The sequence below is a fragment of the Babylonia areolata genome, chromosome 27 (genome assembly GCF_041734735.1).
Source record: "Babylonia areolata isolate BAREFJ2019XMU chromosome 27, ASM4173473v1, whole genome shotgun sequence".
NCBI classification, from domain to species: domain Eukaryota; kingdom Metazoa; phylum Mollusca; class Gastropoda; order Neogastropoda; family Buccinidae; genus Babylonia; species Babylonia areolata.
In genome coordinates, this window is record NC_134902.1 from 40,843,586 (window position 1) to 40,915,674 (window position 72,089).

The window sequence follows — 72,089 nt, forward strand, 5'->3', positions numbered from 1 at the left end:
TGTCTTGAACTCGTCCAAGTCGTATAAAGTACAGAATGCTGGATGCTATTCTAAGTAAACTGTGTCTTCAGTCAAATGAAGTACAAACAGGATAGCTCCATCATCTTATTGACAGGAACTCTTTTTTTTGTGACATGCATTGCATGCTTCAAGCTCAGAGAGGCACATCCATTTCTCCTTGTTTTTCTGACCTCCCTACCTGTCACACAGCCTTCACTACCATTTAGGAAGTAGATGCTGTGAAACTGTGTTTAGCACAGGAGACAGTTGAAAATGACAAACTTTTTAACATGGATGTTGACATCTCAGTGAATAACTAACTGTATCCCAGGTAGTCAGGATCCCAGTTGCCTCCTCTGCCATTCTTATGGTCATAGTTGGACATGATTATCACACACACACAGTGTGTAACTATGAAGATGACGCAGAATTTTAGTGTTTTTTTTTAATGTGTGCAGGATGAAGACTTTGACAAGTCAGGCAACTTCCTGCAGGCCACGATGGATCGTTTGAAACGGCTGACACGGGCCGGACATTATAAGTTGTGGATCTACCTGCTGCTTTTCGTCTTCTTTGTCTTCTTCATGTGCTGGGTGATTATACGATTCTGATGCCGGACAGCACAGCGTTCTGCAGGAAAACCAGCCATTGGAGGTTTGCTTGAGTGCTGCAGCCAACACGTGTTGGATTGCTTCGTGCTGCATCAAACATTGTTAAGAACACACAGTGACATCAGCCTCATCTCTAGGGTTTCCTTGCCATAAAACGGATGACAGTGTGTTAGAATTGATACCATGATATGCTATTTGTACTGTACCATAAAATGGATAACAGTGTGTTAGAATTGATACCATGATGTGCTGTTTGTACTGTACACTTGGTCATGCTCCACTCAAACCCTGCAAGCTGGATAACACAGCTTTTAAGAAATACGATTCTGTCATGATTACTTTTCTAACGGAAGAAAAAGGTGTCAAACACTAAGCAGTACTGTACAGATAATGATAGTCAGAAATCCCATATAAAGTGCACAAAAACGGTGTCTTTCAGCCAACCACTAAGCAGTACTGTACAGATAATGATAGTCAGAAATCCCATATAAAGTGCACCAAAACAGTGTCTTTCAGCATCAGCTGTAAGTTCTAAGATTTCCAAACTGAACTGAAATAGGGATGATGTTGGTGGTGTAAGATGACTTTTCTGTCTGGCTGATTGCAACCCCGTTTGCTTACTAATAGACACAGAGGAAGACATTGATGTAGACACAGAGGAAGACATTGATGTAGACACAGAGGAAGACATTGATGTAGACACAGAGGAAGACATTGATGTAGACACAGAGGAAGACATTGATGTAGCACAGAGGAAGACACATTGATTTAGACAGATGTAGCACAGAGGAAGACATTGATGTAGACACAGAGGAAGACATTGATGTAGCACAGAGGAAGACACATTGATGCAGACACAGAGGAAGACACATTGATGCAGACACAGAGGAAGACATTGATGTAGACACAGAGGAAGACATTGATGTAGCACAGAGGAAGACACATTGATGCAGACACAGAGGAAGACACATTGATGTAGCACAGAGGAAGACACATTGATGCAGACACAGAGGAAGACATTGATGTAGACACAGAGGAAGACATTGATGTAGACACAGAGGAAGACACATTGATGTAGCACAGAGGAAGACACATTGATGTAGACACAGAGGAAGACACATTGATGTAGACACAGAGGAAGACATTGATGTAGCACAGAGGAAGACATTGATGTAGCACAGAGGAAGACACATTGATGTAGACACAGAGGAAGACATTGATGTAGCACAGAGGAAGACACATTGATGTAGACACAGAGGAAGACACATTGATGTAGACACAGAGGAAGACATTGATGTAGCACAGAGGAAGACACATTGATGCAGACACAGAGGAAGACACATTGATGTAGCACAGAGGAAGACACATTGATTTAGACACAGAGGAAGACACATTGATGTAGACACAGAGGAAGACATTGATGTAGCACAGAGGAAGACACATTGATGTAGACACAGAGGAAGACACATTGATGTAGACACAGAGGAAGACATTGATGTAGCACAGAGGAAGACACATTGATGTAGACACAGAGGAAGACATATTGATATAGCACAGAGGAAGACATTGATGTAGACAGAGGAAGACAAATTGATGTAGACACAGAGGAAGACATTGATGTAGCACAGAGGAAGACATTGATGTAGCACAGAGGAAGACACATTGATGTAGACACAGAGGAAGACACATTGATGTAGACACAGAGGAAGACATTGATGTAGCACAGAGGAAGACACATTGATGTAGACACAGAGGAAGACATATTGATGTAGACACAGAGGAAGACATATTGATGTAGCACAGAGGAAGACACATTGATGTAGACAGAGGAAGACATTGATGTAGACACAGAGGAAGACACATTGATGTAGACACAGAGGAAGACATTGATGTAGCACAGAGGAAGACACATTGATGTAGCACAGAGGAAGACACATTGATGTAGACACAGAGGAAGACACATTGATGTAGACACAGAGGCAGACATATTGTTGTGGACACAGAGGCAGACATATTGATGTAGACACAGAGGAAGACACATTGATGTAGACACAGAGGCAGACATATTGATGTAGACACAGAGGCAGACATATTGATGTAGACACAGAGGAAGACACATTGATGTAGACACAGAGGAAGACATATTGATGTAGCACAGAGGAAGACACATTGATGTAGACACAGAGGAAGACATATTGATGTAGACACAGAGGAAGACATATTGATGTAGACACAGAGGAAGACAAATTGATGTAGACACAGAGGCAGACATATTGATGTAGACACAGAGGAAGACAAATTGATGTAGACAGAGGAAGACACATTGATGTAGACACAGAGGCAGACACATTGCTGTGGACAGAGGCAGACACATTGCTGTGGACACAGAGGCAGACATATTGCTGTGGACACAGAGGCAGACACATTGCTGTGGACAGAGGCAGACATATTGATGTTGTGTCAGTGTCTGGTCCGTTGTCAGTGTGATAGTTGTTTCTTCCTACACACAGCAGACAGACGTGAAGCAATCTGGTGAACAGTTGGGTGCAGTGCCGTGCTGACCCTTCACAGAGTTGAGGGAGAAGAAGAGTCAGCAGATGTTTATTTACTGGCTTTACTGACCCTCTGCCCCCTGAATCGCCCGATATATCCCACCGGAAGTGCCCTATTCAATCCCTGAACCGCCCAGTATGGCCCGCTCACTTACCTTTACTTTCTCTTTTAGCAGTCCCACAATGCACATGGACTGGAAATACATTTGTGACTTCCTTCCACTGCCGCCATTTTGAAGTTTGAAGCAAGCGGGTTGGTTGAGAAGTTTCTGATCTAAGAATTTTTGAAGTTGATGATTTTTGGGGGACAAAAATGGCTGAGAATGATTGATTAGACATACCTTCAATTATGGGCAACTGTTATTGTGAGGTACCTTTATTTGTAGCTGTGTATTCAGAGAATGAAAAAATGAGCACACACACAAATCACTCAGTGAGAATCAGTTTTCATAATCTTTGACACACACACAGCTTGAGACTTGTTCCAGAACACATTTGGATTTTTGATATTTTTTATTTGATTGTAAGTAAAACTATGAGGTTTTCTGCACACCCTGAGTTGTTGCTTGCAGCAAAATCTTTTTTGTTTGGTATGTGTGTGTTCAGTGAAGAGTTACATCCCTTTGCACAGTATTTAGAACTTCCCTTGAAATTTTTCTGTTGGGGGCAGAGGGGCAAGAACTGATAATGACAGCAACTTCAAGAAAATCAATTCTGCTTTTATTGGTATTTTTTGTTGCTGTTGTATTTTAATTCACTGGCTTTACTACTGTTGACTGGTAAACAGTAAAGAAATAATGACTCCGAAAATGAATGAATGAATTACTAGTTTTTCTGATTTCCTTGCTTTACCTGTACTTGTATGGAAGTGTGTGTGCCTGGGTCTGCTCTTGTCTGTATTCAACATGTCATTGTTCTCATCAAAAACACTTCTCACAAAAGTTTTGCTCAAGGCTGAGTTTGCACACGTGTTTTGGTATGTTGCTGGTTAGTACATTGTAATGACGATGAGTTTGTACAGGTGTTTGCCTGTGTTACTGGTTAGTACATTGTAATGACGATGAGTTTGCACAGGTGTTTGCCTGTGTTACTGGTTAGTACATTGTACTGATGATGAGTTTGCACAGGTGTTTGCCTGTGTTACTGGTTAGTACATTGTACTGATGATGAGTTTGCACAGGTGTTTGCCTGTGTTACTGGTTAGTACATTGTAATGATGATGAGTTTGCACAGGTGTTTGCTTGTGTTACTGGTTAGTACATTGTACTGATGATGAGTTTGCACAGGTGTTTGCCTGTGTTACTGGTTAGTACATTGTACTGATGATGAGTTTGCACAGGTGTTTGCCTGTGTTACTGGTTAGTACATTGTAATGATGATGAGTTTGCACAGGTGTTTGCCTGTGTTACTGGTTAGTACATTGTACTGATGATGAGTTTGTACAGGTGTTTGCCTGTGTTACTGGTTAGTACATTGTAATGACGATGAGTTTGCACAGGTGTTTGCCTGTGTTACTGGTTAGTACATTGTAATGACGATGAGTTTGCACAGGTGTTTGCCTGTGTTACTGGTTAGTACATTGTATTGACGATGAGTTTGCACAGGTGTTTGCCTGTGTTACTGGTTAGTACATTGTAATGACGATGAGTTTGCACAGGTGTTTGCCTGTGTTACTGGTTAGTACATTGTAATGACGATGAGTTTGTACAGGTGTTTTGGTATGTTGCTGGTTAGTACATTGTAATGACGATGAGTTTGCACAGGTGTTTTGGTATGTTGCTGGTTAGTACATTGTACTGATGATGAGTTTGCACAGGTGTTTGCCTGTGTTACTGGTTAGTACATTGTAATGACGATGAGTTTGCACACGTGTTTTGGTATGTTGCTGGTTAGTACATTGTAATGACGATGAGTTTGCACAGGTGTTTGCCTGTGTTACTGGTTAGTACATTGTAATGACGATGAGTTTGCACAGGTGTTTGCCTGTGTTACTGGTTAGTACATTGTATTGACGATGAGTTTGCACAGGTGTTTGCCTGTGTTACTGGTTAGTACATTGTAATGACGATGAGTTTGTACAGGTGTTTGCCTGTGTTACTGGTTAGTACATTGTACTGATGATGAGTTTGCACAGGTGTTTGCTTGTGTTACTGGTTAGTACATTGTATTGACGATGAGTTTGCACAGGTGTTTGCCTGTGTTACTGGTTAGTACATTGTAATGACGATGAGTTTGTACAGGTGTTTGCCTGTGTTACTGGTTAGTACATTGTACTGATGATGAGTTTGCACAGGTGTTTGCTTGTGTTACTGGTTAGTACATTGTACTGATGATGAGTTTGCACAGGTGTTTGCCTGTGTTACTGGTTAGTACATTGTAATGACGATGAGTTTGCACAGGTGTTTGCTTGTGTTACTGGTTAGTACATTGTATTGACGATGAGTTTGCACAGGTGTTTGCCTGTGTTACTGGTTAGTACATTGTATTGACAATGAGTTTGTACAGGTGTTTGCCTGTGTTACTGGTTAGTACATTGTAATGACGATGAGTTTGTACAGGTGTTTGCCTGTGTTACTGGTTAGTACATTGTAATGACGATGAGTTTGTACAGGTGTTTGCCTGTGTTACTGGTTAGTACATTGTAATGACGATGAGTTTGTACAGGTGTTTGCCTGTGTTACTGGTTAGTACATTGTAATGACGATGAGTTTGCACAGGTGTTTGCTTGTGTTACTGGTTAGCTCATTGAAAAAAAGAAAGAGCAGGTGCTTGACCTTAACATAAAAGCCAACGTGCTAGTCAGGCCTTGAGAGCCCACTCTCGGTTTGTGTGTGAAACATTGCCATGGAAAGATCAAACAAAACACCCCCCCCCCCCCCCCCCCCCAACCCCCCCGTGGGAATGCCGGGGGTCTTTCACTATAAATAGCATCCTTGCCTTTTGGAAATTCTGTGCTAGAAATTTCCTCTTTTCTGTCCCTCTCTTTGTTTCTGCCTTTTTTCTTCCTTCACTGTTGTCTGTTTTTCTGCCTTCCCAGTCCAGTGGGGGCTTGGTCAGTAAACCAGAAGTGAAGAAGGGAAATGTGAAGTACAAATAGTAAAGAGTTGTATAACTTGTAGCTCTCTTCATTCTGAAGGTGCACAACTTCGTCGATGTTGCTTTGGCTACCGATTCAGCTATCCATTTTGTTCCACTGTACCTTTTATTTACCTGAATCAGTAGCAAGAGCAGCATTGACTTAAGGTTGTGTACCTTGTGAATGGAGAGAGTTATCACTCTTTACTATTTGTTAATCAGTTGTCCTCCTGGCCTCATTCTTGATTAATTTGAAATGTGAAGTGTGACCCAAAGCTTTGGTACATCTACTTACGGATTCCTGGACTGTGCATCTGTGCGACTGGAACCAGGTGTGTGTGTGTTGCTATGGTGATGGATACTGTGTGACTGGTGCCAGGTGTGTGTGTGTTGCTATGGTGATGGATACCGTGTGACTGGTGCCAGGTGTGTGTGTGTTGCTATGGTGATGGATACTGTGTGACTGGTGCCTGGTGTCAGATGCTGTGTGTGTGTTGCTATGGTGATGGATACCGTGTGACTGGTGCCTGGTGTCTGATGCTGTGTGTGTTGCTATGGTAATGGATACTGTGTGACTGGTGCCTGGTGTCAGATACTGTGTGTGTGTTCCCATGGTGATGGATACCGTGTGACTGGTGCCTGGTGTCAGATTGCTGTGTGTGTGTGTTGCTATGGTGATGGATACTGTGTGACTGGTGCCTTGATGTCAGATACTGTGTGTGTGTTGCTATGGTGATGGTGTGTGTGTGTGTGTTGCTGTGGTAATGGATTTTTTGCCAAGGAATATGCTCTGTTCTCTGGCTATATGAATGACAGTTATGTTGTATGGAGCATTGTGTGTATCATGATGTGTGAGAGGTAGCAGTGTTTTGTGTTGAAGTGTAAAACATGAAGTATATTATGCTGTGTGCATGATAGCGATGTGTTTGAGTGTAAAACATTGTGTATTATGCTATGTGAATGACAGTGATGTTGTGTGTTGAAGTGTAAGACATTAAGTATATTATGTAATGTGAATGGCAACGATGTGTTGAAGCGTGTAGCATTAAGTATATCATGCAATGTAACTCATGGCGATGTTGTTTGAAACTTTAAGTGTATCCTGCTGTGTGAGTAATAGGGATGTTGTGCAATGGTGTATAAAACAGCAGGTGTGTGTATTATGCTGTGAGAATGATAGCAGTGATGATGTATTTAACATGAAGTGTTTCTATTGCTATGTGAATGATGATGCTCTGTGTCGAAGTATGAAACACCAGAAAGAGTGATTTTAGTGCTGGGGACATTATTATGATACATGGCCAGTTTCTTAACTGACGTGTCCACTGATGTCCATGTACTGACAGGAATAAAGAATGAATGATGGGGGCAATGTCTCATTATTTTGTTCATCATTTTATTGCCCGATACAAGGAAGGAAGTGTGTGTGTGCTGCTTATGTTTTTGTTATGTTTGTTTAAATCAAAAAGAGAAAAGCTGTTTCACACTGTACAAAAGCACTGCCACTTGAGTTATAGCCCCCACCCATCCAACACAACAACTACACACCTGTGTGACAGCCCCCACCCATCCAACACAACAACTACACACCTGTGTGACAGCCCCCACCCATCCAACACAACTACACACCTGTGTGACAGCCCCCACCCATCCAACACAACAACTACACACCTGTGTGACAGCCCCCACCCATCCAACATAACTACACACCTGTGTGACAGCCCCCACCCATCCAACACAACTACACACCTGTATGACAGCCCCCACCCATCCAACACAACAACTACACACCTGTGTGACAGCCCCCACCCATCCAACACAACTACACACCTGTGTGACAGCCCCCACCCATCCAACACAACAACTACACACCTGTGTGACAGCCCCCACCCATCCAACACAACAACTACACACCTGTGTGACAGCCCCCACCCATCCAACACAACAACTACACACCTGTGTGACAGCCCCCACCCATCCAACACAACAACTACACACCTGTGTGACAGCCCCCACCCATCCAACACAACAACTACACACCTGTGTGACAGCCCCCACCCATCCAACACAACAACTACACACGTGTGTGACAGCCCCCACCCATCAACACAACTACACACCTGTGTGACAGCCCCCACCCATCAACACAACAACTACACACCTGTGTGACAGCCCCCACCCATCAACACAACAACTACACACCTGTGTGACAGCCCCCACCCATCCAACACAACAACTACACACCTGTGTGACAGCCCCCACCCATCCAACACAACAACTACACACCTGTGTGACAGCCCCCACCCATCCAACACAACTACTACACACCTGTGTGACAGCCCCCACCCATCCAACACAACTACACACCTGTGTGACAGCCCCCACCCATCCAACACAACTACACACCTGTGTGACAGCCCCCACCCATCCAACACAACAACTACACACCTGTGTGACAGCCCCCACCCATCCAACACAACTACACACCTGTGTGACAGCCCCCACCCATCCAACACAACTACACACCTGTGTGACAGCCCCCACCCATCCAACACAACTACACACCTGTGTGACAGCCCCCACCCATCAACACAACAACTACACACCTGTGTGACAGCCCCCACCCATCAACACAACTACACACCTGTGTGACAGCCCCCACCCATCCAACACAACAACTACACACCTGTGTGACAGCCCCCACCCATCCAACACAACAACTACACACCTGTGTGACAGCCCCCACCCATCAACACAACAACTACACACCTGTGTGACAGCCCCCACCCATCAACACAACAACTACACACCTGTGTGACAGCCCCCACCCATCAACACAACCATCACACACCTGTGTGACAGCCCCCACCCATCCAACACAACAACTACACACCTGTGTGACAGCCCCCACCCATCCAACACAACAACTACACACCTGTGTGACAGCCCCCACCCATCCAACACAACAACTACACACCTGTGTGACAGCCCCCACCCATCCAACACAACAACTACACACCTGTGTGACAGCCCCCACCCATCAACACAACAACTACACACCTGTGTGACAGCCCCCACCCATCCAACACAACAACTACACACCTGTGTGACAGCCCCCACCCATCCAACACAACAACTACACACCTGTGTGACAGCCCCCACCCATCCAACACAACAACTACACACCTGTGTGACAGCCCCCACCCATCAACACAACCATCACACACCTGTGTGACAGCCCCCACCCATCCAACACAACTACACACCTGTGTGACAGCCCCCACCCATCCAACACACAACTACACACCTGTGTGACAGCCCCCACCCATCCAACACAACAACTACACACCTGTGTGACAGCCCCCACCCATCCAACACAACTACACACCTGTGTGACAGCCCCCACCCATCAACACAACCTACACACCTGTGTGACAGCCCCCACCCATCCAACACAACAACTACACACCTGTGTGACAGCCCCCACCCATCCAACACAACAACTACACACCTGTGTGACAGCCCCCACCCATCCAACACAACAACTACACACCTGTGTGACAGCCCCCACCCATCCAACACAACAACTACACACCTGTGTGACAGCCCCCACCCATCCAACACAACAACTACACACCTGTGTGACAGCCCCCACCCATCCAACACAACAACTACACACCTGTGTGACAGCCCCCACCCATCCAACACAACAACTACACACCTGTGTGACAGCCCCCACCCATCCAACACAACTACACACCTGTGTGACAGCCCCCACCCATCCAACACAACAACTACACACCTGTGTGACAGCCCCCACCCATCCAACACAACAACTACACACCTGTGTGACAGCCCCCACCCATCCAACACAACACTACACACCTGTGTGACAGCCCCCACCCATCCAACACAACACTACACACCTGTGTGACAGCCCCCCACCCATCCAACACAACATCACACACCTGTGTGACAGCCCCCACCCATCCAACACAACCTACACACCTGTGTGACAGCCCCCACCCATCCAACACAACACTACACACCTGTGTGACAGCCCCCACCCATCCAACACAACATCACACACCTGTGTGACAGCCCCCCACCCATCCAACACAACAACTACACACCTGTGTGACAGCCCCCACCCATCAACACAACCATCACACACCTGTGTGACAGCCCCCACCCATCCAACACAACTACACACCTGTGTGACAGCCCTCACCCATCCAACACAACAACTACACACCTGTGTGACAGCCCCCACCCATCAACACAACCATCACACACCTGTGTGACAGCCCCCACCCATCCAACACAACTACACACCTGTGTGACAGCCCCCACCCATCAACACAACCAGCACACACCTGTGTGACAGCCCCCACCCATCCAACACAACAACTACACACCTGTGTGACAGCCCCCACCCATCCAACACAACAACTACACACCTGTGTGACAGCCCCCACCCACCCCATCCAACACAACATCACACACAAGCAAGACACTGAAAACTGGAGCAACCCCTTGCAACAGCACACATCTTGAACACAGCATGCCTGACCTTCACCTTGACCAGAGCTCACGTTTCTGCCATTGCCTGAACAGAATTTGGTGAATCTCAGATTCAAAACCCAATCTCCATGTCTCCCAGTTCCCCCGACCCCATCCCAAACTGCCTTTCCCCCAACCCCGTTACCTTATGATCTGACCTTAACGTTCGACAGATGGTTTTGTTCTTAGCATGACCAGTCAGTTTTCCATCTTAGGAAAAGATCAGATATTTGCCCTCACACACACACTCACACACACACACACACACATATAGTGATATACACAAAGCACACCACATATGCACACACATACACATACACACACACACCCAGTCAGAATGATAACACCGACTCACTTTGTTCACACATGTATGAGAACCAAACATGTTGGACATCATTTACACATGTGAGCTAAACATGTCATATATCACTGTAAGATGTATCAGTGTAAGGTGCCTTGTTTCGTTTGATTTTTGTTCGCACATTTAGTTGCTTTTTACTCAGTATACAAGCAGAGAAAAACCCAGCATAACATCATCACAACCAGAGAAAACTGAACACTTGTTTTACAAACAAGACTAGAAAACAGTTCATTCCCTCGTTTATTCCACATAAGGTGTCACAATTCATGCAGGTTTCATGAACCATCACTCCACATAAAGTGTCAAGGTTCATACAGGTTTCATGAACCATTTCTCCACATAAAGTGTCAAGGTTCATACAGGTTTCATGAACCATTTCTCCACATAAAGTGTCAAGGTTCATACAGGTTTCATGTACCAAAGTCAACAACAACAAGAACGTAGCATGTCAATGTGAAACGGCATGGTTTATTCATTTGGTAAGTGGTCACAATGACATGTGGGATCAGTGTATTGCCAACTGATATGCATATTTATTCATTCATTATTAAATATTACATTCAAATCCAATGCAAAAGATAAATTTTTAACAGAAAAGAATAATTTGCGCACAGAAAAAAGACTGAAGTTTCTGACCATGATTCAAAGCACAAACGAGTCCAGACATTGGAGACTCACTGTCCTGTCTAACTGATCAACAAGTCCAGACATTGGAGACTCACTGTCCTGTCTAACTGATCAACGAGTCCAGACATTGGAGACTCACTGTCCTGTCTAAACTAACTGATCAACGAGTCCAGACATTGGAGACTCACTGCCCTGTCTAACTGATCAACAAGTCCAGACATTGGAGACTCACTGCCCTGTCTAACTGATCAACAAGTCCAGACATTGGAGACTCACTGCCCTGTCTAACTGATCAACAAGTCCAGACATTGGAGACTGACTGCCCTGTCTAACTGATCAACGAATCCAGACATTGGTGACTCACTGTCCTGTCTAGTCCAGACATTGGAGACTCACTGTCCTGTCTAACTGATCAACGAATCCAGACATTGGTGACTCACTGTCCTGTCTAGTCCAGACATTGGAGACTCACTGCCCTGTCTAACTGATCAACGAATCCAGACATTGGTGACTCACTGTCCTGTCTAGTCCAGACATTGGAGACTCACTGTCCTATCTAACTGATCAACGAGTCCAGACATTGGAGACTCACTGCCCTGTCTAACTGATCAATAAGTTTTAGTTCTGAGGGAGGAAGGTGGCAGAATGCCAACATAGTCTATGAGGGTTTGGGTTCAAATCCCACTCTTGCCTTTTCTCCCAAGTTTGACCGGAAAATCCGGCTGAGCGTCCAGCCATTCAGATGAGATCTGGTGTGCAGCACGCACTTGGCACACTGGAAAAAATCCCATGGCAACGAGAGTGTTGTCCTCTAGCAAAATCCTGTGTAAGAAATCCACTCTGATAGGCACACAAATACATATGCATTCACCCAAGGCCTGACAAAGTGTGTTGGGTTATGCTGTTGCCAGGCACCTGCCCAGCAGATGTGTATGGTGTATGGATTTGTCCCAACGCAGTGATGCCTCCTTCAGAGACTGAAACTGAAACTGAAACTGACCCCATGCCAACAGGCCTGGAGGCTGAGATCTCACTACCCTGCAGTGACGACCGTGTTTGCCAAGGCAGTGGACAGCCATGCACTTTGAGGCTCAGACTGCAACCCAAGTTTGGCAACGTTCAGATGTTCTTTGTATTGACAAAGAACGTGATGTTGTGTCACCAGGTTGTTACACCTCTTTTCATTCTTGGCAATGTTCAGATGTCCTTTGTACTGACAGACAAAGAACGTGATGGTTGTGTCACCAGGTAGTTACACCTCTTTTCATTCTTGGCAACGTTCTGATGTTCTTTGTATTGACAGACAAAGAACGTGATGTTGTGTCACCAGGTAGTTACACCTCTTTTCATTCTTGGCAACGTTCTGATGTTCTTTGTATTGACAGACAAAGAACGTGATGTTGTGTCACCAGGTAGTTACACCTCTTTTCTTTCTTGGCAACGTTCAGATGTCCTTTGTACTGACAGACAAAGAACGTGATGGTTGTGTCACCAGGTTGTTACACCTCTTTTCATTCTTGGCAACGTTCAGATGTCCTTTGTATTGACAGACAAAGAACGTGATGTTGTGTCACCAGGTAGTTACACCTCTTTTCATTCTTGGCAATGTTCAGATGTCCTTTGTACTGACAGACAAAGAACGTGATGTTGTGTCACCAGGTAGTTACACCTCTTTTCTTTCTTGGCAACGTTCAGATGTTCTTTGTATTGACAGACAAAGAACGTGATGTTGTGTCACCAGGTAGTTACACCTCTTTTCTTTCTTGGCAACGTTCAGATGTTCTTTGTATTGACAGACAAAGAACGTGATGGTTGTGTCACCAGGTAGTTATACCTCTTTTCACATGACTGATTGTTTATTTAGCCGTTGCCTCAAGTAAGTAGTGGGAGCAAAGTTAATCACACTTTCACTTAATTATTATATAACAAATGAATAAACAGTCAAATCATTCTTCAAAAAGCAGAAGGAGAAAAAAGAAAAGAAAAAAAAATGCCTTACGAGGATGACAGCCGACATAAAAATAGTGAAATCAATTTTTCAAAAATACATCTCCCTCCCCAAATACGTTTGAGCGCAGGTGGTATCATTACTGGTTGACCATCACCCTCAGACATGGTGTACCGGAACACGCTCCCCAACAATTCTCCTCACATCGAAACAACAAAAACCTCGTCATCATAACATGCAGGTTCACGCCTTTCATGTGACAGGTGTAATAAGCTGACACAACAGTCATTACTGTGTACACATATCGAGGTGAACATTCTCAAACTCAAAGACAGTTAACTTTGACATATTCCACATATTGTTTCTGTTCAAACAGTTCAAGACTTGGATTCTGTCCTGAATGATTACCAACAAGCCAGTGATGATTACAACAACAAAAAAACACACACAAAAAAACACATACAGGTCTCTGTAAAAACAAACCACACAATTTTCCTTGTTCAAACCTACATCCGCAGAGAGAGAAAAAATAAATAGTTCCACGTGCCTCTTCAATAAATTCTATCAAGTCCCACACTGCTGCAAACCTATTTCTTTCAGAACAAAATCCATTTCACACACCTTTTAGATCACATCAACAGTCCTTCCATCATATCAACAGTTCTTCCACACAGTCCTTCCATCACATCAACAGTCCTTCCATCACATCAACAGTCCTTCCATCATATCAACAGTTCTTCCACACAGTCCTTCCATCACATCAACAGTCCTTCCATCACATCAACAGTCCTTCCATCACATCAACAGTCCTTCCATACAGTCCTTCCATCATATCAACAAGCCAGCTATCAACAATTACAGCCAGCAACACAACAATAATAATTTCTCCTTCAAACAATTACAGCCAGTTACACAACAACAACCATGTTCTCCTTCAAACAATCACAGCCAGTTACACTACAACAACCATGTTCTTCTTCAAACGCCACCAGTTCTCAAGATTATTCATTCCCGATAAATGTTTTAAGGCAAGGGACATCAGTGTGTTACCAGCTTCACACACACACAAGATCATAAACAATCCAACTCCAAAAATACATCAACATTCCAACTTCACATCCAGAAACAGGCAACAGAAATAGTGTTGATCAAAATTCGCTGGCATCATTTCTGACAAAATAAATAGCTGTACAGAAGAAGAAGATAAAAAAAAAAGCCTGTTCATGAGAATCAACTAAAACTGTGACATGAAAAAAAATGTCATCATTTTATATCACTTTTGATCTGATCACAGAAGGCGAGGAAACTACACCTCTGTTCACCATTTCCATCTAATTTTGTACAGTGCCATGCAAATGGAACTCCAAACAACTGTAACTCACACTTGTTTTTGAATGAATGTGTGTGTGTGTGTGTGTGTGTGTGTGTGTGTGTGTGTGTGTGTGTGATGTACAGTATGATGACGGGTGCCTCTCTTAATGTTCTGACTCCCAAATAACACCCCCCCCCTCTCTCTCTCTCTCTATGTGCTGACTTCCCAATGACATTCCACCTAAACTACGTCAAGCAACAGACTGCTCAATTCCACAATAAGTTCCAGGACTCTGTAGTCCATCATAGTTGTTCAAGATGTCATGTCATTCATGGTTATTTGAAAAAGGCAAACTCAACGAGTAAATACTCATTACTTTCTTGTTTGTGGCATCCATTTTCAGACACAATTCAGATGCTTCTTACTGCCAAACACTAAAACAGAAAGAAAATAATCCATCACAGTGTCTGTTAGGCCGACCTCACAAACAGTGAGCATCATACTGTTTCCTTACTACCATGGACACATAATGAGCATCATACTGTTTCCATACTGCCATCGACACATAATGAGCATCATACTGTTTCCTTACTGCCATCGACACATAATGAGCATCAACTCTGTTTCCTTACTACCATGGACACATAATGAGCATCATACTGTTTCCATACTGCCATCGACACATAATGAGCATCATACTGTTTCCTTACTACCATCGACACATAATGAGCATCATACTGTTTCCTTACTACCATGGACACATAATGAGCATCATACTGTTTCCATCCTTACTACCATGGACACATAATGAGCATCATACTGTTTCCTTACTACCATGGACACATAATGAGCATCATACTGTTTCCTTACTACCATGGACACATAATGAGCATCATACTGTTTCCTTACTACCATGGACACATAATGAGCATCATACTGTTTCCTTACTACCATGGACACATAATGAGCATCATACTGTTTCCATACTGCCATAGACACATAATGAGCATCAACTCTGTTTCCTTACTACCATGGACACATAATGAGCATCATACTGTTTCCTTACTACCATGGACACATAATGAGCATCATACTGTTTCCTTACTACCATAGACACATAATGAGCATCAACTCTGTTTCCTTACTACCATGGACACATAATGAGCATCATACTGTTTCCTTACTACCATAGACACATAATGAGCATCATACTGTTTCCATACTGCCATAGACACATAATGAGCATCATACTGTTTCCTTACTACCATAGACACATAATGAGCATCATACTGTTTCCTTACTACCATAGACACATAATGAGCATCAACTCTGTTTCCTTACTACCATGGACACATAATGAGCATCATACTGTTTCCATACTGCCATGGACACAATGAGCATCATACTGTTTCCATACTACCATAGACACATAATGAGCATCATACTGTTTCCATCCTTACTACCATGGACACATAACGAGCATCAACTCTGTTTCCTTACTACCATGGACACATAATGAGCATCATACTGTTTCCATACTGCCATGGACACATAATGAGCATCATACTGTTTCCATACTGCCATAGACACATAATGAGCATCAACACTGTTTCCTTACTACCATGGAACCCTGTAGCTCACAGTAACAATACCCTGTGTTATCAAACCTATTTCCCCAAAGACTCTTCCAGCCCCTGGAAATGGTTCTCACATTTGTCAGACTTTCCCAGACTCCCATGACTGTGTAACACTGTGTAACAAGGAAGGAGGGAAAGTGTAACGTGTGTGACCCAACAGCGACACGTCCTTGTGGACTGTGGCAGATGGGTGCTGGACAATGCAGGACATGGGATCAGCAGCATGGGAGCAATGCCATTGAAACAGCAAATGATGGGTCAGGAAAAAAACCAAGATGATGTTTACTGTTGCCAAACGATCAGAAAATGTAAAGTCACATTGTGCACAACTCTCATCTACACCTGGCCAGACACGGTAGTACAAAAATGTATGAAACAGACTTGAAGTTTATGGCTTTCTGTGACATGGTATACAAAGATATTGGACTAAACATGTCTAAAAAGGTCATTTTGTGCAATTTGTCGTGACGGTTTCCATGGAAACGAATCCAAAATGGCCGACAAACAAAAAAATTAAAAGCTTAGAACTTCGGTACCTTTATAGATATGCTATTTCTGTATGTTTAATTTGATTTATTTGTATTTGTTCTTTATTATAGTGCAGTGGTATTTTGGAATTTGAATAAATACATTTATTATTATTTTTTTGTTGAAATGTGTATAAATTCCTTGACATAATTTTTTTCAAATGAGTGTATATTCATTCTTTTACAAGTACTATACAAACCACCATACTATAATAAAGATGAATACATAAAGAAAGAAAGAACCAAGTTTGAACATGCTATCTTTTAAAGTTTTTGAGCATTAGCATTTTGAAAAATGGTATTACGAGGACAAAACACAAAACTGAGAAAACAGGAAAAGAAAGAGATGTACTTGTACTCACAAGAAATCACACATGCTGATGCTGTTTGAAGCTTTATTTAAGTGAATATAGTACCCAAGTGAAACGGACTATAAAGATTAGATGTTGATGAACCAAATTATGTGAAAAAACGAAAATCACAAAAAATCATGATTTTGGTCAAAATTTCACTGCCGTGTCTGGCCTTAAGGTGTCGTTCTGAGTGTTCAGAGTTTAAGATGTTGTTCTGAGTGTTCAGAGTTTAAGGTGTTGTTCTGAGTGTTCAGAGTTTAAGGTGTCGTTCTGAGTGTTCATGTCCAGACGTGGCTTCACCAGGACAGAACAAAGACAAATCACAGCCAACTACAGCAACCCAACTCAGCACAACTTGAGGATAGCTAGACACTATCAGCAACCATTACTGATCGCTCTGTTGTCTGACTACTTGAAGAAATTTCATGTCATTCTCTCAATCATAATACACATGAAAATATTGTCCCGGCTGAATCAAAACGCACACACACAAACACCAACAAAAGAAAAAACCCACAATAAACAAGCCAATAATGCAAGACACACCAAACCATGCAATACTCATTACAACTGTTGATACATGTATACACACCATGCAATACTCATTACAACTGTTGATGTATGACTCTAGATGGATCTGGAAGACAGAAACTGAAATTTGGGGTCAAGGCAATGAACTTCATGTCCATAGATGTTATCTTTACTTACATTACTTCATGTCCCCATGTGAAGGTCAAGAGTTCATGTCCCCATATGAAGATCCTGTGTTCACGTCATCATCTGAAGGTCCTGTGTTCACGTCATCATCTGAAGGTCATGTGTTCACGTCATCATCTGAAGGTCATGTGTTCACATCATCATCATCTGAAGGTCAAGAGTTCATGTCCCCATGTGAAGGTCATGTATTCAAGTCATCATCTGAAGGTCCTGTGTTCATGTCATCATCTGAAGGTCAAGAGTTCATGTCTCCATGTGAAGGTCATACTGAAGGTCCTGTGTTCACGTCATCATCTGATGGTCAATAGTTCATGTCACCATACGAGAGTCATGTGTTCATGTCCCCATGTGAAGGTCATGTGTTTACGTCATCATCTGAAGGTCAAGAGTTCACGTCACCATGTGAAGGTCCTGTGTTCATGTCACCATGTAAAGGTCATGTGTTCACATCATCATCTGAAGGTCCTGCATGCATGTCATCATCCTGTGTCATCCTGTGTAAATGTCAACATCTGAAGGTCCTGTGTTCATGTCATCATCCTGTGTCAATGTCAACATCTCAAGGTCCTGTGTTCATGTCAACATCTGAAGGTCCTGCATGCATGTCATCATCCTGTGTCATCCTGTGTAAATGTCATCATCTGAAGGTCCTGTGTTCACATCATCATCATCTGAAGGTCCTGTGTTCACATCATCATCATCTGAAGGTCCTGTGTTCACATCATCATCTGAAGGTCCTGTGTTCATGTCACCATGTGAAGGTCATGTGTTTGCGTCATCATCTGAAGGTCCTGTGTTCATGTCACCATGTGAAGGTCATGTGTTCACGTCATCATCTGAAGGTCCTGTGTTCATGTCCCCATGTGAAGGTCATGTATTCAAGTCATCATCTGAAGGTCCTGTGTTCATGTCACCATGTGAATGTCCTGTGTTCATGTCATCATCTGAAGGTCAAGAGCTCATGTCCCCATGTGAAGGTCATACTGAAGGTCCTGTGTTCACGTCATCATCTGAAGGTCAATAGTTCATGTCACCATGTGAAGGTAATGTGTTCATGTCCCCATGTGAAGGTCATGTGTTTATGTCATCATCTGAAGGTCAAGAGTTCACGTCACCATGTGAAGGTCCTGTGTTCATGTCACCATGTAAAGGTCATGTGTTCACATCATCATCTGAAGGTCCTGCATTCATGTCATCATCCTGTGTAAATGTCAACATCTGAAGGTCCTGTGTTCATGTCATCATCCTGTGTCAATGTCAACATCTCAAGGTCCTGTGTTCATGTCAACATCTGAAGGTCCTGCATGCATGTCATCATCCTGTGTCATCCTGTGTAAATGTCATCATCTGAAGGTCCTGTGTTCATGTCAACATCTGAAAGTCAAGAGTTCATGTCACCATATGAGGTCATGTGTTCATGTCACCATATGAGGTCATGTGTTCATGTCACCATCTGAGGTCCTGTGTTTATGTCACCATATGAGGTCCTGTGTTCATGTCATCATCTGAAGGTCAAGAGTTCATGTCACCACCTGAAGGTCAAGAGTTCATGTCACTACACACCGTCCTGTCCTCTTCCCTCTGTTCCTGAAAAGGAAAACAGGTACAGCCAAGGTCAGGTTCCAAGGTTCAGTGTACAGACCACTGTGAAACCTCAGTGTCATGTTTGTTCATGTAGGCTGGCTACTGTATCACATCACATCCACAGACACAACTTGTGCCTGACATGGAGGACGGTGGCAGAATGGATCAGGCAGTCATCTGTCAAAACAAGACTCCGTCAGGTTCTGGGTTCCAATCCTGCTCTTGCCCCTTCTCCCAAGTTTGACAGGAAAATCAAATTGAGTGTCTAGTCATTTGGATGAGACGATAAGCTCAAGTCCAGTGTGCAACATGCACTTGGCACACTGAACAAGCCATGGAAACAACAGTGCTGACCTCTAGTCATTTGGATGAGACGACAAGCTCAAGTCCTGTGTGCAACATGCACTTGACACAGTGAACAAGAAGCCATGGAAACAACAGTGCTGACCTCTAGCAAAATTCTGAAGAAGAAATCCGCTGTTATAGATACACAAATATAATCATAAGCATGCAATAAAGGCTTGACAGCTCGTTGGGTTATGATGCTGGTCAAACATCTGCCTAGCAGATTTGGTGTAGCTTATATGGATTTGTCTGAATGCACTGACGCCTCACTGGGAAAGTGAAATGAAAAACAGAAAGAAGTGAAGCACACCCAGTGCGATGAAGTGCCAGCATGCACAAACCAACCAAATCAACACATCATGATTCAATCACGTCATGCAGGACAGGCGTCCATTGTTCTAGATAATCACGGTTTCTGTCATTTGACAGACACACAGCCAGGTTCGAACCCAGGACAAAAAAACAAACAAACAAAAACACTCCAGGGTGCAGGTTCTTGCGAAGTTGTCCGGGTCCAATGTTCAGGGTGGGGTGTGGTGTGGGTCTTCACACAGGCGTTGGAAGTACTTGTTCATGGCGGCAATGTACCACCGAGGGCGACCAGCACATCTGGAAGGGACAAAGCAACAGTGCAATTTGGAGGACAAAGGAAAAGGGTCATTCTCTTTCTACTTAAAACCCTGCAGCTGTCTGGTGTTCACAACTTGTGTGACTGTCAAGTGTCTCAGGCTTCGTTCAGTGTGTGTATGTGCCCTGCGTGTAGGCATGTATCATTATTGTGTGCATGCGTGCATGCGCCCATGTGTATGCGTGTGTATGTGTGTGCATGCATGCATGTGTGTGTGTATGTATGCATGCATATGTGTGTGTGTGTGCATGTGAGTGTGTGTGTGTATATTTGCATGTACTTGCATGTGTACGTGCTTGTGTATATGTGTGTATGAATGATAGTGTGTTGATTCTTCAGTTAAGCATCCTTTCACTAAGTCATTTTAGATGAATAAAGAGAGAGACAAAAAGAATGCGAATGCATTTTTTCTTTTCTTTTCAATTTAGCCTTTTTGTTTTAAGGCCAAGGCCCCTAACTGAAGGGGGCAATCATATGCCAATTATACAGTCAATCTATTAACATGAGAGAGAACCAACAAACGAACCAACCAACCTTTTTTATTGAGGGAAAAAAGAATAAGCACATATGGCTTGCTTTCATCCCACCCTCATGAAAAGTCAAATAGATACTCAATACAATGTCATAACATTACAAGAATAAATTTCAAATTATGTCACAAAAAAGAAAAGAAAAAGTGTAACAACACAAGTACATGCACAAATAATTCTGAGAGAGTGAGAGAGAGAGAGAGAGAGAGAGAGAGACAGACAGACAGACAGACACAGAAGCGGACAGGCACACATACAGGGTGTGAGTGTGGGAAAGGTTAAGACATTGCATTTGCAAATTCTTTCATGAGTTCTGAATGGTACTTTTTTTCTTTCTTTTTTCATAAAATACATTGACTAGTTTGGACATTGAAAATGGCTGATACATTATTCCACGATGAACCGCCTGAGTGTAACAGATCAGAGAGAGAGAGAGAGAGAGAGAGAGAGGGAGGGAGAGAGAGAGGGAAAGAGAGAGGGAGAGGGAGGGAGAGAGAGAGAAAGAGAGGGAAAGAGAGAGGGAGAGAGAGAGAGAGGGAGAGAGAGGGAGAGAAAGAGGGAGAGAGAGAGAGAGCGGGGGGATGGGGGGAGAGGGAGGGAGGGAGAGAGAGGGAGGGAGGGAGTGAATGGCAGTGTGGCTTTGACTCAGCTGTTCCTTCCCTTTGACAGGAAGATGTTTCCACACACATCATCATTCTGTCCTCTGTGTGTTGTGGGTTGCAAGAATAGGATACACGTCTCTAACGCACCAGCCATTTTCGGGCACTTCCAACCAATTATCCAGCATATGACTACAACTGTTTGTACATATTGTGTGTGTACAAACTACCCAAAACTGGGAAAAAAAGAAAAAGAAAAAAGGAATATTTGGAGATGTATGGTTGTGGCTCTGTGTAGACAAGTAATTCATCCAACAGATTTCAATAAAACACTGACAACAGTATTTCATGTTTTCCTCAGTGAGCAAGAATACCATGTTTCTCTGTGCTCTTAACTAACTGGAACACAGACGAAAGAAAGACAAACCCAGATCCACTTCTAGATTTGCTTTGTCACTCCCCTGGAAACTGGATTTCTGTGCACACAGTTAATACGAACATTTTCACTTTTCCCATCAGTTTGACAATAAATGATTACTGAACAATCATTTTTCACTTTTCCCATCAGTTTGACAATAAATTATTACTGAACAATCATTTTCACTTTTCCCATCAGTCTGACAATACATGATTTCTGAACAATCATTTTCACTTTTCCAATCAGTTTGACAATACATGATTACTGAACAATCATTTTCACTTTTCCCATCAGTTTGACAATAAATGATTACTGAACAATCATTTTCACTTTTCCCATCAGTTTGACAATAAATGATTACTGAACAATCATTTTCACTTTTCCCATCAGTTTGACAATAAATGATTACTGAACAATCATTTTCACTTTTCCCATCAGTTTGACAATAAATGATTACTGAACAATCATTTTCACTTTTCCCATCAGTTTGACAATAAATGATTACTGAACAATCATTTTCACTTTTCCCATCAGTCTGACAATACATGATTTCTGAACAATCATTTTCACTTTTCCAATCAGTTTGACAATACATGATTACTGAACAATCATTTTCACTTTTCCCATCAGTTTGACAATAAATGATTACTGAACAATCATTTTCACTTTTCCCATCAGTTTGACAATAAATGATTACTGAACAATCATTTTCACTTTTCCCATCAGTCTGACAATACATGATTTCTGAACAATCATTTTCACTTTTCCAATCAGTTTGACAATACATGATTACTGAACAATCATTTTCACTTTTCCCATCAGTTTGACAATAAATTATTACTGAACAATCATTTTCACTTTTCCCATCAGTTTGACAATAAATGATTACTGAACAATCATTTTCACTTTTCCCATCAGTTTGACAATAAATGATTACTGAACAATCATTTTCACTTTTCCCATCAGTTTGACAATAAATGATTACTGAACAATCATTTTCACTTTTCCCATCAGTTTGACAATAAATGATTACTGAACAATCATTTTCACTTTTCCCATCAGTTTGACAATAAATGATTACTGAACAATCATTTTCACTTTTCCCATCAGTTTGACAATAAATGATTACTGAACAATCATTTTCACTTTTCCCATCAGTCTGACAATACATGATCACTGTAGAGAACTGAGGTGAAACAACAACAACATACCGCTGACAGTGAGAGGGCATCAAATTCACAACCCCAGTGCAAGTTACTAACTTCACATGCACCACTTAAAAAAAAAGAAAAGAAAAAAAAAAGAGTGCAGACATCAGTCATTCCCCAGAGGATCAACCCAGGCCACCTATGACACTGCACAGCAACATCAGTCATTCCCCAGAGGATCAACCCAGGCCACCTATGACACTGCACAGCAACATCAATCCATTCTTCCAGCTAGCAGGCAAGGTCAAGGTCAAGGTCAAGGTCAGCACAGACACTATCAGGACAGGAGCAACACACTCCACACAACACTTGTTAGGGTCAACTGACCAGGCCACACGGCCTGTGAACAATCACACAACACTTGTTAGGGTCAACTGACCAGGCCACACGGCCTGTGAACAATCACACAACACTTGTTAGGGTCAACTGACCAGGCCACACGGCCTGTGAACAATCATCTCAATAGCTGTTGGTTAAACAGGCCAAAGGTTATAGATACCCTTTTCTGCCCATCAGACAGACAGTTCATATCCACTGTGTCTAAGGCTTGGAAGACAGTCTGTTCATATCCACTGTGTCTAAGGCTTAGCAGACAGACAGTTCATATCCACTGTGTCTAAGGCTTGGCAGACAGACAGTTCATATCCACTGTGTCTAAGGCTTAGCAGACAGACAGTTCATATCCACTGTGTCTAAGGCTTAGCAGACAGACAGTTCATATCCACTGTGTCTAAGGCTAGGAAAACAGTCAGTTCATATCCACTGTGTCTAAGGCATAGCAGACAGACAGTTCATATCCACTGTGTCTAAGGCTTGGCAGTCAATTCACAGTCAGTTCATATCCACTGTGTCTAAGGCTTGGCAGTCAATTCACAGTCAGTTCATATCCACTGTGTCTAAGGCTTGGCAGTCAATTCACTGTGTCTAAGGTTTGGCAGACAGTTCATATCCACTGTGTCTAAGGCTTGGTAGACAGTCAGTTCATATCCACTGTGTCTAAGGCTTGGTAGAAAGTCAGTTCATATCCACTGTGTCTAAGGCTTGGCAGACAGTTCATATCCACTGTGTCTAAGGCTTGGTAGACAGTCAGTTCATATCCACTGTGTCTAAGGCTTGGTAGAAAGTCAGTTCATATCCACTGTGTCTAAGGCTTGGCAGTCAATTCACAGTCAGTTCATATCCACTGTGTCTAAGGTTTGGCAGACAGTCAGTTCATATCCACTGTGTCTAAGGCTTGGCAGATAGTTGATATCCACTGTGTCTAAGGCTTGGTAGACAGTTGATATCCATTGTGTCTAAGGCTTGGCAGACAGTTCATATCCACTGTGTCTAAGGTTTGGCAGACAGACAGTTCATATCCACTGTGTCTAAGGCTTGGCAGTCAATTCACAGTCAGTTCATATCCACTGTGTCTAAGGCTTGGCAGTCAATTCACAGTCAGTTCATATCCACTGTGTCTAAGGCTTGGCAGACAGACAGTTCATATCCACTGTGTCTAAGGCTTGGCAGACAGTTCATATCCACTGTGTCTAAGGCTTGGCAGACAGTCTGTTCATATCCACTGTGTCTAAGGCTTGGCAGACAGTTCATATCCACTGTGTCTAAGGCTTGGCAGACAGTTCATATCCACTGTGTCTAAGGCTTGGTAGACAGTCAGTTCATATCCACTGTGTCTAAGGCTTGGTAGACAGTCAGTTCATATCCACTGTGTCTAAGGCTTGGTAGACAGTCAGTTCATATCCACTGTATCTAAGGCTTGGTAGAAAGTCAGTTCATATCCACTGTGTCTAAGGCTTGGCAGACCATCTGTTCATATCCACTGTGTCTAAGGCTTGGCAGACCATCTGTTCATATCCACTGTGTCTAAGGCTTGGCAGACAGTCAGTTCATATCCACTGTGTCTAAGGCTTGGCAGATAGTTGATATCCACTGTGTCTAAGGCTTGGTAGACAGTTGATATCCATTGTGTCTAAGGCTTGGCAGACCATCTGTTCATATCCACTGTGTCTAAGGTTTGGCAGACAGACAGTTCATATCCACTGTGTCTAAGGCTTGGCAGATAGACAGTTGATATCCACTGTGTCTAAGGCTTGGCAGATAGACAGTTCATATCCACTGTGTCTAAGGCTTGGCAGATAGACAGTTGATATCCACTGTGTCTAAGGCTTGGCAGACAGTTGATATCCACTGTGTCTAAGGTTTGGCAGAGGAAGGTGGGGGCCTGTTCTCCTCTTCTGCTGTTTTAACCTTCCCTACCCCTGAAAACGTAGTATGGCAGCCTACAGTAGTATGGCGGGATAAAATGGTCATACATGTAAAAGCCCACTCGTCTACATAAGAGTGGCTGTGGGAGTTGCAGGTCACGAACGAAGCAGAAGAACCTTCCCTGACCCAAGTCAGGAACCCATTCACACCTGGTGGAGTGATGAAAATGGAAGTACAGTGCCTTTCCCAAGGACACACCAGCACATGGAAACAGGGCCTGGTGAACACTGGATCACAAGTCCAATGCCTGACAGATTGTGCTATGGTGCCCCCCACTAGGGAATGGCTGTAGTGTTGTCTAAACAAGCACCAAACTCAAACACTGTTCAAATAATTACAGCACAGTTCACACAGTTTCAGTTTAAAAACGAACATCAACATGAGAATGTCTTTAACAATTCAAAAAAAAATCTTTTCAAAACAGAAAAAAATCTATTCATGTTGCTTATACCAAAGCTCAGTTGACTGCAATGGGATCATTTCCAGGGTGATTTTTAAAATCACTAAAGGTAAATTTTTAGTTGTCGTTAAATTACATAATCAAAATAAAAAGGATGAAAAAGAGAGAAGTAAAAAAAAACAACAACAGATGTTTCTTGGAGGAGAAAGTTTCCCTAAAATATTTCATCACATGACTTTGAGTTACTTGTAAAAATGAAAAGAAGAAGAAGAAGAAATGACGGAGGAGAAGAAAAAGAAAGCAGTGTGAGTGCATCCAATAAAACAAAAACTGTATTTCTATGTGGAAAGAGATCATAATACAATGTACTGTTTATCTTCTTCTCGTTCGTCACATGGACACACCTTTCTGCGATGAAGGCAGCTGTACACTGCAGGTCCTCCACACAGCCACACAGCTACATACCCCTGCATGACGTTTTGCACAGATCATACACCTCTTCCCAGGTTAAAACCAAAAAAAAGTCTGCATTCTTACCAACCTGCAAAGGGGCCAACCATTGGCCGAGCCTCGCTGACATATTCTCGTTCAAAATTGCTCCGTATTATCCAGCCCCTGAAGTCCCTGGAATCCACAACACATTATACCAGACATGGACTCCAACAGGTATACAGACATTATCACAGACATGGACTGCAACAGGTCTACAGACATTACCACAGACATGGACTGCAACAGGTCTACAGACATTATAACAGACATGGACTGCAACAGGTATACAGACATTATAACAGACATGGACTGCAACAGGTCTACAGACACTATCACAGACATGGACTGCAACAGGTCTACAGACATTATCACAGACATGGACTGCAACAGGTCTACAGACATTATAACAGACATGGACTGCAACAGGTATACAGACATTATCACAGACATGGACTGTGACAGGTCTACAGACATTATAACAGACATGGACTGCAACAGGTCTACAGACATTATAACAGACATGGACTGTGACAGGTCTACAGACATTATAACAGACATGGACTCCAACAGGTCTACAGACATTATAACAGACATGGACTCCAACAGGTCTACAGACATCATCACAGACATGGACTGCAACAGGTCTACAGACACTATCACAGACATGGACTGCAACAGGTCTACAGACATTATAACAGACATGGACTGCAACAGGTCTACAGACATTGTAACAGACATGGACTGCAACAGGTCTACAGACATGATAAATCACAGACATGGACTGCAACAGGTCTACAGACATTATCACAGACATGGACTGCAACAGGTCTACAGACATTATAACAGACATGGACTGTGACAGGTCTACAGACATTATAACAGACATGGACTGCAACAGGTCTACAGACATTATCACAGACATGGACTGCAACAGGTCTACAGACATTATAACAGACATGGACTGCAACAGGTCTACAGACATTATAACAGACATGGACTCCAACAGGTCTACAGACACAATCACAGACATGGACTGCAACAGGTCTACAGACATTATCACAGACATGGACTGCAACAGGTATACAGACATTATCACAGACATGGACTGCAACAGGTATACAGACATTATCACAGACATGGACTCCAACAGGTATACAGACATTATAACAGACATGGACTGCAACAGGTATACAGACATTATCACAGACATGGACTGCAACAGGTCTACAGACATTATCACAGACATGGACTGCAACAGGTCTACAGACATTATAACAGACATGGACTGTGACAGGTCTACAGACATTATAACAGACATGGACTGTGACAGGTCTACAGACATTATCACAGACATGGACTGCAACAGGTCTACAGACATTATAACAGACATGGACTGTGACAGGTCTACAGACATTATCACAGACATGGACTGCAACAGGTCTACAGACACTATCACAGACATGGACTGCAACAGGTCTACAGATACTATCACAGACATGGACTGTGACAGGTCTACAGACATTATCACAGACATGGACTGTGACAGGTCTACAGACATTATCACAGACATGGACTGTGACAGGTCTACAGACATTATCACAGACATGGACTGTGACAGGTCTACAGACATTATCACAGACATGGACTGTGACAGGTCTACAGACATTATAACAGACATGGACTCCAACAGGTCTACAGACACTATCACAGACATGGACTGCAACAGGTCTACAGACATTATCACAGACATGGACTGCCACAGGTCTACAGACACTATCACAGACATGGACTGCAACAGGTCTACAGACATTATCACAGACATGGACTGCCACAGGTCTACAGACACTATCACAGACATGGACTGGAACAGGTCTACAGACATTATCACAGACATGGACTGCCACAGGTCTACAGACACTATCACAGACATGGACTGCAACAGGTCTACAGACATTATCACAGACATGGACTGCCACAGGTCTACAGACACTATCACAGACATGGACTGGAACAGGTCTACAGACATTATCACAGACATGGACTGCCACAGGTCTACAGACACTATCACAGACATGGACTGCAACAGGTCTACAGACATTATAACAGACATGGACTCCAACAGGTATACAGACATCATCACAGACATGGACTCCAACAGGTATACAGACATTATCACAGACATGGACTCCAACAGGTATACAGACATTATCACAGACATGGACTGTGACAGGTCTACAGACATAGACTGTGACAGGTCTACAGACATTATCACAGACATGGACTGTGACAGGTGTACAGACATTATCACAGACATGGACTCCAACAGGTCTACAGACATTATCACAGACATGGACTCCAACAGGTCTATAGACATTATAACAGACATGGACTCCAACAGGTCTACAGACATTATAACAGACATGCACTCCAACAGGTCTACAGACATTATAACAGACATGGTCTGTGACAGGTCTACAGACATTATAACAGACATGCACTCCAACAGGTCTACAGACATTATAACAGACATGGACTGCAACAGGTCTACAGACATTATAACAGACATGGACTGCAACAGGTATACAGACATTATAACAGACATGGACTGCAACAGGTCTACAGACATTATAACAGACATGGACTGCAACAGGTATACAGACATTATAACAGACATGGACTCCAACAGGTCTACAGACATTATAACAGACATGGACTGTGACAGGTCTACAGACATTACAACAGACATGGACTGTGACAGGTATACAGACATTACAACAGACATGGACTGTGACAGGTCTACAGACATTATAACAGACATGGACTGTGACAGGTCTACAGACATCACAGACATGGACTGCAACAGAGAACAAGACACAAAAACATCATGACTATTGTTGACTGTGGTTGTTTGATGAGGCTGTGTGACATTAACAACCCCACCCCTCCACACACACACACACACACACACACACAAACTCTTTCTCTGTCTCCTTCCTTTCGTTGCAGCTTCTAGCTGAGCCCACCACACACATCCACTCCAGAACTGAAAACCTGTAGACATTTATCCTATGGAATCTGAAAAACTAACTCAAACAAAAGACCTGGAAAAGAAATGGAGGCACAAAGTACACTCATCTTCAAGCACATTGTGTATGATCCCACGACATCCCCCCCACCATCAATGTTCCATCCACTGTTTGCCATGGGATGACCCCCCCCCCCCCCACCCTGAAAAACCAGCTGAACCAAACCTAAACCTAATCATATGTAACGAATAACATCACACACAGTAATAGGCATACACATCCTAAAACAGCCAAAGAGCACCTCCGACTTCCTCGGTGCACAAAATAACACAACACAGTAAGAATCATGAAGTCCTGAAAGGCTTTCTTGAGAAAACCAAAAAGGCAGAAACAACAAAAAGAAACAGCCAGAAACAAAGAGAGAGCAATAAAGAAAAGGAATCTTCTAGCAATTTCTCTGTGTCTGTGTCATGCTTAAAAGTTAAAAGTGTTAATAAAAACGAGGAAAGCAAATCTCTCTCAGTTGGTCATGCGTTTTGTTCAAGACCCACCAAACAATGCCAGGCCACAAGACACACACTCTTCATGCACTGCAGCAGTAAGTGGCTCACTCCTCTCAACTAGTGCTGTCAGGAAAGGGGTAAATAAGGCTTCATTTCCTTTTCATACCCACTGATATTCTACACAGATATTCGGACATATTGCTGTTGCTGAATAATACTCAATGCTTTCTGCTTAATACTCTAACATTTACAAGCAAAAGCTTAAGTTGGAGTTTAAAAAAAAAAGTTTGGTTTTCACAGTTTAAGCATTCCATGATCATCTTATTTGAAAAATATGGGTAATTTGACCTTTTTATCTGACAATTTATGGTTTCACTTAGTTTCTGTTTTCAGATGACCCCCATCCCATGCACTTCTCCAACAAACACTGTGGGCTTTTAGAAAAACGGGTGGAAACAATTCACTTCTTTTTTTTTCACAGGCTTTACTTTCTTTTTATTTTCAAATGATGTCCCATTTATTTGAAGAGAAAAACTACAGTTAGATTCTGAAGGTAAATGAAAACATCTGTGAAGGCTCTGCTGAAGAGTCAACATTTCAGGAACATGAGGCCAACTTCCAACACCATGCAGTGTCGGACACTGCGAACCCTGCAGGGTAATGTCAAACCCACAGGAGCCCCCCGAGCATGTCAGACCCCAAGGAAACCCCACAGGGCAGGGCACGTCAGACCCAGAGAAAACTCCACAAGGCAGGGCATGTCAGACCCAGAGAAAACCCCACAGGGCATGTCAGACCCAGAGAAAACCCCACAGGGCATGTCAGACCCAGATGAAACCTCCGGGGCATGTCAGACCCAGAGAAAACCCCACAGGGCATGTCAGACCCAGAAGAAACCTCCGGGGCATGTCAGACCCAGAGAAAACCCCACAGGGCATGTCGGTCCCAGAAGAACATCACAGAGCATGTCAGACCCAGAAGAACCCCCCGGGGCATTTCAGAACCAGAAGAACCCCTTGGGGAATGTCAGACCCAGAGAAACCCACAGGGCATGTCAGTCAGACCCAGAGACCCCCCCTGACCCCCCGGGGCGTGCAGTCAGCCCTATACAGCCAGCAGCGGTGCACACCACAGCACGCAGCAAGCAATTCAAACCACTCCTAAAGCAGTCCCCCCAACCCCTCTCACTGCCCTAATAATCTACACTACAGACTGGAACCTGCGGCGCTGCAGCAGCTCTTGCAGCATGTCTCGTATCTGGACGTTCAAAGGAGTCTCACAGAAGGGCACGATGGAGAACTTGTCCTGGTGCCGCACGCGGTCCTGGTTGTAGGGGCAGCTGGTCAGGTGGCTGGCTATGGGGCTGTAGTCCGTCATCCTCCACGACCTCACCGCCTCAAAACACCGGCTGAAACTCCACCGCTGCACACACACACACACGCACATGCACACATGCACGCACACGCGCACACACACACACAAACACACAATTTTATTTCAAGTTTTCTAAAATGTTGCTATCCTCCTTCTTCAATTTTTTTCTTCCATACAATCATTTATAACAGCAGCACCAGTGTATCAATGTGTGTGCCTGTGTACACGTATACACACACAGACACATACACACTGTGACACCCTTTCTGTGTACATGTATACACACACAGACACACACACACTGTGACACCCTTTCTGTGTACATGTATACACACACAGACACATACACACTGTGACACCCTTTCTGTGTACACGTATACACACACAGACACATACACACTGTGACACCCTTTCTGTGTACATGTATACACACACAGACACATACACACTGTGACACCCTTTCTGTGTACACATATACACACACAGACACACTGTGACACCCTTTCTGTGTACACGTATACACACACAGACACATACACACTGTGACACCCTTTCTGTGTACACATATACACACAGAGACACATACACACTGTGACACCCTTTCTGTGTACATGTATACACACACAGACACATACACACTGTGACACCCTTTCTGTGTACATGTATACACACACAGACACAGAGTGACACCCTTTCTGTGTACATGTATACACACACAGACACAGACACACTGTGACACCCTTTCTGTGTACATGTATACACACACAGACACATACACACTGTGACACCCTTTCTGTGTACATGTATACACACACAGACACACTGTGACACCCTTTCTGTGTACACGTACACACACACAGACACACTGTGACACTCTTTCTGTGTACATGTATACACACACAGACACATACACACTGTGACACCCTTTCTGTGTACACGTATACACACACAGACACATACACACTGTGACACCCTTTCTGTGTACATGTATACACACACAGACACAGACACACTGTGACACCCTTTCTGTGTACACGTATACACACACAGACACATACACACTGTGACACCCTTTCTGTGTACACGTATACACACACAGACACATACACACTGTGACACCCTTTCTGTGTACACGTATACACACACGGACACATACACACTGTGACACCCTTTCTGTGTACACGTATACACACACAGACACATACACACTGTGACACCCTTTCTGTGTACATGTATACACACACAGACACACACACACTGTGACACCCTTTCTGTGTACATGTATACACACACAGACACATACACACTGTGACACCCTTTCTGTGTACACGTATACACACACAGACACATACACACTGTGACACCCTTTCTGTGTACACGTATACACACACATACACACTGTGACACCCTTTCTGTGTACACGTATACACACACAGACACATACACACTGTGACACCCTTTCTGTGTACACGTATATACACACGGACACATACACACTGTGACACCCTTTCTGTGTACATATATACACACACAGACACATACACACTGTGACACCCTTTCTGTGTACATGTATACACACACAGACACACACACACTGTGACACCCTTTCTGTGTACATGTATACACACACAGACACACACACACTGTGACACCCTTTCTGTGTACCCGTATACACACACAGACACAGAGTGACACCCTTTCTGTGTACATGTATACACACACAGACACATACACACTGTGACACCCTTTCTGTGTACATGTGTACACACACAGACACATACACACTGTGACACCCTTTCTGTGTACATGTATACACACACAGACACATACACACTGTGACACCCTTTCTGTGTACATGTATACACACACAGACACACACACACTGTGACACCCTTTCTGTGTACATGTATACACACACAGACACATACACACTGTGACACCCTTTCTGTGTACATGTATACACACACACACACACTGTGACACCCTTTCTGTGTACACGTATACACACACAGACACACACACACTGTGACACCCTTTCTGTGTACATGTATACACACACAGACACACACACACTGTGACACCCTTTCTGTGTACATGTATACACACACAGACACACACACACTGTGACACCCTTTCTGTGTACATGTATACACACACAGACACATACACACTGTGACACCCTTTCTGTGTACATGTATACACACACAGACACAGACACACTGTGACACCCTTTCTGTGTACATGTATACACACACAGACACAGACACACTGTGACACCCTTTCTGTGTACATGTATACACACACAGACACATACACACTGTGACACCATCTCATCTACAAATATACTTCTCGGTGCACTGGTTGAAATGCAACATGAGCCAGACTATTTTTCTCATAGATCACAATGTTAAAAACAGCAAACACAATGTTCATTTAGATTCAGAAATGAAAGACTGACATACCAATAGCCCAGATTCGGCTGAAGGAAGTTGAACAGACTGAAAATGACACCACTGTGTGTTCTGCATTTGTCAACAGCTAATAATGATCAATCAGCTGCTCTTGTCTATGGTTTATTTATGTCTGAATAATCTATAGTGTTGTTTGCATGAATGTTTCAGTTACCATTACATGATCACAATCCATCTTTGATTTTTTGCACAAATACAGTATTCTATCAAAAACTGTGATAAGTATCATGACAGTTCACTCTGCAAACAAAATGCATGAAAAAAAGCCAACCTTGCCAACGATCCTCCATACCGCCTTGTCTCCCAGACGCTGCCGCGCCCACACAAGGGAGACCATTCCCCTGTCCTGGAGCAGAGTGCAGCACAGGTCCCGCATGGTGCGCGACACCAGGGACAGGTTGTAGAGCGAGAAGCTGTCCAGGAACTGGGTCAGGTGGCGGAGGACTTCCGCCGGAAGGTCTTCCAGCTGCAGGGCGGAGGTGGAGGTCGTTGTGACCTCCCTGCTGCTGTCTGGTTTCAGGGTCATGCCACTGAGACGAACACGCGAGTCAGGGCTGAGTCCCGTGTACATGACCCCCTTTCTGTGGGCAAGCTGGTACTGCGAGGACTGTGGGGGCTGGACGGAAGACTGATAGTTACCTGCCCCTGGTGGACTGTGCCCTGTGGAACACACCCGGTGGTCAGCAGGTTCAACAGAGGGAGAGATCTTTCCATTCTCCTGGACATTCTGATCTGGTGCTGATGGTGTGCAGGTGGTTCCTGCTGAAGCCAGCCCTGGACTCTGTGGGTTCCCTGGGTCATGGGGCCCCAGAGCACTCCCTGCCTGGCAGCCGTCCTCTTTCAGACTGATGCTGTCCAGCAGACAGGAGAAGGAATCTGCAGAGGGCGGGGGATCCTGTGCACAAGGGTTGAGGACCGATGCCAGTTTGAAGTCTTCAGCCTTTCTGGACGGTTCAGCATCAGACACGGCAGCAGACACTTGTTGACTGCCTTCTGTTCCTTTCAAAGTGCTGTTCTCCACTGAGGCAGTTGAGGGTTGTGGACCTAGCTGTGTGTGATGTTGCTCTGTACAGTTGCCAGGAGGCAAACCACCTGATATATGGGGGTGGTGGTTACACTTTGTGGACGTGTCTTGATCATCAGCTGTTTGAGCACCTGTGGGCAGCAGATGAGAGGGTGTTTGATGTGAAAAGTCAGCCTGATGGCTCAAAGCGGTCACCCCAAAACTCTCCAACAGCCAGCTGTGGTGGATGGTCATGTTGGGCAGGTTGGGGCGAAATCGTCGAAAGGAGAACGGACAGCCTAGGTAGGCCAGCGGACAGCGCTGCTCCATCCAGCCACTGAGGTCAGACTGGATGCGATCATGCACTGCATGAAAATGACCGGCAAATTCATCACGGCGTACATCCTGAGCGCACACAAAGGTGTAGGTGTTGCGGGGTTTGGGCTGACATCGGGCGATGCATTCCACGCTCATGCTGACACTGAGGATACTCCTCAAGACCTGGCCGTCCTCTGCCTCACGGTCCTGACCGTCCTCTGCCTCACGGTCCTGTGGGTCTGCAGAGAACCCATCCACTTCTTTTCCCGGGGACCATCTGTTTCCTGTGCTGACGCCCCGCTCTGTGCTGGAGGACCCTGCCCCGTCACAAACAGAACCTGGCACTGACGGGGAGCTGGCAGGGGGCTGGCTGGACACACCACACCACGCACTCCGCTCTTCTGGCCTGACAGCTTTCTTCTTCAGCTGGAGAAACGTGGAGTCCCACCTGTCCGGCAAATCTGTGGCCACATCAAAGTGAGGGGGAGACAGAGGTTGTGGTTGTGCTGAAGGGAGCAGTTGTGGTGTCTGACAACTGGGGGAACTGAGGGACGTTTCCTGAGGACAGCGAAGCCAGTCAACCAGCAAGCGGTGGTCACGCATGGCCAGTGCTGTGTCCAGCTGTGCACAGTCTGCGTACGTCTTCCTCCTCACAACAGGCTGCTCTTCTCTGCCCCTGGACGGCTCTGAGTGTAACCTGAACACACATCAACTACAGTGCTACATGATACAGATTAACACACAGCTACAGTGCTACATGATACAGATTAACACACAGCTACAGTGCTACATGATACAGGTTAACACACATCAGTTACAGTGCTACATGATACAGGTTAACACACATCAGCTACAGTGCTACATGGTACAGATTAACTCACTCCATGCCAAGAGTTTTTGCCCTTGCCAATCCCTGAAAACCCAGGGTTTGTATAGGATGGGGAAAAAATTGTAAAAAAACCAAATAAACACCCAGACAATTGATATTTGGTATATGTATGCAAGGAATGTTGTTCCATATGTGTGCAAAAAATCAAAGTATTTACTCACCGTCTTGATGTTGATCGCGGTATTCATATTTAGTGTATTTTTTAGCATTTTTGCACCCATCAGAAAGGTACAATAACATGTTCCACATCACATTCTAACACTATTTGAGGGACTGAAGACCTAGTGCATGCAATGAAGTATGAACAGGTGGTGAAGAAAGTTGAAATTCACTCATACAAGAAAAAATATTGTCTCTACATAATGAAAATCAAAGAACAAAGAAAAAAACTCAACCGGCTGGGTGCTGACTGGCCAGTCAGCTGACAAACCTGGTATGCCAGTGAAGGGATGTGCAAGAGGGAAAAAGGAAAAATTGTCAGTCCAATCACTGGTGAAAACACTTGCAAAATCGTCCATTTCCTCAGTGGTTTCGTCGTCTGTGTCTGTCTCATCTGCTGGCACATGTTCCTCACTTTCCTCTCCATTGTAAACACTCTCTTCAGTGGCCGAATCTGTTTCTAGTTCATCGGGATCTGGTTCAAATTAACTGTCCGAAGAATCAACATTATCTCCTTCGACATCAGAGCCTTCAGTTTGGATCATTTCCAAAGCATCTTCGACGCTGAGTAACATTTCACCTCTCCGACCGTGTCGAACACTTCGCCGTGACGCCATCTTGTCAAAAAACTTACAAAGCTGACAGGGGGCACGCTTTGTTATCAAGTGCGGTTGAGCTTATCGCGACACACACGCAGCGTGTGTGAATGAAAAGCTGACCAGAGGTGACGTAAGATATCACATCTGCTTTTGATTTTCGCATCCGACGCGTCACTCCGACAGCACGACTTTTTAAAATCCAAGTCCGCATATGCGGACATTGGCATCCAACGCTTTCTCCGACGATGTCCGCATATGCGGACAATGGCAGCGAGTGAGTTAACACACATCAGTTACAGTGCTACATGATACAGATTAACACACATCAGCTACAGTGCTACATGGTACAGATTAACACACATCAGTTACAGTGCTACATGATACAGATTAACACACATCAGCTACAGTGCTACATGGTACAGATTAACACACATCAGCTACAGTGCCACATGATACAGATTAACACACAGCTACAGTGCTACACGATAGAGATTAACACACATCAGCTACAGTGCTACATGATACAGATTAACACACATCAGCTACAATGCTACATGATACAGATTTACACACATCAGCTACAGTGCTACATGGTATCAATTCTATTGCCAGTGGACGATTCAACCACTGACAAACTTTCAATTGTATCTAATTTTCAATAGAAATTTCACAGGCATCACATCTACCCAAACTCCTAGGCAAAAGCACACACACACACACACACACACACACACACACACACACATAATTATGACTCCTATTAGATTCTAATAAAAATTCAAGATTCCTTAACTCCTGTGGAAAGAGGTCATTTTCCGTCTTCGGCCCAACAACTTGGAATTCTCTGCCTATTGCTCTCAGGCAAACAACTCATCTATCTACCTTTAAAACAAATCTTAAAACTTATCTCTTTAAAAAAAATACTTGCCATAACTCAAATAGTGCTGTTGTCCCAGGCCCATGGCAATGTGAGTGTGTGTGATGGGAGAGTAGAGAGAATGGGGGTGGGTAGATGGATGGTGGTGGTGTGGTTCGAAAGGGAGAATGACCTGATTTTTACCCCTTTTAGCTTTTCTACCCAAAATTTTATTTTACAATTTTTACAAAATCTGTGGCATGCAGATTACAATTATGTTCCTTTTTACATGCATGTATTTTAAGTAAAAATTGCTGTCATATCAGCCGTTTAATCATGTTTGTCTGTGTGTGTGTGTTGTGTGAGTGTTGGAGTGTAACAGTTGTAATATTGATAGTATGTTACTTTGTGAATTTTATGCAGTGTGTTTTCATAATTTTAATGATTCTGTTTTATGTTTCTGCTACTTTTTATATGCTTTCTTGTTTCACTTTAGGTATTGGATTGTAAAGCGCTTAGAGCTTGCTTATGCTTGTATTATAGCGCTATATAAAAATAAAATATTATTATTATTATTATTATTATTATTATTATAATTCAAAGTCATGCTTTCATCTTCCTGTCCTTGTCCTCTGTATCTCTTTAGTCTTTTTTCTTCCTATTATCAAGTTTTTCTTCTTACTTTTTATGCTGCAACAGTTTGCTGTTGTTACTGTTTTTACCAATCCCTACGATAAGAACTTTTTCAAATGACTGTATGCAGACATATATATATATATATATATATATATATATATATATATAACCACAACACTAATAGTAATAAAGTAATATATCACATAAAGTTATATGAAAAAAAAGAGAGAAGTATTTTGTATACAATATTACGTGTACAACAACAAAAAGACTTCGAACCCCCAAAAAGCAAAATTTGACAAAATCTGCTTTCATAGAAAAAGACAAGTACGAGGTGTGATTCTATACGCACGCACTCAAACACAAACTCTCTCACACACAGCAATCTTTTGTGCATGCCTGTGGACAGCAGCCACCTCCTCCTTTACTGGCACCGGGACATCAGAAATGAGCAGCTTCTAGTTCACCCCACAAGCTGCCAGTTCTGCCATACGGGTGTAATTGCCCAGTGGCACTTTCAATCTGGGGGTCCTGGGTTCGAATCTTGGTAATGGCACCTGGTGGGTAAAGTGTGGAGTTGAGATTTTTCCGATCTCCCAGGTCAACATATGTGCAGACCTGCAAATGCCTGAACCCCCTTCGTGTGTATATGCACACAGAAGATCAAATGCACATGTAATCCTTGTCAGTGTTCAATGGGTTATGGAAACAAGAACATATCCAGCATGCTGCCCCCCCAAACCCTCCCATCCCACCCCCTCCCCCAAAACAGAATATGGCTGCCTGCATGGTGGGGTAAGTAATCAAACTGGTCATAGACGTAAAACGTTAAATGTCTGTCTGAGTGTGTATGTGTGCGTGCCTGAAATCTAACTGAATGACTCAAGAAACGAATGATGAGTACCCAATGGCAGCTGTCAGTCGGCTCTGCCCAGGTCGGCAGCCTGTTGTGCAAATGACCCCGTGTTTGTAAAGTGCTTGGGGCTTTGTCTCCGACCGAGGACAGGCACTATATAAGTATCCATATCATTCATTCATTCTTCTTCTTCTTTGTGGGCTGCCACTCCCACGTTTACTCATGTGTACACATGTGGGCTTTTATATGTATGACCTTTTTTACCCGCCATGTAGGCAGCCATTCTCCATTTTCAGGGATGTGCATGCTGCATATTTTCTTGTTTCCATAACCCACTGAACGCTAACATGGATTTCAGGATCTTTAACATGCGTATTTGATCTTCTGCGTGCGTATACACACGAACGGGGTTCAGGCACAAGCAGGTCTGCACATATGTTGACCTGGGAGATCAGAAAAATCTCCACCTTTACCCACCAGGCGCCGTTACCAAGATTCGAACCGGGGACCATCAGACTGAAAGTCCAACACTTTGACCACTTGGCTAATACGCCCGTCATCCATTCATTCATCCAAGTTCTGACCTGTTCCACTCAGCACGACAATGCACGATGCTGGCAGGGCAGCCACTCAGGTGCTCAGCCAGCTTTTTGCGCTGCAGAAGGGTGGGGCAGCCATGCTGACTGTTGAGGCATGCCACCCGCTCCTCGGCACACAGCAACACATGCTCGCTCTCCTTGCAGCCGTGATAGCGCTGGCCGCAGCCTCGGGGGCACTCCACCACATCACAGCTGGTCACCTGACCAGCCGACTGCGATGCCTTGCATGCGCGGCTGACACAGGCAACGCAGTGCTCATGGTCCAGGGCAGAGCAGTAATAGTGTTCCTCTTGGACGTTTCTGTCTCAACAAACACGTCAGGTAGGGCTATAGTGTCCACAAGTGGCACAACTAATATCTAGAATATATAATAATAAAAGGAAAGCATCCTAATTAAATTCTACAGAAAAACAGCAAAAAACCCATCATTATCCAATTCCGAAGAAAACCAAAACCAAAAACAACAGCAACAAAAACAACAACAAACAAACAAAAAAACAACAACAAACCAACCCAGTAGCATCTGATATGAAACACGTTTAACTAAAAGTAAACTACTTCGAATTCTTCTTCTGCGTTTGTGGGCTGCAACCACTGTGTTCAGATGTCTTCCTGAACAAGTGGGCTTTTAAACATGTATTAAATGACCCTTTTTAGTCTTTATGAACAAGTGGGCTTTTAAACATGTATTAAATGACCTTTTTTTGTCTTTATGAACAAGAGGGCTTTTAAACAAGTATTAAATGACCCTTTTTAACCTTTATGAACAAGTGGGCTTTTAAACATGTATTATATGACCTTTTTTAGTCTTTATGAACAAGAGGGCTTTTAAACATGTATTATATGACCCTTTTTAGTCTTTATGAACAAGTGGGCTTTTAAACATGTATTAAATGACCCTTTTTAGTCTTTATGAACAAGTGGGCTTTTAAACATGTATTATATGACCTTTTTTTAGTCTTTATGAACAAGTGGGCTTTTAAACATGTATTAAATGACCCTTTTTAACCTTTATGAACAAGAGGGCTTTTAAACTTGTATTAAATGACCGTCTTTAACCTTTATGAACAAGTGGGCTTTTAAACATGTATTAAATGACCGTTTTTAACCTTTATGAACAAGTGGGCTTTTAAACATGTATTAAATGACCGTTTTTAGTCTTTATGAACAAGAGGGCTTTTAAACATGTATTATATGACCCTTTTTAGTCTTTATGAACAAGTGGGCTTTTAAACATGTATTAAATGACCCTTTTTAGTCTTTATGAACAAGTGGGCTTTTAAACATGTATTATATGACCTTTTTTTGTCTTTATGAACAAGAGGGCTTTTAAACATGTATTAAATGACCCTTTTTAACCTTTATGAACAAGTGGGCTTTTAAACATGTATTATATGACCTTTTTTAGTCTTTATGAACAAGAGGGCTTTTAAACATGTATTAAATGACCCTTTTTAACCTTTATGAACAAGTGGGCTTTTAAACTTGTATTAAATGACCGTCTTTAACCTTTAACAAGTGGGCTTTTAAACATGTATTAAATGACCGTTTTTAACCTTTATGAACAAGTGGGCTTTTAAACATGTATTATATGACCTTTTTTAGCCTTTATGAACAAGAGGGCTTTTAAACATGTATTAAATGACCCTTTTTAACCTTTATGAACAAGTGGGCTTTTAAACATGTATTAAATGACCGTTTTTAACCTTTATTAACAAGTGGGCTTTTAAACATGTATTAAATGACCGTTTTTAGTCTTTATGAACAAGTGGGCTTTTAAACATGTATTAAATGACCGTTTTTAGTCTTTATTAACAAGTGGGCTTTTAAACATGTATTATATGACCGTTTTTAGTCTTTATTAACAAGTGGGCTTTTAAACATGTATTAAATGACCCTTTTTAACCTTTGTGAACAAGTGGGCTTTTAAACATGTATTATATGACCTTTTTTTGTCTTTATGAACAAGAGGGCTTTTAAACATGTATTAAATGACCCTTTTTAACCTTTATGAACAAGTGGGCTTTTGGTGGTGTGTGTCCATCGAGATCGATGATGACCATCGTTGTCATCCAGCTGGGGGATGCTCATGAATCTATCTGTGTGTGCTTTTAAACATGTATTAAATGACCGTTGTGTGTGTGTGTGTGTGTGTGTGTGTGTGTGTGTGTGTGTGTATGTGTGTGTGTATGTGTGAGTGTGTGTATGTGTGTGTGTATGTGTGTATATGTGTGTGTATGTGCGTGTGTGTGTGAGTGTGTGAGTGTGTGTGTGTGTGTGTGTGTGTGTGTGTGTGTGTGTGTGTGTGAGTGTGTGTGTGTGAAGTCAAGTCAAAATGATCTGTACTGAGGGTAAAAGAATAAGCTTATAGTATACAGCTTTTTTACAACCTGCCCTGAGAAAAAAAAGAAAAAAAAGATATAAAAGGAATAAGTGGGGGAAGTGAGGGTCTGGAGAGGATAATAAAGAGATAAACAATTATAAGTAACACACAAGAAATTTTATCAAAAACAACAACAAAAACAATACGAACGTAATAGCTATAAATATATTGTATGATACTGACACAATTATGACATACAATGCGCTATCCTTACACCATTAACTTAATTCAGGAAGAAAAGGGTGACAGTAAGAACGAGAGATAGATAGATGGATAGATAGATGGATAGAGATGGATAGAGAGAGAGAGAGAGAGAGAGAGGGGGGGCGGGAGGCAGACAAGAACAGACAGCAGGGTAAAGGTAACAGTCGACAGAGAGTCAGAAGGACAGAGAGAGTCTAAGGTTAGAAAGACAGACAGGTATTATAGACAGGCAGATACAAGGATAATCATGTGTGCGTGTGTGTGTGTATTTGTATTTCTTTTTATCACAACAGATCTCTCTGTGTGAAATTCAGGCTGCTCTCCCCAGGGAGCGCCACCCATTTTTTTTTTGGGGGGGGGGGGTTGTATTTTTTCCTGCATGCAGTTTTATTTGTTTTTCCTATTGATGTGGATTTTTCTACAGAATTTTGCCAGGAACAACCCTTTTGTTGCCATGGGTTCTTTTACGTGCGCTAAGTGCATGCTGCACACGGGACCTCAGTTTATCGTCTCATCCGAATGACTAGCGTCCAGACCACCACTCAAGGTCTAGTGGAGGGGGAGAAAATATCGGCGGCTGAACTGTGATTCGAACCAGCGCGCTCAGATTCTCTCACTTCCTAGGCGGACGCGTTACCTCTAGGCCATCACTCCACTGTGTGTGTGTGTATGTGTGTGTGTGTGTGTGTGTGTGTGCATTCTTCCACGTGGAAAGAGGGTATGTATGCATGACTTGGTGGAAAAGGGGAGGGTGGGATAGGGAAGAGGGTATAGGGACTGCTATGTTATAATATTACATATGCAACCACCAGATCTGCTTTGAATTTGGCCCATTACTAGTTTACTACTTCCATAACTTCAGTGGTTGCAGCCGCACTAGCTGATCTTTCCAACGGAGCCAAAGGTTTGTATCAGTTAAATAAAATTCTTCAAAAAAACCTCTTAATAATTATATTTTAACTTTCGATATCAAATGGCTTACTGCCTCAATCTGTTCCAGTCGTCATGTTACACAACTGTTGGAAACTGACGTGGAATGGTGTGATACACATGACACATGTTAAAATGATCTCCACCTTTTCCCTTTAACCATGGAGGTATATAGCAACAGACCCTGCCGCTACCTTTTAGGTAAAATTTATATGAAACGTGCGAAAAGGGTAAACACTTTGAAAGCGACCACGCCCTCCAACAACAAGTTGACAGAATGAAGTTCCCCGGCTTCAAATTCTCCACTGGTTCGAAGCTGCGAATGAGTGGCATAACTATCACATTAGTTCAGACGCCGGGAAAAAAAAAGCTGTGAAACTTAATGTTTGTTGAAATAAGCACCCCTTAACCTTTGTTGGTGGGCCAAGGGATACAAAACAATCGAACTGCCAAAAGAATTTTCTAAACTAACAAGGTAAGCCTGCTCATCAACCCAACTTACTTGAGGGTAAATCCTGACACGATCATTCCAACAGAATTTGTCAATTTCTCCACGAACTGTTTGGCTTTCTGGCACTACCAGCCACGCACTGTTCGACCAGCCTTTCTGCTCGTTCCACGCTCTTTTCAGCACCGCACCCGCAACTTCGCCATTATCTTGATTCAGCTCAGCTTCTAAATGGCTCGTTTCTTAGTTGGCTCTCTCTGAGAGAATCTTCCAAAAATAACATCTGACGTAATCGTTCGTTTATTTATTTATAGTCTGTTCATATAAGATGATGATATTAGACTGAAAATAAATGATATTATTAATATTATTTGGATTATTATCATTCCTATCATAATGATGATGATTGTTAGTATTAATTAGAAATCGACAGTTCTGTATATTCGAATGAAAAGGGGGGCGGTTGAGGTGGGGGGGTAGGTGGGCAAGGGGGAGGTGACTAAGACAGGAAGAGAGAGACAGAATCTGATCAATCTGACGTAATAAGCTCACCCTTCGACCCCCTCCCATTCGTCTGATTGATCATTATTTATCATTTTATGTCTTATTTCAAGGAAGCCATAAACGGTTATCTTGTGTGTGGAACTGAAGCCATCGAGTAGCTGTTTGATCATGCTACATTTTCTACCAGGCCATTGCAAGTTTCCCTATTTTCCGTGGCCGTGGTGCAGACGAATAGAAAAGTGGAGTTAATTTATTAAACCCAAGTCGCAATCGTCATACCCATGTTGGAGACGGAGAAATACGACTGGAAAATTTATTGTGTTCAGACCTATTTGAGCCCATTATAATTATAATAATAATTATTATATATATATATATATAGCGCTGAATCTTGTGCAGAAATAAATCAAAAGCGCTTTCGCACCAGTCATTCACACGCATGCAAAACTCAAAAACTGGAAAAACTAAAGACAAGAAGCGGCAAGGAAGGGAGGCTATTTTGGGAAGAGGTGGGTTTTAAGACCTGACTTGAAAGAGCTGAGTGCGGAGACTTGACGAAGAGAAAGAGGAAGTTCATTTCAATTGCAAGGCCATGTCCAGAGACAGAGAAAGAACGGCGGCCAGCAGTCGAGTGTTTGAATCTGGGTATGCGTAAACAGAGTGGATCCGAAGCCGATTGCAGAGAACGAGGTGGAGTGTAGAGGTGATGGCAGCCACAGAGATAGGAAGGGGCAGATTTGTGAATAGATTTGTAACACAGAGTGCTGATCTTGTACCTTATTCTGTGTGAGACAGGTAGCCAGTGGAGATGTTGCAAAAGAGGAGTGATGTGCTCAGATCTTTTCTTTCTGAGCCGAGAACGAGTCGGGCAGCAGAGTTTTGTATGCCCTGAAGGGACTAAATGGATGAAGCAGGCAAACCAGATAGTGAGACGGTTACAGTTGTCAAGGCGAGAGAGAATGAGAGAAACGACAAGTCTATATGTTGCGCCTTGCGCCAGTGGACAGATATTTCCGGATGGAACTGATGCGCCGCAATTGACAGCAGCAGGATTAACATGTCTGACTGATAAATTTTTGCATGGACAATGTCGAGGTTCCTGACTGAACTGGAACTGAGAGGGATGGATGTACTGCCAAGTTTGATTGTGTCAATTGTAATGGAAGACAGTTTTTGTTTAGTTCTTATGATCATTGCTTAAGTTTTGTCCGCGTTCAATTGTATCTTATTTAGAATCATCCAGTTTTGTATGTCCAGGAAGCAGTTAGATGTTTCTTGCAAGAGCGACGACAATTTTTCAGGGGTATCATTCTTCTGGAGTTGAGTGTCATCAACATAAGAATGATGACTGACATGGCGGTTGATAATTTCAGCGAGAGGAGCAGTGTACAGTGTGACGAGCACTGGGCCTAAAACCGCCAGATCCCTGTGGGACTCCATATTCGATTTTAACGTGTTCACTTGGAAATTATCAACAATGACAGACTGGAATCGGTCAGTGAGATACGATTTGAACCAGTCCATTGACAAGGGGACAGGGGTTGTATATGCAAGAAATCAAAGTTAACTTCAGTTCAGTTCTTGGGACGTTTCATAAGCCTTGCAGTTTTTTAGTGCCCCAGTCTGACAATTGGAGCTGCCAGTGCAGTTGATCAGGAGTAATACTAATAACTTTTATAATTCATCATATAGGTCAAATTGCTGATACTTTACCTGTCCAAGGAGATTTTCGAAAGTCAGTGTTAACAGTGGGTAACTCTCTTAACATGTAAAGACATATAATGAGTGCATTCCAGTAAGGTGCAATTCTGTTACTAAAACGTTTTTTTTCGAAGAATTGTCCTTAAATACTTAATGAATGGTTTGTCGGTGGCATTCCTTGTTATGTAAGTGAAAGGTTAAAAGAGCATGATATTTCTTTTATATAAACAGGTATATATTTCCAACAATGCTTTGTTCATCCACGTTATAGTGTTACTCAGTTTGATAATGGCACTTTACTTTCTTTTATGTGTATTGGCCTCTGTGGTGCATCATTTTTTTAACATAATTATGACCAACATTCTTCCACTGTAGCATCATATTGTTCAAAGGGCTCCAGTTAATACTGCTGAGGTTTTTCCTGATATTTTGGTTTTTTAATTTTTCATATACAAGTAAAAGATACAATAAAATAAAATAAAATAAAGAAAGAAGAAGAAGAAAAGAAAAAAAAAAAGAGAGAGGACGTCATGGTCACTCTTTCCAAGAGGACTGTGATGTTCTGTATCAGATAATATTACTTCCTCTGAACTGACAAATGTCAGATCGTTTCTTGTAGGTCTTTGTCCCTCTCTACGCCTTGTGGGTTTTTCAACACATTGTATCAGATATACCTCTGACAGCTTCCACAAAATCACTATCTGTTTTGCTTGAGCAGCTGGTTGTCCAGTCTATTTTAGGGAAATTAAAGTCACCCATGATACAGATATTGTCATACTTTTGAATGTAACTTGATTTAATGGACTCAAACAGTTTATCATGATTTTCATCAGTTGGAGCTCCTTCAAATTACACCAATAAGGGTCTTTCTTCCAGAGTTATCTGAGACCTGGCACCAAACACTCACCTGAAACGATGTATCATTTAGTAAGTATTCTGGCTGGACACTGATGTCATCTCTAAGTTTTCTGGATGGACATTGAGGTCATCTCTAAGTCTTCTGGATGGACATTGAGGTCATCTCTAAGTTTTCTGGATGGACATTGAGGTCATCTCTAAGTTTTCTTGATGGACATTGAGGTCATCTCTAAGTTTTCTTGATGGACATTGAGGTCATCTCTGAGTTTTCTGGCTGGACACTGATGTCATCTCTAAGTTTTCTGGCCGGACATTGAGGTCATCTTTGAGTTTTCTGGCTGGACACTGATGTCATCTCTAAGTTTTCTGGCCGGACATTGAGGTCATCTCCAAGTTTTCTGGCCGGACATTGAGGTCATCTCAAAGTTTTCTGGCCAGACATTGAGGTCATCTCAAAGTTTTCTGGCTGGACACTGATGTCATCTCAAAGTTTTCTGACCGGACATTGAGGTCATCTCCAAGTTTTCTGGCCGGACATTGAGGTCATCTCCAAGTTTTCTGGCCAGACATTGAGGTCATCTCAAAGTTTTCTGGCCGGACATTGAGGTCATCTCTGAGTTTTCTGGCCGGACATTGAGGTCATCTCAAAGTTTTCTGACCGGACATTGAGGTCATCTCTGAGTTTTCTGGATGGACATTGAGGTCATCTCTAAGTTTTCTGACCGGACATTGAGGTCATCTCTAAGTTTTCTGGCCGGACATTGAGGTCATCTCCAAGTTTTCTGGATGGACATTGAGGTCATCTCTGAGTTTTCTGGATGGACATTGAGGTCATCTCTAAGTTTTCTGGATGGACATTGAGGTCATCTCTAAGTTTTCTGGCCGGACATTGAGGTCATCTCTGAGTTTTCTGGATGGACATTGAGGTCATCTCCAAGTTTTCTGGATGGACATTGAGGTCATCTCCAAGTTTTCTGGATGGACATTGAGGTCATCTCCAAGTTTTCTGGATGGACATTGAGGTCATCTCTGAGTTTTCTGCATGGACATTGAGGTCATCTCCAAGTTTTCTGGATGGACATTGAGGTCATCTCAAAGTTTTCTGGATGGACATTGAGGTCATCTCTGAGTTTTCTGGATGGACATTGAGGTCATCTCCAAGTTTTCTGGCCGGACATTGAGGTCATCTCTGAGTTTTCTGGATGGACATTGAGGTCATCTCCAAGTTTTCTGGATGGACATTGAGGTCATCTCAAAGTTTTCTGGCCAGACATTGAGGTCATCTCAAAGTTTTCTGGATGGACATTGAGGTCATCTCTGAGTTTTCTGCATGGACATTGAGGTCATCTCCAAGTTTTCTGGATGGACATTGAGGTCATCTCCAAGTTTTCTGCATGGACATTGAGGTCATCTCTAAGTTTTCTGGATGGACATTGAGGTCATCTCTAAGTCTTCTGGATGGACATTGAGGTCATCTCTAAGTTTTCTTGATGGACATTGAGGTCATCTCTAAGTTTTCTTGATGGACATTGAGGTCATCTCTGATTTTTCTTGATGGACATTGAGGTCATCTCTAAGTTTTCTGGATGGACATTGAGGTAATCTGTGAGTTTTCTTGATGGACATGGAGGTCATCTCGAAAGTAGAGTGCCACACCTTGTGATGGCTTTGTATCTAAAAAGGAATCGAAACCTGGGATGTGATATTCAGTTAAATTTACTTCCTTCTGGCTTTTGCTTGTAATTTCTGTCAACGCCACAATATTCGACATCCTTTCCTCTGTGAGTGCTGACAATTCATCCTTTTTGTTTTGAAAAATATCCAAATTTGTATAAGTAACAGTGAAATTATTCAAACCTGTACTAACAGCAGTTGAGAAAGGAAAAACTGGTGCTTTAAAACAAAAACTGTTTACATTACAATCCTGCTGCCTCATGCTCAAGCACTCTGCAGGCTGGTCAGCTGGCGAGGCCACGTCTGCAGCTTTTTGTGAAGGGGCAGATCCATCCCTTCCACCAGCGATGTTCAACAGTCTTTTAACAATCCGACCATTTCTGATTATAAGGTCAGTATCCCATGCTGCGATGCGGTCTTATGTCTGCCTTAGGTCTTTGTGTTTCTGCCTCTGCAAGGGTATAGTCTGGATTGAAGTGGAGTTTATCTTCTTGTCTTGTCTTGCCTTTGTTCAGTTTGTGATAGTTCTTTAATATTTTGTCTTTGGTCTCTTCGTCTTTTACTTTGAATTTCAAGAGTCTACGTCGGTGTTGCATGCGGCCCAATTTTGTGATATCAAGGATTTCTGTTTTGGTCAATATTGGGTCGATTTTGGTCAGTATTTTTTCAGGTTTGTTGTGTCCTCTCTCTATCTGTGTTTCCCCATCGCTTTCTTTCAAACCCACCAGTATCACATCATATTTCCTTTTTTCCCATTTCTCCTCTCGTCCACAGTATCACATCATATTTCCTTTTTCCCCCATTTCTCCTCTCGTCCAAGGTTTTCAGTCAGTTTCTTTCCCACCATCTTTTCTATCTTTTCATCCAGACTTGTGCCGTATGTTCTGATTCCAGTTTGTCAATTCTTACTTCCATTTTCTGGATCACTCTGATCATGTGGTCAATTTTGGCTTCAGTTTCAGTTTCCCTTTCGCAATGCTCTGATTGACACTTCTCACACTGCCACTGAATACTATTGCCGGGCATTCCACCAGGAGTTCACTTTGCCACTGAATACTATTGCCGGGCATTCCACCAGGAGTTCACTTTGCCACTATTGCCGGGCATTCCACCAGGAGTTCACTTTGCCACTGAATACTCAATGAACCTCATACAGAAAATTGAAAACGGAATGGGAAGCCCAGAGTGGCATAAGGCAATGCGCAACTTTCAGATTAAAAAACTCACATGGTCATACTGCCCGGGACATGCAGGTGTTAAGGGAAATGAGCGAGCTGACAGACTTGCTTGTAACGCAACACCAACGAGCGGCCTACATCTAGGAAAATCGGAAATCCTCAGAAAAATCAAAGAATACCAAAAAGAACAGGTACAAGGCCATCACACCATCGATCGCCTCAAAGAAATAAAAGCAGAGAGAGGGAGCGGCCGCAAGTCTAACATGAAAGGTAGAGCACGATGCTTTGCAAATCAAACAAATATCGGCATCATTTCCAAACCAACCTTGCGCAAATTTCTTCAAAACGGAACAGAGTCTCTGTGGGCCTTTCCAAATACAATAGACTGAGCAACACACTAGACGCCACGTTTTTGGCATCAGAGATCTTTTCCCATCCCTCTTGCGGCCAGTCAGTGGCAGCCTCTGTGCGTGTGTGTTTGTGTGGATGTGTGGGTCTGTGCTTTTGAGTGCGTTTGTGAATGCGCGAGAGTGTAAGTGTACACAAGTGTCAGGAGAGATCTGTGTACGTGTGTGTGTGTGTGTGTGTGTGTGTGTGTGTGTGTGTGTGTGTGTGTGAGAGAGAGAGAGAGGAGGTGGGAGTGCGGGGGGAGGTGGGGTAGAGGATGAGGTATGTGAGTATATGCATGCCTACACTGTGGGAGCAACAGGGTATTGGAACGTATATATATATATATATATATATATATATATATATATATATATATATATCTTTGTATATATGTGTGGGGGGTTGGGGGTGGGAGATATGGGCGTATGTGTGTGTGCTTGTACAAGTAAGTGTTCATTTCTGTGAGTGTGTGTTTGTGTGTGTGTGTGTGTGTGTGTGTGTGTGTGTGTGTGTGTGTGTGTGCCGTGGAAGCTGCGATACGTTGACTAGAAATGAGTGTGTGGAGGAGGGGGGTAGAGGAGGTGCAAGGTAATGTGTGTGTGTGTGTGTGTGTGTGTGTGTGTGTGTGTTGGAGGTCATGTACGTTTATATGTATTTGACGGTGCTTTCATATCTGTGAAACTGCATGTTTGGTGCATTTCTGTTGTGCATGTGTGGGTGTGTGTGTGAATGTGTGTCTTCATGTTTTACATTTATTCGCTTATTTATCACCATTGTTGTTTTATTTATTTATCTATTTATTTATTTATTTATTTATTTATGTATTTATTTATTATTATTATTATTTATTTATTTATTTATTTATTTATTTTTTTAATCATTTTATTAGTATTACTATTATTATTACTACTACCTTTTTCTATATTATAATTATTATTCATTTATTTATTTATTTATTTATGTAAGCTTATTTATTATTTATTCCCCCGTTTTTTTGTTGTTGTTTGTTTTTGTTTGTTTTTGTTTTTGTTTTTTTGTTTTTTTGGGGTTTTTTTTCTCAAGGCCTGACTAAGCGCGTTGGGTTACGCTGCTGGTCAGGCATCTGCTTGGCAGATGTGGTGTAGCGTATATGGTTTGTCCGAACGCAGTGACGCCTCCTTGAGCAACTGAAACTGAAACTGAATACTGTTGCCGGGCATTCCACCAGGAGTTCACTTTGCCACTGAATATTATTGCCGGGCATTCCACCAGGAGTTCACTTTGCCACTGAATACTGTTGCCGGGCATTCCACCAGGAGTTCACTTTGCCACTGAATATTATTGCCGGGCATTCCACCAGGAGTTCACTTTGCCACTGAATACTGTTGCCGGGCATTCCACCAGGAGTTCACTTTCCCTGTTTAGTGTGAGCAGCTAAAATGGACCCACCGTTCACAGTCAAAACACACGATACAGTAGTTGTCCTCAATGGCTGTATCGTACATGAGGTACATGTACTCTGGACCCGATTTTTCCCGTGTTTCGTTTGACGTTCTAAATAGCAAGTCATTCAGTTGCCAATGGCAGTTGTTTACCTGTTTGCAAAACTCTTCGCTGGCAGGTTTTAGAATTTAGTGGAGGCAGTAAGGTAGAAGAATAACAAAAATATCTGCTTACCTTGTTAATGTTAACGTAAACAAACAAACAAACCGTGCAGAAGAAACGATAGCGGTGAAGTCTGGTAGTGCTTCAAAGTGAAAGCAGGGAGGCAAGAACCAATGTCGGAGAGATCAGTGAACTCGGTCACCAACTCTCCAACATGTGTGGAAAAGTTCTCCATGAACACGATAGTTTTTTTCACCAGCAAAGTGCCTGTTACATTCAGGCTTGCTCACTCCAACTGCGCTCTTTCTTTTCTCTTTTTCTTTCTTCTTCTTCTTTTTTTTTGGGGGGGTGGGGGGGGTTGAATCGGCCACTGGCCAAAGTATCCACACACACACACACACAAACACACACAAAACCCATAATTTTTGCAGAGCAAAATAGTGACCGCCTTCTCCTTCGCGCATGCATGCGCAACTCCTTTGCCCCTTGCGCATCTTGCAGGCTACACATTTTCATGACATGGATTCTGACCACGCGGACATGTGGTATGCAAAACAGAAGTATGTACAATTATTGTGTCTGCCTCATCACGGTGTTTCCTCATTCAACTACTTGGATACAGCATCACACAGCGAAGCCAGCTGTATTAGATAAGGATTTCCTTTCCGAACAGTTTCACAGGCGTTTGGGTTGAAGTCTTTGACTGAACACATAAAATTACTAAATAATCCGTTTTCTTGGCCGACTCTTCAAAACACACCATTCCGACTGTACGTTTTCATGCATCAGATCACTTAGTTCTCGGTCACGTCGGGAACTGTCCGAGACAGAGTTGTGTGTGTTTTGGGGCACGAGGGCCGTGCCACTTTTTGACAACCAACGACACTAACAATAATTTCAATACAAGTTTCTAGTGTGGAGTGATGGCGCCTAGGAAGCGAGAGAATCTGAGCGCACTGGTTCGAATCACGGCACAGTCGCTAGTATTTTCTTCCCCTCCACTAGACCTTGAGTGGTGGTCTGGACGCTAGTCATTCGGATGAAACAATAAACCGAGGTCCCGTGTGCAGCATTCACTTAGTGCACGTGAAAGAACCCACGGAAACAAAACGGTTATCCCAGGCAAAATTCTGTAGAAAAATCCACTTCGATAGTAAAAACATTAAAAAAACAAAAAAAACAACAAAACAAACAACAACAACAAAAAACAACAAACAAACAAACCCTACAGGCAGGAAAAAAAGAAGAAGAAAAAGGTGGCGTTCTCAATGTAGTGACGCGTTCTCCGTGGGGAGAGCAGCCCGAATTTCACACAGAGAGATCTGTTGTGACAAAAAGAGTAATATAATACAACACAATACAACACAACACAACACAACACAACACAACACAATACAACACAACACAACACAACACAACACAACACAACACAACACAACACAACACAATACAACTGACTCATTTCAGCCAAGCACAGTGGCCTGGGTCTCCGCCACCCATGGCTGCAGTCGTCGTGAGGGACTGTCACTGCACGTGCATCATGTCATGTTGATTGTGTCATGTCGATCTGCAGGTCGTCACGCCGTGCCTGGCTCGATGACAGGGGTGCAGAGAAATGGGGACAGGAAGAGAAGTCAAAGTGGAATTGGTTTATTCCTGGCAATGCCATAGCCCCAAATGAAGAGGTATCTGTAACAAATCAGACATTGGCAAATACAAATACTGATATGGATTCATATAATATTATGAAAAAAGGATGGTGTGCTTTGAAAGCATTACATCTCTAATTCTTAACGCTCGGCATAAAAACATACTGAAATTTCAAACCATATTTTCATGTGTTGATGACATCAGCGAAATCAGTCAGGACAGGAAGAGAGAGACAAAGAGAGTGAGGGAGAGAGAGAGATTGAGAGAGAGAGAGAGAGGGGGGGGGGAAGCAGAGACAGACCAACACAGAGGCAGAGACCTACAATGAGAGAAGCACGGACAGAAGGACAGACAGACAAACAGAAGCAGGTAAAAATCAAAATATATAGAATTATAACATCTCTGTCTAGTTCTGTGTGTGTGTGTGTCTCCCCACTGAGGTCGGGGTGGAGGTGATTCCTCGGGTCCTGGTGGATAAATAAATGATGTTCTTTCGTTGTTGGTGACACTGGGCATTGGGGTCCGTAACGGTTACTGGCAACCTCTGCTGGGAACAAAAAACCCAGTCCAGCAGGTTGAATAATATAGAGATGGCGGTTCAAAGAGTGCCGCCTGTTGGGGCATGTACTGTCAGCGGAGACCCTAATGGTCCTGTCAAGCACCGCAGTGTTGTGAGGGCTGCAGTGCTGTGTGGCTGTCAAAATTAGGTAACAACCTCTTTAACCCTGGAGCGGCGGTCGTTAGGGTCATGGCAGGTACAGTGGATGGGTGATAAAAAACGTTGAGTGGATGGGGGCTGTTGGGCCCAGTGTGTGTGTGTGTGTGTGTGTGTGTGTGTGTGTGTGTGTGTGTGTGTGCGTGTCCGAGCGGTTTCAGGTGCTGGATTAAGGCACCAGTCTCTTCGGGGGCGTGGGTTTGAATCCCATCGCTGCCATTCTTTTTTGTCCGTGAGGGTGTGGGTTCGAATCCCGCTCGCCCTTTCAGTCTCCCAAGTTTGACTGGAAAATCAAACTGAGCCTCTTGTCAACCGGATGAGACGATAAACCAAGGTCCCATGTGCAACACGCACATGGCGCACTGAAAAAGTACCCATGGCAACGAGAGTGTTGTCCTCTGGCAAAATTATGTAGAAGAAATCTGCTCAGATATATATATATATATATATATATATATATATATATATATATATATATATATATATATATATAAGCATGCACTCAGTGCCTGACTAAGCGCGTGGGGTTATGCCTCTGGTCAGCCATCTGCCTTGCAGATGTGGTGTATCGCAGTGACGCCTCCTTGAGTGACTGAAACTGAAACTCATTCGTCACAATAAAACACAAGAGCACGGGAACAGGATGTCAGGAAACCGTTTCCCGACAAACTTCCTGTCACATGTTTCCACACATACGTACGTACGCCCTGGCTGCAGACGACCTGAATCTCAGCAGACACAGCTCTTCCTCTGCTGTCGCCCTGGACATCGCTGAAGTGAGTGTTATGAATATTTCACCAGCAGAGCGGGCAGGACGGCACGCTGACCACAATAAAACGCGGACTGCAGCCAGCACACTCCGCAGAGACAGCGACCGGAGAATGTTGGACAAGACGGCCAGGACAAAACAGCCATGGTTTTGACATACGTCTGAGTGAGGTGGGTCTTTTTGTTAGACAGCGTTCAGCTTAGAATCCTGCACTTTGAGCGAGGCAGCTCCTTTAGTTCGAAGATTTGTGTGATACATAATACGCCTACATAGATGCATTGTATTGTATTGTATTGTATTGTATTGTGTTGTATTGTATTGTATTGTATTGCATTGCATTGCATTGTGTTGAATTGTATTGCGTTGTGTTGATGTTGGTGTTGTTGTTTTCAACCTTTGTTGTTGTTCGTTGGCCAAGCGTGAGATACAAAGTGGAAACAGCGTGTGATACAAAGTGGAAACAGCGTGTGTCCTCCAGTCCACAGTGTGTGTGCCCGACACTTGTCCTAGGAAACATGCACGGAAGTGAAAACATGAAATGATGCCATGTCACGAGGGCAGTTTCAGCTCACATCTGTTGCTTTGGTGGAAGGTACGCCAACCATTATACTCTCCCCTCCCTCCCCTCGCTAAAATAGAAAAGCTCCAACAAATCTTTTTCCTCAGGTTCCATTGTTGCTAAGTATGCGTAATAGCTCTAAAAAAGTCATATTTTTAGTAGAAATGGGAAAAGCTGCAGGACATAATGAAGTCAGTTTTTTCTATACGTGTTTCAGGTGCAGGACACAATGAAGTCAGTTGTTTGTATACCTGTTTCAGGTGCAGGACACAATGAAGTCAGTTGTTTGTATACCTGTTTCAGGTGCAGGACACAATGAAGTCAGTTGTTTGTATACCTGTTTCAGGTGCAGGACACAATGAAGTCAGTTGTTTGTATACCTGTTTCAGGTGCAGGACACAATGAAGTCAGTTGTTTGTATACCTGTTTCAGGTGCAAGACACAATGAAGTCAGTTGTTTGTATACCTGTTTCAGGTGCAGGACACAATGAAGTCAGTTGTTTGTATACCAGTTTCAGGTGCAGGACACAATGAAGTCAGTTGTTTGTGTACCTGTTTCAGGCTGAAAGGAAAGAATAGAGATGGACAGAGCGGCCACCACAGTCCGAAAACTTCACCCGGCATGGGTCTTTGTGCTCTGTGTGATGCTGGTCCTGAACTTTCACCTCGCTGAACCAGTGACTCAGGGCCCCAGACAGCAGGTCGTCCTGGATGATGGAGAGACCAGTGGACCCCACTTCCCTGCCACTTCTCTGCAGCAGCCACTCACCTCCACACACTCTGCACCACCTCCACACGGAAACGGAGTTTCGTCGCTGACAACGAAGGAGGGGGATGATTGTAATGATGAAAACAGGACTGAGGCATTTCTTTCTGAACGTATCACCACCACGCCATTTGGGGCATGGGCGTTGTCTGGCAAAGAAGTAGTCACCCAGGCGCCTGGATTTCATGCTGAAGGAAACTCTGCAGCAGTGTCCAGAGTCATTGACAATACTACAGTCACAGACACAACGCAAACACCCACAGTCAGCCCAGTCTTTACCCACGATGCCACAACCATGCTCTTCCAGACCAGTGACAATCCTTGTTTACCACTGCGTTTGCACTCTACCAACATGACGGGCACTATAGAGTGGACGTCTGATAATCCTGATTGTCCTTATGGGGAAACGATTTTATGGACAATCAGATTACCAGAAAGTTATGGATTTGTTGTTGAGTTTAATGATGTCGACATGACGAGGGGAGCTATCCTGATGATGTCCGTCACAGGTAATGATTCTAAACCCATTCAGAAGAAAAGATTTACATTTATAGATGGGATAAATGCGATTGATCCATTCAAATCAATGGCCCCGTTGTTTGTATACGAATCCGAGATATCCTTCTTTATGTTTAACTATGGCAAAATTTCAGTCAGTGGAAAGCCAGCTTTCAGCATTAGCTATACTGCATACCACCTGGAGTCGTTACCTACCTGTGAAGACGCCATTGACAGAGGGGGCAGTGAAGGAACGATGGTGTGTTCCTGTGCCGGCTTCCCCAGCCTCCCCGAGGCCATCCTGTGTGACGGGATCCGTCACTGTGAACAGGGACAGGACGAGGCCGGCTGTTCCTATCGTGAAGAAGGATGTGGAGACTGGATTCCTTATCAAGACCACTGCCTGAAAGCCATTTTTGTTTCTTCGTTCCCTTCCACACCTGACCACTCAACGATAACGATGCCGCTTGAAGCAGAAAAGAAATGTCAGTCAGACTACGAAGCAACGCTGGCGTTACTTCCTGACAAAACTGGCGTGCAGCTTGTGGCCAACTTGATTCGTGCCAGTGGGTTTCTGAATGCTGTAGTGGGCATGAGAAAGGTACAGCCCACGTCAGACAGACTGAAGCATCTCTACCGGTACTTGTGGCAGTGGGGCAACAGAGGCAGTCCCGTTGATTACCAGCATGTAGATCTGCAGAGAGCTGGAGCCACACTGGACTGTGCAGTGCTGTCCGCCATGGCCCAGCCAGCGCTGAAAGCCGTGCAGTGTGTTCTTCCTTACCCTCAGCCCCATGGCTTGGTGTGCATGAGACCGAACCCCACTCGTGTCACGCCGTCCGCACACAGGCCGCGCAGCCTGGCGTTGTCAGCGTCACCACCACCGTCACCCCGCCTCCCCTCGGCCAAACAATGCTCCGACGGTTCTCTGGTTCAAACCTTTCACGTGTGTCCATCGTACGAAACTGATGACCCCCCCTCGACAACTGCGTGGTCACCCGGCAATCTGCCGTTGTTGCAGTGTCTGTATGGTCCAGCCGTTCATTATTCACTGTTCTGTGATGGACACGAGGACTGTGCTGACGGCAGTGACGAAATGGGTTGTCATCAGTTGAAATATTCTCCCTTGCAAGATTCCATGTACATGTGTAGAAGCCTTCAGGCCGTTCTTATTGATCAGAGATGTGATGGAAAGCCAGACTGTTTTGACGGTAGTGATGAAGAGTACTGTATTACTTGTCAGTCAGGTTTTGTCATGTGTCCCAGCATTGGATGTCTTCCTCCTCACTACACACGATACTTCCCAACCTGTCCACGTGTTGAAGGTTTTCCAGATACATTACTGCAACAGCACGTTCTGGAAGGCAGTGTCAAACTCGATGGTTTTGGGATGTCTGGAATGGTCTTTACAACTGTGGGATGTCCAGAAGGATTTTATGAATGTCTGAGTGGGTTGTGCATCCCCAGTTTCCTCGTAAACAATGGAGAAAAGGATTGCTGGGATGGAGACGACGAGGACATCCCCATGTCCAATATGTCGTGTCCAGGGTACTACAGGTGTATGGGAGCGGGCAACTGCATCCACTACGACCAACTGTGTGATGGCATTTATCATTGTCCTTATAAAGACGATGAAAGATATTGTAACCTTACTTGTCCAAGCGAACAAGGGTGTATTTGTGAAGGCTTGGCTTTTACGTGTTCGTCAATGATTAACCCTCTCCACCACCTTCATGTGCGTTACCTGGATGTCAGTCATGCCTCAGGTGTGACATTAGAAAGTGTGCGTTTCATGGAATACCTTGTTTTTTTAAACCTGTCTTTTTGTCACATTGCTAACGTCACTCTCACAGATATGCCACAGTTGCAGATATTAGACCTTCGCTTTAATTCTTTGACACAGATAGCTTCTCTGAATTTGATTAAACTACCAAGACTGAAATATCTTGACCTATCAAACAATCCTTTCCTACAAACAATTAACAGCCTGTTTAGAAATTGGTTAGTTTCAGGTCAGTATCAAAGCTTGCAAGCACTTTTCATGGTGAATGTTAGTCTTGAGACGATTGAAGAGAACGTGCTAAATGGTCACCTGTCCAGACTGGAACACCTGGACATCCGACACAACCCTGTGCGCACCTTTGACAAGGGGTCACTGCGGGGCTTGGTGTCACTGAAACAGCTGTACACTGACGAGTCAAAGCTGTGCTGCAGGTACTTTCACCCCTCCTTGTCCAACTGCTTCGCTCCAGTTGATGAATTGTCAACGTGTAGTAATTTGCTGGGTCCAGAATTTTTCCAGATTTTTCTCTGGACTTTCTCTTTGCTAGCTGTTACTGGTAATGCTGGAGTGTTAATCTACAGAATATTTATAGATAAACATTCTACATCGTCAGCACATAGTGTCTTCGTTAAAAATCTATGTGCCTCAGATCTGCTGATGGGAGTGTACATGGTTATCATCGGTGCTGCTGATGTTCACTTTCGTGGCGACTACGTTGCCAAAGAGAGAGACTGGACCAACAGCGTTGTCTGTACGATCGCAGGCTTTCTTTCTTTTCTGTCCAGTGAAGTCTCAGCCTTTGTGATTTGCTTCATCACACTCGATCGTGTCCTGGTCATCTGCTTTCCTTTCAACGTCTGTGTCCACATGCACTATCGTGTCGCCATCTTCCTGTGTTGCATGGTCTGGCTTCTCGGTGCCTCGCTGGCCGCAGTGCCGCTCCTGGCTGGCATGGACTTCTATGGACAGAACGGCATCTGTGTTCCACTGCCCATCACAAGACAACAGTTCAACGGACAAGGCTACGCTTTCGGTATTTTCATCGTTCTTAACTTCGTCGTCTTTCTCTTGGTTGGGATGGGCCAGGTGCTGATCTACCGGGCCGTTCAACGGGCGAGAACAGCAGCAGGGATCGCGCGCCGTGGGCAGGATGTGGTTATCGCCCGTCGTCTGTTCCTCGTTGTCTTCACGGATTTCTGCTGCTGGTTCCCCATCGGCGTCATGGGCCTGCTGGCTTACAGCGGAACGCCCCTCCCCAGCCGTGTCAACGTGTGGGCCGCCATTTTCGTCATGCCGCTCAACTCGGCCCTGAACCCGTTTCTCTACACCCTCAACGGGCTGAGGGAGCGACGCAGGAAGCAGAGGAGGGAAGAGAAGATGACGAGAATGCTCCGGAAACTGGAGACAGAGATTCCCAAATGGCCGGCAGCTGACATCCAAAAGCTGAAGAAGATATGCATTCAGTGCAGAGTGGTGCAGGAGGACACTGTGTCCGGCGGGATGGACATGGACGTCAAGCACGTGACACACGCCTCCTGCACTGTGGACACCAATGTCAGTGAGACAGACTGTTCGGTGACCGTGGTCAGCTGATGGGACACTGGAGGACAGACCTCGCTTTACGTCATGGACAAATAGACTTCACTTTACGTCATGGCTTTTAATCAGGGCTTAGAGACCTCACTGTACGTCGGGGACTTAGAGACCTCACTTTACATCAGGGCTTAGAGACCTCACATTAGGTCAGGGACTTAGAGACCTCACTTTACATCAGGGGTTCAGAGACCTCACTTTACGTCAGAGACTTAGAGACCTTACTTTACATCAGGGGCTTAGAGACCTCACTTTACATCAGGGCTTAGAGACCTAACTTTATGTCAGGGGTTGAGAGACCTAACTTTACATCAGGGCTTAGAGACCTAACTTTACATCAGGGCTTAGAGACCTCACTTTACGTCAGGGGCTTAGAGACCTCACTGTAACGTCATGGGGCTTAGAGACCTCACTTTACATCAGGGCTTAGAGACCTCACTTTACGTCAGAGACTTAGAGACCTCACTTTACATCAGGGGCTTAGAGACCTCACTTTACGTCAGAGACTTAGAGACCTCACTTTACATCAGGGCTTAGAGACCTCACTTTACGTCAGGGGCTTAGAGACCTCACTGTAACGTCATGGGGCTTAGAGACCTCACTTTACATCAGGGCTTAGAGACCTCACTTTACATCAGGGCTTAGAGACCTCACTTTACGTCAGGGGCTTAGAGACCTCACTTTACGTCAGGGGCTTAAAGACCTCACTGTACGTCATGGGGTTAAGAGACCCCACTCCACGTCATGGGGCTCAGAAAACAAACGGTTTCATTCCTTACTTGGTAGCGTAAATGGTAGAAGGCATTTAATTTACTTTGTGTAGAAGTCATTTCATTCACTTTTTAGATTGTGTTAAGTGTTGAAGTCATTTAATTCCAATAGTTGATTGGGCAATGGGTAAAATTCGTTTAAATTCCGTTAATTGGTAGCACAAAGCATGGTAATCAATTTCAATAATTCTGCTGCTCTGCTTGCAGAGTATGACTAGAATAATGCTGTACAGATGTGCCGCACCCCCCATTGACATTGTCATCATCATCGTCATCATCATCATCAGGGACGGTCGACCCTTCTAGGCTGTACAATGCCGACATCAGTGTTTTGTCATGGGCCGTCTTCTATATCAGCCCCAGAAGTGACAGACTGATATCTATGTAGTTAGGGGGGAAGATTTTCGCTTGGCTGTCGAAGCCAAGCTCTCTCAAGAGACGGGTCGCCGTGCCAGCGTGTGAGCTGTTGGGTGCCGTCTGGTAGATGTAGTGGGGTGTTTCCTGGTCATCCCCTTCTTCTGTGTGGGGGTCTGTGTTTTCTTCCTGGGCCAGTGGTGTGCCTCTGTGTCTGCCTGGTGACAGGTGAGGGAGTCGTGTATTTGTCTTTGTAGTGTTGAATTAGTGATGTGACTTAACTTTTGTCTTAAGGAGAATTTGGTATTGGGCGTTTGTATTGTTAGGGGGATGTTTTATCGGAAATATTTTAATTCCAGTACTCTTTTATTTCAATCTCTACACAGGCGACGCTGCTTGGTCCAGACAGCCAGCCCAATCATGTAGACATTAGGTCGAATATACTTTATCCATGGTCAGCCATGACCTAAGGAGGCCTACTATTTGGGGAATTATTGAAATCGTGTGTTGTAATTAGGTGTATTATTTTGCCATGTATTAAGCTCTGGTTATTGTCCAAATTTATTTTCTTTATTATGAAACTTTGTCAAATCGCAGTATAATTTTCCGAAACATTTTGTGGTAACTGAAATGAGATTGTGAGTTTGCGATATCATATCACTGAGTTTTGTTTCTATTATTTGAAACCAGCAGGACAGACACAAAGCTGACATAATTATTGTCATTTGGAGTTCTTTGTAATGGGCTCTTTCGGAGTGTCTGTGGTTTAACCCTTTAATTATTGGGGAAAATATAACAAACGGTTCATGTACTTTTCATGTTTGTAGCTTTTGTGTGGAAGTGGCTGTATGTTACAGGATATCCCCCAGCTCCCCTGGTTAGTGTAGTGTGTATAACTTCAGGAAGGGATGGAGGGGAAGGGAAATCTTTGAACTTGGAAGTGAGCGTAGTCTACAGAGACTGGGAGTTCGTGGTTTCAGATTTTCCTGTGAGTTTTTCTTCCCTTGCCACTGCCTTCAACGGAACTCCAGGATCGACACTGGAACAGTCCTCGTTCCCCTTCACGTTTGTCCTCAGATTTTCCTCACTCCCGCTCCCACTTCCAGCGCCCTTCACTATTTTCCCTCTCACCCCATCCAACCGTAACCCCAGGTCTACGAATGACATCCATCTTCACCTGTCGGGTGAAGTTCGCGCCAGGTGGACTCTGGCAGTGTCACTGAGATGAACTGGTGCCACAATTGACTACATAAAATTATGAAGTGTTAAACTGAAATGGAATTGTGCTTTATTTAGATTGGGGTAATCTTTGTGTGTTTGATGAAGAAGAAAGAGAAACACCCGTACGTGCTGGGGAGGACCCAGAGAAGCACTGTCTCCACCCGCCCTTGGAACAATCCTGCACCACCCTTGGAGGCCTGCACTGTGTTCAGAATCACGATGGGTGCAGGCACGCACAGGATACTCCATTAAGAATTCAAGGGACAAAACTGCTCCCGAACAGAGGCAAAAGAGACCACAGGATGCAACCCGCGATAGCCTTAAAAGAAGTATCCCCATGGGTGTACCAGCCAGTAGTTCATGACTGCAGAGCCCACCGGCAAAAGCCACCACCCTCCAGCTGCTGAGCACACCCCACAGACCAAACCGCCCCTGCCCGCAGACAGATGAAGACAATGCCACACCAGACACAGCCATACGGTCTTACGTGCCCTCAAGAAAGAACCCCAAGGTGTATTAAGGGTGATCACACGTAAAGAACCCCAAGGTGTATTAAGGGTGATCACACGTAAAGAACCCCAAGGTGTATTAAGGGTGATCACACGTCAAGAACCCCAAGGTGTATTAAGGGTGATCATACGTCAAGAACCCCAAGGTGTATTAAGGGTGATCACACGTCAAGAACCCCAAGGTGTATTAAGGGTGATCACACGTCAAGAACCCCAAGGTGTATTAATGGTGATCACACGTCAAGAACCCCAAGGTGTATTAAGGGTGATCACACGTAAAGAACCCCAAGGTGTATTAATGGTGATCACACGTCAAGAACCCCAAGGTGTATTAAGGGTGATCACACGTAAAGAACCCCAAGGTGTATTAATGGTGATCACACGTCAAGAACCCCAAGGTGTATTAAGGGTGATCACACGTAAAGAACCCCAAGGTGTATTAAGGGTGATCACACGTAAAGAACCCCAAGGTGTATTAATGGTGATCACACGTCAAGAACCCCAAGGTGTATTAATGGTGATCACACGTCAAGAACCCCAAGGTGTATTAATGGTGATCACACGTAAAGAACCCCAAGGTGTATTAAGGGTGATCACACGTAAAGAACCCCAAGGTGTATTAAGGGTGATCACACGTCAAGAACCCCAAGGTGTATTAATGGTGATCACACGTCAAGAACCCCAAGGTGTATTAAGGGTGATCACACGTCAAGAACCCCAAGGTGTATTAATGGTGATCACACGTAAAGAACCGAGCTGAACGTTTCGGTCTCTGTGTTTGTGTTGTCGGGACGTTAGGCTGGGAAAGGGTTGGGGCAACCCCTTATGGGTTGTGACATCCACTGAGACTTTCTTCTTAACCCTTAACGTGGCGATAGCCTTGAGATGGCCTTATTGGTCGGCGAGGCACTAAGCACCATCATTTGATTTGATTCTTCGTAACACTGGAATAATGGAATACAAATTTGTAATATGTAATTACTAGAGCTTCCTTGGAAAATAGAACGATTGGATTCGAAAGACAGAAAGAGGCAAAAAGATACTACTAGTACGAAGACGATAGATAAGGAATTATGACTTAATAATTGGTAACTTAATGGTGAGGATGATGTGTGACTGAACCTTGGGAAGTTAGTGAAATCGTACAGGGCACACACGCACCCACTCACTCACATGTGACTGACGGGACTTACGGACAAGACAAGACAATACGGAGACAAGCCTAAACACGTACATTATCCAAGATGAACTGAAAGTATTTTTATTTTGGTTAAAAGAGCTTGTGGGTTGGCGCTGGGCCGAGACCTAGCAGCAGCAGCAGTACCGCTGATGGCGCCGCCGCCGAGGGCAGCCAAGCTGTAAAGAAGGCGCTGAGGAGCAGCCTGTGTCCTGGACCGAGGACTGGAGTGAAACGGACTTGGACTGAGTATTCCCGTTATGTGTTGTGCAGTGTGTTGTTGCCCTTCAACCATAGTATGAGTGCGTGAGTGAATGTGTGAATTTTTCAAATTTTATTTTTTTGTGTTGAAATTTTTGCAAAAATATTCGTCTCCTGTGTGATTATTATTATTATGCACGTGAACATGGCTGACTGTGAAGAGTGAGATGTGAAATTTCTGTCTTTATCTAAACGGGTATGAATGGATGTCTTTGCAGACAGACAGACAGACAGAGAGGGGGAAACGAAACGTGTTTTTGAAGAGGGTATAGGAATAATCACTTGGGAAAGACAAAAGAAAAAGAAAAAGAAACATCAAATTAAGAGGTGATCTCATTGAAGTATACAAGATCATGCACAATATTTATTATCCTTGCATATTCCTCGTTCACTGTGGCTAACTATGATAAAGCTTGAGGGCACAACTTCAAAATAAACAAAACTCATTTCGTAACTAATCATTTCCGCAAGTTTTTTTTTACTAACCGTATCATAAATCTGTGGAATAACCTTTCCTATGACACCATCAATGCACCATCGGTAAACGCCTTCAAAAATCACATTGACAAAAAGTTTAAGGACCATGTATTTTCCACAGTTAAATCTTTATTGAGCTGTAGATAAATGTAGTATACACTATGCCTGATTTAAACAAGGGTCTGTTCACAACAAGTGATCCAAAAGCACATAAATAGACACGGATTATGAGGGCAAAAGGCTTTTAACCTATAGCCAAGCATTTCTGCGATTTCTGTGATTCTGTGAAACAGTTACAAAGCCGAGGTATCTGGTCGAGTTTACTTTTCGATACAATCAGTCTCAGTTCTGGAGTCATTTCTGTGCTAGTGTGGAGCAGTGGGAAAGTGGACAGTTTTTATCAGTTCACTGTGCGTGTCAAGCACCAGTGGCCCTGCACTGGATCATATACCAACATGTCTTTGTCCTGGTCAAGGGAGAGTTACATCAACATGTCTTTGTCTGGTCAAGGGAGAGTTACACCAAGAGGTCTTTGTCCGGGTCCAGGTAGTTACACCAACATGTCTTTGTCCGGGTCCAGGTAGTTACATCAACATGTCTTTGTCCTGGTCAAGGGAGAGTCACACCAACATGTCTTTGTCTTGGTCAAGGGAGAGTTACACCAACATGTCTTTGTCTTGGTCAAGGGAGAGTTACACCAACATGTCTTTGTCTTGGTCAAGGGAGAGTTACACCAACATGTCTTTGTCTTGGTCAAGGGAGAGTTACACCAACATGTCTTTGTCTTGGTCAAGGGAGAGTTACACCAACATGTCTTTGTCCTGGTCAAGGGAGAGTTACACCAACATGTCTTTGTCTTGGTCAAGGGAGAGTTACACCAACATGTCTTTGTCGTGGTCAAGGGAGAGTTACACCAACATGTCTTTGTCCTGGTCAAGGGAGAGTTACACCAACATGTCTTTGTCTTGGTCAAGGTAGAGTTACACCAACATGTCTTTGTCCTGGTCAAGGGAGAGTTACACCAGCATGTCTTTGTCTTGGTTAAGGTAGAGTCACACCAGCATGTCTTTGTCTTGGTTAAGGTAGAGTTCATGTTCAAGGCGACATTAACAGTGCCAGGTATGCGTAATGGAAAGAATTTCCGTAACTTTATGAAATAAGTGTAAACTCAAGAAACGTCCAAACGCAAGACAGGGAACTGGTCTTCAGGCTGCACGGAGGGATCTGGTCTTAAAGGAACAACTGTTTGATACAGACCGCACAGAGGGATCTGGTCTTAAAGGAACAACTGTTTGATACAGACCGCACAGAGGGATCTGGTCTTAAAGGAACAACTGTTTGATACAGACCGCACAGAGGGATCTGGTCTTAAAGGAACAACTGTTTGATACAGACCACACAGAGGGATATGGTCTTAAAGGAACAACTGTTTGATACAGACCGCACAGAGGGATCTGGTCTTAAAGGAACAACTGTTTGATACAGACCGCACAGAGGGATCTGGTCTTAAAGGAACAACTGTTTGATACAGACCACACAGAGGGATATGGTCTTAAAGGAACAACTGTTTGATACAGACCACACAGAGGGATCTGGTCTTAAAGGAACAACTGTTTGATACAGACCGCACAGAGGGATCTGGTCTTAAAGGAACAATGGATTTTTTCATATTCATTTAATTCATCATTAAAAAAAAGCAAAAAAAAGCAATGGATTAATAAAGAGGTAGACTGTGCATCATCCTTTTTCATTATTAGAATAATTCAGATTCAATTTCAATGTGAAGACAAATTTTCTTGCTTGTAGTGGATGCGTACAAGCTGCAAAAATAAAGGCCTTCAGAAACAAGGGGGTGCTGTCCATCAAATAAAGCAGGACAGAACAGTGAATCCCTAGACACGATTTCCAGACGTGAGGGGAAGCAGTGAATCCCTAGACACGATTTCCAGACGTGAGGGGAAGCAGTGAATCCCTAGACACGATTTCCAGACGTGAGGGGAAGCAGTGAATCCCTAGACACGATTTCCAGACGTGAGGGGAAGCAGTGAATCCCTAGACACGATTTCCAGACGTGAGGGGAAGCAGTGAATCCCTAGACACGATTTCCAGACGTGAGGGGACGCAGAGTTTTTATGATGTTGTGACTGACAAAAAATGGGCAAACATAACTGTAACAGATTAAAGGAAAATTCGGATACTCAACTTTTGAGTCATCTTTTAGAATGCAGTGAATTAAAATAATATACTGGTTCAAATTCGGACTGATCACAGAAAGCTTAAATCAAAATAATAATTAAATTTTCAGTATTTCAAAGGAAACTGGTCAGAAGGTTATTTTTCTTTTGTTTTGAGACTCTGGAACTGTGCCACATTTCTGGAATGCTCTATCAAATAACACCAAACCTTTCTTTTCATTCGTCAGAACACCAAACCTAAACTATAATAATACACACAATTTAAAAAAAACTGAATAATAGTCCAAGAACTGCAAAACAAACACGGTTTCTTACTTCGTCATTATACACTGACTAAAAAAAATAAAATAAAAAAAAGAAGAAAAGAATAATGCAAAACCACACTTAACAATTTTATTGAATAAAGCATATTAAAGGTTAAAGGTCATACAACCTTTTAGCAAAATCGTCTACAATAAATTCGAAATGGAAAACCTGTTCATCTGTGAAAAATTTGAAAGGGATAGAAGACTACAAATACTATGAATAAGGTTTTATTACAACACATTGCTTCCAAATCAGTAGTAAGATACAGATGCAACAAACATAAGTAACATAATGACAAACCACCAGATTGCTGTAATAAACATTATGAAACACACATCAAACTGAAAAGAGAAACAAAATGGAGAGAGAGAGAGAGAGAGAGAGAGAGAGAGAGAGAGAGAGAGAGAGAAACAGGGTAGGGGGGATAAATAACAGCATATATCTTTACAACAGTCGCTGGGTAAAATGGATAGTATAACGATGACACAAAATGTTACAACAAATCGCGGGCTAAGCTGGTATGTACAAAAGCAAAGACAGAGAACTGCTGTAACAATAACCAGCAAAGGCAGCTGAGTATGTTAACGAGGACACAAAACTGTTTTAACAATCAATAGTTTAAATGGGTAGGAATATAAAAAAGGACACAAATTAATTATAACAATCACCAGTTAAAACAGGTGGGTACAAAACAATCGCACAAAAACTATAACAAATCTCCAGTTAAAACAGGTAGGTACATAAGCAAAGAAACAGAACGGTTATACCAATCAGCAGTTAAAATGGGTAGGCACATTCGTGATGGCTGGTTCTTCACTTGTGAAGATCAGTGGGAAGTTCCCGCCAGGGATGGGCGACATGCCTTTTGATGACTAATTAGTCCAGTCTGTGATCTGCAGAGTCTGTGGCATTGTGGGCAGGTGTAGATCTGGCCTGCGTTGCTGGGCTGCGGACCTGGGTTTTTCCTTCTTCTTTTCTCCTGGATGTTCAGTCGTCTGTTTTCCTCAAAGTGTTGGGGTCCCCTGAGTGTTGAAGATCTCCAGCTACCTCTATCTGATGCTAACTGCTCCCATGTCTTGGGGCTGATGTCCGCTTGGTATAGTTGCTTCTTCAGTTGGTCCTTGAATCTTTTCTGTGGTGCGCCTGTATTGTGTTTGCCTTGGACCAACTCCCCATAGAATACTGCTTTCGGCATGTGAGTGTCAGGCATCCAGGTGTCCTGCCCTGCGAAGTTGTTTTAGCATGAGCACTGACTTGATGATTTGCAGCTGAGCTGTTTCTAGGACTTCTATGTTCGTTATGTAATCCTTCCACTTGATGCCCATGATAGACCGAAAGCATCTCTGATGGAACTGCTCCAGCCGCTTTCTTTGTTTCCGGTACAGCACCCATGCCTCTGATCCATATAGCAGTGTTGACAGTGCAGCAGCTCGGTAGACTTGCATCTTTGTGGAGAGTCGCAAGGAGTGGTTTTTCCATACTCTTTTCTGGAGGCGGCCAAATGCACTGCTTGCCTTTGAGAGGTGGTTGTCCACATCTTTGGTCACTGTCGCGTCGTTCGATATGACGTTACCCAGGTAGGTGAATTACTCTACCGTGTTAAGGGGATGACCATCAATGCTTATGTGGGGAGCAGTGTACACGGTCCCTGGTGCTTTTTTGGTGGAGGACTTCAGTTTTCTTCAGACTTATAGTCAGACCGAATGCCTTGGCTGCCTGTGAAAAACGGTCTACAATGACCTGCAAAGCTTCTTCTGTGTGTGCCAGGAGGGCGCAGTCGTCTGCAAAGGGCAGGTCCAGGATAGCTTCTTCTGAGGTCTTCGTGTGGGCCAGGAGTCTTCGTAAGTTGAATACGCTGCCGTCGGTCCTGAATCTGATATAGATCCCCTTGTCTGGATCCTCCTTTGCTTCTCTCAGCATCATGCTGAAGAAGATCGCGAAGAGTGTGGGGGCTAACACGCAGCCTTGCTTCACTCCATTGCTGATTGGGAATTCTTCAGAGTAATCACCATTACACTTGAATTGACCCGTTTGTCCTTCGTGGAGTTGTAGAATTGTGAGGAACTTTGGAGGGCATCCCAGTTTGGTCATTATTTTCCATAGGCCATCTCTGCTGACTGTCGAAGGTTTTCGTGAGGTCTATGAATGCTGCATATAGGTAGGCATGAAAGAAAAACATAACAATCATCAGCTCAAGCGGGTAGGTTCATAAGAAATGATGGAAAAAATATCACAATCACTGGTTAAATTGGGTAGGTACATAAGCAATTGCCACAAACTGTTTCAACACTCACCGGATAAAACGGCTAGATACCTAAACAATGACACTTCGGAGGCTACAATGCACAGCTACAACACCAGTGACAAAACAACTGACAAGGGAACGACTGTCATATAGATCAAGGGGGTTGTGGGTCAGCTGTTTCAGACAGCTTCTTCAGCTTGGTTCTCAAACACCTTGCTGTTGGCCGGAATTGCCGGAGCTTGCCTGAAAACAAAACCATCAATCAGAAATCGGAACTCAAGGTCAAGACTCAAGTGAGATATCATTTGAACCACTTGACTGCTGCGTGTGTGTGAAGTACGATCACCACTTTTTGTGTACTTATCAATGGTGTCATTGTTTTTTGGTTTTTATTTTAGCAAAAGCAATGAAATCTCTTCAGAAAGAAGTCCAAATACAGAGTGGTGACTGGCATCCTGACTTGACTGTCTATTCTCAGTGAGGTGATGCCTTCACTAACAAGCATGCTAGTCAGCAACAGTCAAGGGGTTAATCCAACTTATTATGAAGCAAAGTAAATAAACAAACAACAATTAATCAAATGAAATGCAGCATGTCAGACCATCTTGCAACACAACATTAATAATTTAAGAAATGACACTAACTGTTGTTACCTTGACCATAGTTCTCCTGTCCTGTCTTTTGAACTCTGTGTTTTGGACATAGCCAGTCACTCTGTCACAATGAAAACTGGACCATCAACACAAGCTGTGTCATGTTCTGGACATAGCCAGTCACTCTGTCACAATGAAAACTGGACCATCAACACAAGCTGTGTCATGTTCTGGACATAACCATTCACTCTGTCACAATGAAAACTGGACCATCAACACAAGCTGTGTCATGTTCTGGACATAACCAGTCACTCTGTCACAATGAAAACTGGACCATCAACACAAGCTCTGTCACATGTTTACATGTTTTCATTATGCCATGTTCCTACCTTGAACTTTGACCCCCTACCATATGCATATTGAAGAGGTGAACAAACTTCTGTTTGGCTGAAGACTTGAACATGCAGCAAATGTTCGTGAACGTTGTCACGTCAGTTCCTGTCCAGAAGACAGCCCGCTAACAAATGTACCATTCACTTACGAGCTTTCCCAACGATCGTGACAATGTTAAGTGGATATAGTAATGATACTGATGTTACGTAATTATGTCGATGGTATTAATGTTAATGCTACAGATTAGTTTACAGATGATCCCATGACGGTTATTTACCATGGTAACAACAGTAATGATACAATGCTGCTCATGATGACAAAGATCAGATTTCTGTTGAAACAACACCACAGGAACTAGAATCACTTACTGTCTTCTCCGCAGACACACGACTATGATGATGGTGACGATAAGGACAAGGGCGAGAAAACCTCCGATGCTGGCTGCGAGGATTATGCCAGTGGTTCTTCCTTCTGGCTCACTGGGGGGTGCTTCTGTCGGATCTGTAAGCCAGTCATTTAGTTAAGGATCTGTAAGCCAGTCAGTTAGTTGAGGATCTGTCAGTCAGTCAGTTAGTTAATCAATAATTAGTAGCTCAGAAAATTTATCACTGGTTAATCATTAAATCTATCACTCAGTTAACGGACTGACCAACCAACAATCACTCATCATCAGCCTCAGTCTGTAATATGCCAACGATCACACAGTATAGTTGCAATCGATAAATTATCACTATTTAGTGTTTAAAATCAATCAATCAATAAATCAATGAACCAACTGTCCAAGAAAGAAAACAAACAATGAAATAATTAAAAAGGTTATCCACTGGATAAGTTAAAACGAAAACCCAAGTTGGAGTTTGATAGAGAACAATGCTATGGAGGAGTGCTCACATTCATGACGTTACGAAGGTGCTGCATCACCTGTGCCACAAGATATTTTGTCAACAACAGACAGTGCCGACGCCAGATTCCCGAGGACTGCTGTGTGTTGTGAGTGAATCTTCAGGCTGAATGACCACAAGCCGACATGCTCGAATCACACCTCAAACAATTGTATCAACACCCATGTAAGCAGACAGCACAATACGCAACCCATCTGGGCAGACAGTCATCCAAGTACCATCCGACTCTTTTCATTTTCTTTTCATTTGGGATGCAGTTTGAGCAGGACCTGATTTCAAACTTGGTGAAGGCACAGTGTTGACTGGTAAGTGCTGGTGTGAGAGAGAGATCTCACTGTGTTACTCGCATATTTAGATTCAGATACAGATTCAGGTGTTTTATTCATAAAGGCCATGGCCCCTTAGAAAGGGGTACGAATGCAGACACAAAAGTCGCACATTGATCAAGAGGAATGGTT

At 43.4% G+C, this 72,089-nt stretch overlaps 3 protein-coding genes across 7 annotated transcripts in view; 1 reads left to right on the forward strand and 2 right to left on the reverse strand.

Moving 5' to 3' along the window:
* LOC143301343 (BET1 homolog) overlaps positions 1 to 1,370 on the forward strand; it is an 8,225-nt gene extending 6,855 nt beyond the window's left edge. The window contains exon 4 of the mRNA XM_076615561.1: positions 459 to 1,370. Within this exon, the coding sequence (XP_076471676.1) occupies positions 459 to 611 (153 nt within the window). The 3' untranslated portion in view covers positions 612 to 1,370. The remainder of the gene's footprint in view (positions 1 to 458) is intronic.
* A 10,013-nt stretch (positions 1,371 to 11,383) lies between these two features.
* Positions 11,384 to 44,216, reverse strand: LOC143301424 (F-box only protein 30-like). 5 transcript variants are annotated; one of them, XM_076615706.1, is made up of 8 exons: positions 44,061 to 44,216; positions 40,027 to 40,341; positions 34,398 to 36,144; positions 31,501 to 31,703; positions 26,802 to 26,884; positions 15,669 to 20,821; positions 12,395 to 15,590; positions 11,384 to 11,941 (listed from the first exon to the last, which is right to left on the reverse strand). In XM_076615706.1, the coding sequence occupies exons 1-6, from the start codon at positions 44,084 to 44,086 to the stop codon at positions 20,784 to 20,786; spliced, it is 2,412 nt and encodes an 803-aa protein (XP_076471821.1). In that variant the 5' UTR covers positions 44,087 to 44,216; the 3' UTR covers positions 11,384 to 11,941; positions 12,395 to 15,590; positions 15,669 to 20,783. The 5 variants fall into 5 exon arrangements, with proteins under 5 accessions (XP_076471821.1, XP_076471824.1, XP_076471819.1 ...); XM_076615709.1 differs by having other exon boundaries at positions 11,384 to 15,590; positions 31,562 to 31,703; XM_076615704.1 differs by having other exon boundaries at positions 11,384 to 15,590.
* Positions 44,217 to 64,864: 20,648 nt separating this feature from the next.
* The window catches only part of LOC143301165 (uncharacterized), a 192,097-nt gene continuing 184,872 nt past the window's right edge, over positions 64,865 to 72,089 (reverse strand). Inside the window, exons 34-35 of the mRNA XM_076615254.1 lie at positions 71,098 to 71,230; positions 64,865 to 69,986 (exon numbers count right to left, since the gene is read on the reverse strand). Of these exons, the coding sequence (XP_076471369.1) occupies positions 69,923 to 69,986; positions 71,098 to 71,230 (197 nt within the window). The 3' untranslated portion in view covers positions 64,865 to 69,922. The remainder of the gene's footprint in view (positions 69,987 to 71,097; positions 71,231 to 72,089) is intronic.

Bases quoted from the DNA above. Each gene is read 5' to 3' on its own strand.
- LOC143301424 (XM_076615706.1), bottom strand. From the start codon at position 44,086: ATGATCGTGTCAGGATTTACCCTCAA. The intron at 40,342-44,060 runs GTAAGTTGGGTT...TTGTTGAGACAG, and splicing joins GTGTCAGGATTTACCCTCAA to AAACGTCCAAGAGGAACACT. The intron at 31,704-34,397 runs GTTGGCTTTTTT...GTGTGTGTGCAG, and splicing joins TATGGAGGATCGTTGGCAAG to CGGTGGAGTTTCAGCCGGTG.